At 40.6% G+C, this 61,046-nt stretch overlaps 1 protein-coding gene across 1 annotated transcript; it reads right to left on the reverse strand.

The window, feature by feature from the left end:
• Positions 1 to 32,162: 32,162 nt before the first annotated feature.
• Positions 32,163 to 52,645, reverse strand: igsf8 (immunoglobulin superfamily, member 8). The gene is made up of 6 exons (XM_030778175.1): positions 52,642 to 52,645; positions 52,158 to 52,538; positions 33,928 to 34,386; positions 33,307 to 33,744; positions 32,473 to 32,895; positions 32,163 to 32,290 (listed from the first exon to the last, which is right to left on the reverse strand). Exons 1-6 carry the CDS (start codon positions 52,643 to 52,645, stop codon positions 32,163 to 32,165), a joined length of 1,833 nt encoding a protein of 610 aa, XP_030634035.1.
• Positions 52,646 to 61,046: the final 8,401 nt, after the last annotated feature.

Below are 61,046 nucleotides of genomic sequence, written 5' to 3' on the forward strand. Positions count from 1 at the left end.
TAAGTCAGGGGGTGCCGTCATATTTTGATTTGACTGTTGTGGCCTGTTAAGCCCTTTGAGACTAAACAGTGATATTGGGCTCTAAATAAACTTGAACTTGAACTTGAAAATGGCTGATCTTCCTGCTGATCATGCGACTTCAGATCTTCCAATGTTGGACAAGACTACTTTGGACCCATACCTGTAAGCAAAGGAAGAAGCATGGTAAAGCGATATGGAGTCAGTGCATGTTTAGTAAGTCGTGCTGTGCACATGGAAATGGCTTCTTCTCTTGACACAGACTCTTGCATCAATGCACTGAGACGATTTATCTGTAGTAGAGGTCCCATGGCAGAGATAAGATCTGACACTGGCACCAACTTTGTCAGTGCCAGTCGAGAACTCAGAGCAGCCTTTAAAGATCTGGATTACAGGGCTTCATTGCAAGATCACATCAAATGGATATTTAATCCTCCATTTGGAGCCCATCATGGTGGTGTATGGGAATGTTTCACCTGCTTTATCAAACACATTGCACTCAGTCCAGACAGGGCAAACACCGGATGACGACTCCTTTCACACAGCTCTTTGTGAAGTTGAGTCCATCTTGAATGATTGTATCTGTATCTGTTCAGCCAACAAAATGATCTCTGTATCGGTATTCGGATAGTAGACCAGGAGTGGGCGTGGTTTATACCGGAGGTCACGTAAATCAGGCAAATGTTGTATTTTCTAACCTAATATTCATTGGCAATGCAATGTTTGTGCCTTAAAAGCACTGAACTGGTTTAATATTGGCATATAATTAATTGTGAAATGTATCTCCACATCCTCATACTGCACTTTTCATCTCCCATCTCTCTTTTTTTTTTTTTTTTTGAACTAAACTAAGTTTTATGAACTGTCTGACTGGATTTTTTCCATGGAGGAAATGAACCCATACAGCTAAAAACTACAGGTTCTAAATTCAGTCTTGATGTATAGGTTGCGAGGGTAATGCTTGTTTCACTAGCTCCCGCACCTGACTTGGTCGGGGCGACAACAGAATAGCGATCACTTTTCAATAATGTGTAGGCTTAGTAAATGAAACGACTAGTTAGTGAAATCAGAGTCCCATGTTGCAAACGGAATGGGCATTTTTATCTTGTGGCCATCCACAATGATATGAATCGATTTAAAGAAACACAATGACTGGTGCACAGACATAATAACGAGCAACTTCGGGTAGAATAAATTTCTGTTTACATCACATTATTCATGCTTTCCTGAATAGCGAATTCGGATTCAGGTACATCCCTCACAACTACTCAAGGAAACGATGGAGACAGGTTCAGGAGAAGGTTGATTAAGGAATATCTACCACTCTTACAGGAGCAACATCTTGAATTACTTGTTGAGGAAAATGCTCCGTAAAATCAGTGACAGATGAGAAGAGTCATGAAGGCCATATTGGACTCTAAAGGCCATGTCTGCCACATTCAAGTGAGAACAAGGAATTCTGTCCTGAATAGACCCATCAGGAAACTTTGTCTCCTCTTAGAGGCAGATGAAAAGTGAACGGTAAAGGTTACACTCCAATGGTGGAGCCAGGTGTTTGAAACTCTGGCTCCCACATTTACACTGATGACCACTTATACTATACCCCCCCCCCCCCCCCACACACACACACACACACAAACCCACATGCAGCCACACACACACACACACAACATGCTCTTGAAACTGACGCCAGAAGTTCACCAGCATTGAATTTTATTATATACTGTGTGATATATACGCAATGACTTTTTTCGTAATGTATTTTGTGTGTAGTTATCTACACTGTATGGAAGGTAACACGAAGGAGTAATCACATCATGGTTCCATGGTATTTATTTGTTAATTGCTTGTTATTTCCTTCCGAAATTGCAGGCTTGCGTGTTGGAGCCATTATTTTTGTATGTACATTTATTTTGAAATCATCATCATGACCTAAGTAGCGTATAGGAAGTGCCTGGGAGAGGTGGGATTGGATCAGTGAGCACATGGTTCTTTGACCATCTTGGATTTTCTTTGATTAACACAAAGTTTGGGCTTGAACATTTTTTTTTTGTTATCTGTTTTGGATCTAGACAATTTTTACTTTTAATAAAATCACAAAACTCGACATTGTTCAAACTCCTGTCAAATCTTTTGAATGGATGCGTCGGAAATTACCAATCCAATAGTGGTTTACAACCTGGATTTTTATTTAGAACTACTTCATATCGAAACTGCAGCCCTGGGGCATGAATATAGAACTTTTATCCATTTACAAAAACCAATCACCAAACCTAGATTTTGACAGTGCAGCAAACAAGAAAGCCCAATCTACCATATCATATGCTTCTTGAGCTTCAAGCGATATGGCTGACACAGGGTTCTATTCATCCACATTAGATGTACTGGTCTCCTCATGTTATCAGCCGATGACCTATTTTTTATAAACCCCACCTGATCTTTGTGAATGATTTGTGGTAAGACCTTATCTAACCTCAATGCTAATATCTTGAAAAGTATTTCACAATCAACATTTATTAAGCTTATAGGTCTATGGCTAGCCATGCCATAGTGTAAAAAAACGGACAGTTTTAGGACTAAATGGGGGATGTGTAACTTATGTTTTATTATAATGTTTAAATGCTGTTGGGTCTTCTGTGTGTTCTCGTGGGTTGCTCTCTCTCTCTCCCCCTTACTTTCGCTCTCTCGCTCCACTCCTGTTCCAGCCCAGCCAAAGCAATTTGTAACCCTAGCGAAGGGCGGGACCAAGCTATAAAAAGGATGATGGGGCAAGATGGCGGCCTCTTTCTTCTCCCTCAGAGTGCGTGCTGGCTGGCACTTGCAGTGACGAATAGCTTTGGCCAATGGTTGCGATTCTGTGTCCAAAGGAACGTACGAACTCCTTATACTGTTGGCGTGAGTGGGTTTGAACTGACATTACCCGATACTAACACGCGCTTTGCTTGTTCCTGCAGTCTTGCATCCGAAGCTGAAGTAGCCTGGGAATGGAAAGAATATGCTACGGAGACAGAACACAGCCAGCCGCCAGCTCGCTCACCAGAGAAAGAGCTCCGCTTACGGAGGGAGCCTTCAACTATCAAAGACTGTAACTTTTAAACAAAGGATGTTTGTACATGGCAGTTGGGGATAACGATAGTATGGTTTTGTCTGTTTTATGTCTTTCAATTTTACTTGTTTGGCATCTGTTTTATAGTTTTATTGGGCTGTTTTTTTAGATTCGGTGATGCTCATCCAACAGGTAAAATACCTCTAGTTTGCAGTGCGTTTTGTGTATAGTGCATTCAGTGGAATGAAAGTTTATATTAACGTGTTCACTGTGGTGTGGGTTGGGTTTTTTCTTCTTATGATTTGCGCACGGGTCATGAACTGACTGCAATTGGGTCACGTATTGCTGTGCCAACGCTTTGTGTGTTTTACTCATTTGGGTTTTGTCATTGATTGAGTTAGTGTGTTGTTAGAGGTTTGGTCTATATGGTTTTACGCCGCAGAGGCAATGCCCATAGACCCCAGTCATTTTGGCCCAGTGTTTTATTGTCAGTATTTGTGTTTTATAAACTATTTGCATATTTTATAACTATATTTATAACTTTTTTTACAACTAAGTAATAAAAGCAACCTCTTATTCTCTGTATCTGGCTGTTGTCTCCAAGATATACGGGAACCTAGTGGGGGTAAGTGCAACTGCACTGTACCTCCCTTGTACACCCCCTCCCAATTTGTGACATTAGATTTCTGCAGTTGTTACTTCAGCTTCTGTTATGGGGACATCCAGATTATGTTTTTCCTTTTGGGAACGTGTTTGTAACTTCACTTTCTGGAAAAGAGTTCAGTAGTTCAGGGTTAGTTGTACATGTAGATGTATACAAGTCTTAAAAGTTTTGAAAACTGTATCTCTTTAGGTGATGTAATTAGTTTATCATCGTTTCTGATTGCTGTAGTAACATTGTTTGTATCCTGGTGTTTAAGCTGTCTTGCCAATAATCTTCCAGTCTTCATCTGTCACGCTGGTGGTGTGGTGCAGGACCCAAGTGCAAAGATACGATGATGATAGTGAAAAACGGAGGACTTTACTGGAACTGAAGATGAAAATACAGGTGTAGAAAAGGAACAAAAGACCAATAACAAAAAGGTGCAACATGACTGTTGTGCAAACTAACACAAACAACGATAGACAAAGACAAGGCAAACGCTAGGACTTAAATAGAGGGAGAACTAAACAGGGCAAAACAGGACTGGGTAAAATTAACAAGGTCAGTAATTAGACAAACAGGAACAGGTGAGGGGCGGAGACAGACAGAGAACAGAAGCACAAAGACATGTCAAACCAAAAGTCCAAAATGGCAGTGCAGGTTGTGACATCATCATTTTTGTAAAAGTCTAAATAATGCATATTCTGCCTCTTTATTATACATTTCATGCAATTCAAATTTTAGTCGACAGATTTCCCTAAATCCTCCTCGTATTGTTGTACCAATTGTTTCTCCATCTTAACGATTTCCTCTTCCAACAATTGTACTTTCTCTGTGCTTTCTTTTTTCTTCCATGAACTGTAAGCTATACAATTGGCTGGGTGTGCCAGCATGTATTTCACCTGGTACTCCCACAGGATTTTCATTAGTGGTGATAACAGTCTCCACTGATCTGAGCACTCTTTGTCATGTCTTCGTAGATAGAAAGGGTACAGTCCTCCCATCGTATTCCCCTCTGTATTTTTGCAGCTGCCAGAACTTTCTGTTAGGCTGTGTAATGTAGGAATTTCGCCAGTCTGATATGTAGTGGCTCCTGTGACTCCTTTCAATCTTATACTTGTCCCTCATTAGCCCATCAGACAATGTTTTCTCGATGTAGTCATTCATTGCACTCCCTGCTTCCTCTCCTTCTTTTAATCCAAAAAGCCTGATGTTGTTATCATCTGTTTCAGTTTTCCTGGTCTTCAATTTGGCTCCAAAGATGCTCCAAAGGGATTCCTTGTTTTCATTAACCATATTAGCAGTGTGATCCTCCCCGCTGGAAATGCAACTCTCTGCCTCTTCGAGTCGTGTTTGTAATGCACTTACTGTGTTCTTCAGCTCCGTTGTGTCAGACCTCTCCGTTCAGAGACCAATCTTAGCAGTTTCTGCAAAGAGGCCTTCAATATTAGTTTTCTTAGGTTAGCTTCCATGATGGCAGTAGTTTTCAAGTGAGTCTGCACGCTTCGCTTCGCCTGATTCATTGTTGAGCCTGAACCTGTATTATTCCGCACAACTTTCAACTTGGTATAAATACCAATTACTTGTCAACCAGTGACCATTTACGGAGAGTTTTTAAGAGTTTTTATAGAGAAATTGTTCATCTTCATCTTATTTCTTTTTCTTCTGGATAGGGTGTCTATGGCAACCCCTAGAACTGTATGGTGAAAAGTTGTGAAATTTAGCACACTGATTGGGGACAGACCCCTTTTTACCAAGTTTCATGTCTGCACCTTGAGCACTCTATCGCCACCAATGGGTCAAAGTTGGAGGTGTGTTTAAATGAGGTATCATTGGATTCCTTGGATCAAGCCGAGTGCAACGCACCCCATGACATTAATTTCCGCCATTTTGGTTTTTCTGTCATGTTTGATATTATGAAACAGTTTAAACATTTTTCACAGGCTACAAATTTTGCCCAATCTTCCCCAAACATGGTACAGATGATCTTCCGACCAAGCCTCACAAAAGTTATCACATGGATTTTCGACTTTCGAAACTGTTTGTCCATTACAGCCAAATTGAAATCAGCAGCGATGTCACCAAACAGGAAGTGAGGTCATATCTCAGCAACCCGTTGATGCATTGACACCAATTTGGTACATGGACCCGGGGCCCCTTCCTGATGTTATGCAAAAAATTGCGACATTTTACCACTGGCGGGCACTGCAATAAGCAAAAACTCATTTTTCCTATTAACTTTTGATGTGTTGATGTGCTCCTGCTCTGTGTCTGTCTCCGCCCCTCACCTGTTCCTGTTTGTCTCATTTATTAACCTTGTTAATTTTGTACCAATCATGTTTTGCCCTGTTTAGTTCTCCCTCTGTATTTAAGCCCTAGTGTTTGCCTTGTCCTTTGTCTATCGTTGTTTGTGTTTTGAATGCACCTGTATTTTGTCTTCATTTTTGTAAGTAAAGTCCTCCTTTTTGTCACCATCATCGTCGTGTCTTGCACTTGGGTCCTGCACCACTCCACCAGCGTCACAACTAAATTATTCTGAGAATATAAAGTTATGGTCATGAATTGTCACATGTACTCTATAAACCCTCTGTTAGTGGACTATTCAAGTAAACTGTAACCTTTATTTTATGCTGGATGGAATGGCTGAATAGATATAGAGGCCCAAATATGGTTACAAAATTTGTCTGAACCATATTTAGAGGTATAAAAAGCCAGGAAAATAAAAGTATACAGAGCTGGTTTTTTTTACAGTTTTGTACAAATTTATGGGCACTTTAGGAATAAATAGCATCTGGAATGATTAAAGCATTGTTGGTACAGTGTCTTACCTAAATTTAGAAAAATGCTTTTCATGTACCGTTTCTTGCAGTCCTAGAGACAGTCATCTGGCAGTGTGTACTGTGTTGCTGATCATCCTGCTATATGAGATACAGGAACTATTTGTAGGATGTGAACAAATGGTACCCAGCATTTATCCAGTTGTCCCTAATTCAAGTAATGAGTGCACTTATTCATTTTCATGAATGACACCATGACATCCTGTTGGTCCTCTGACCTCTCTCTAATCACCCCAAAATACCAACTGTTGTCATAACAACAGTCACAAATTGTCCTGCCTGCAAGTCATTTGCTGGGAATCTGGAGATTGCTGGGCTATGTCAGTAGAGACTGCGACTTTGGTATGTTCAGTGTCTTCAGACAACTGGAATATCAAGACTTGGTTCTTACTTGCAGACAGTACACACCGTCAGATGACTGTTTCAAGGCCTGCAACAAATGGTTTGAGGCATTTATAGGAAAACAAGCATGACTTAGTGTCATTTTCAAATGTTCTGGTATTCTGTGTCAATGTTGTAATCAATCGTATAGGTAATGTGATTTCCCGATTGTCTGAGTTGTCATGCCAATGGCATTGGGAAATTCTGGTTAATGGTTAGACTTAATACTAATGTCACTTAGCTGTAACCATAACCTTATTTCAGAACCTGAACCCAGTGAAACTACAGTTACCCCAAAACACTCTATTTATAGCTCAATGCTCTGAACACTGAACGTAGAAATTATTCAAAATAACTCTTCATCAGCCTTAACATATATTAAATAATAGCATTAAAGTTGGAAGTACAATAATACTCTTCGAATTCAGTACTTCTAGCTAAGTTCCTGGATCACCACATTCAGTAACTTGGAAATGATTTACGACATACTCGAAGAGTAGGAATATCAACTTAAACGTTTATTACAGCAATCAAATTCAAACGGTACAGAATGAATCTAATGTTGAGTAAATTGTGATTCAGGTGGAATTAAGGCACATCTGCTATACACACACACATACAACAGCATCTAAACTACTCACAAGAAGACAAGCAACTAACAGTAGACAATAACAATATCCTCGTTACCTAACATATGAATAAACAACTATGCAGGTATGACGTATTACTCAAAAAGAGGCACACTTAACCCAAAAGAAACTATCTTGAGTGAGGTTCTAGTGGAGTTACTTACACACAAAAGGGTAGTGAGAAAAGTGAAGAAAAAGAAGAGCAGGCCCAGTCACGCTCAGGTATGAGAGAACAGAGTTTCCGAGGCTGACAGTGAGAGGCCGTGAGCGAGACTTTGTGTCGGTGCTGGGACAGTCTTTCTAGCTTCACGGATCCTCCAAAGTAGTGAGACTGGGCCGATTCTTCACAGAGACGAGCAGGGCGGAGGGACTGACTACATTACGATTGACACAACCAGAGCTCACCTGATGCTACGCTGAACTGCTGCTTAGCTGGACTTGTAGCGTAGCTGAACTGTAGGATAGCAGGAGGTCTGGCATTTTATCTGATTTGCAGACAGGGGGTGCTGCTATCCTTTCGGGGGTGTCTGTGCCTGAAGGGAGGAGACACTCCTTGGAACTTGAAAAGTATTAATTTGAGCTCGGTTGAAATAATTTCACATAACTTTTTCCCGTTAAAGTATAATAAGATTACATTAGCTTACTCGTATCTGTTGCATTTATGCTTCCGAACAAGACCAAATGTGGTTTCTTTATCCATAAGAACAGCACGGTTACACTGATGGCCAGAAAATTAGCTACTGGTTACTTGGCTCCTGGTTATTTTTAAGTCTTACCTCATGTTTATGACTGTAGGAACAGTTATGACTCCATGCATAATTAACTGATAAAATTGTATGGTTAGTTTCATTTTTCCTTTGTTCTACATAGTTTGTCCCCGAGTGGAGCCATGCAAATAGGGCCTGTGAAATGGTCCAAATGAGTTCCATTCTCACAGGGAAACTAACCTCCCGAGGTGATCTAGTCTCCTTCGAATTGATCATCATCAACTTGGTATGGGGGTTGTTGATGCTGAGGCTGGTGTTCGTTATCTGTTACTGCAAGTGATTTTTGTTTTGGTGTGCATTGGTCCTGAATGCAGAGAGGCTTGGGCCATAAAAAGGGACAAGGGAACAGATGGGGAGGAAGAGAGGGTCAGAGAGAGATAGAAACAGGGAGACATGGGGAGAGTCTGTATACATGTTAAATGTTAAATGTTAAATCTCATAATCACTGAAACATTTACCAACCCACACATTGTAATATAAAAAGTCTCTCCTCCAGTTGCCACCCGACAGAGTTATAGTCCATAAGGTGCATCCAAGACAAATCTTTTGTTTCTGTGACTAAAACTGAATCTGTCTTTGTTAACATGTTAAACAATGTCTTCTAGGCATTACAGGCTTGAATAAAAGTACATTTTTTACATTCACTGTTTTTGGTTACAGAATTAAACACGGAAATGACCACAAACGTGACAATACATCTGAAGCTCATAAAATTTATTCTAGAAGGAACACATACTTGAAAGCTTGTACATAATGTCTTTGATATACATAATATGCTCCCTGGAAATTTCAGGTAAACTGGACATATGCTACCAGGTGAAATGACCCCTGCCAAAAAGGGCATGAAAAGCATTTTTCTAAATTTTGGTAAGACACTGTACCAACGTTAATTCTTTAATCATTCCAGATGCTATTTATTCCTAAAGTGCCCAAAAATTTGTGCAAAACTATAAAAAAAACAGCTCTGTACACTTTTATTTTCCTAACTTTTTGTACCGCTAAATATGGTTCAGACAAATTTTGTAACCATGTTTGGGTCTCTATACCTATTCGGCCATTCCATCCAGTATAAAACAAATTACAGATTTGGAATCTACATGAAATATTGATTGCATTTATGGCCAAGTTACTGAGCTCCAAAGATCAGATAAATGGCTGTGACTGAAGAAATGCTTAGATTGAAGATAGTTTTCACAAGTACTAAATTAATTCTACACAGAAAAGTTTTGGGAGTAGGAAGCTAAAATTTTGGTATATGTAATGTCAGAGTTTATTCTTCAAGACAAAAAATTTTCAGCCAATTCTGAGATTTTATGGTGGATGCCTATAGTTCAAATGACATGTAATGACCCTTCACTGTAATTGATAGTTAAAATAAAACAATATATAATGTAATGCACATTGCCTATGTTCGTTTTCATTTAATAAATAGATATATATATATATATATATATATATGTAAATTAAAAAATTAATTTAAAAAAAGATAGCGATGAGGGGGCCAAGCAATCCAGCAGGACAGAGTCACCATGGCAACTTGATCTGATCATGTTAAAAGCACGGCTGTATGCAAAGATAGCAAGTTTTATGTCAACTGAGCAAAGACTGGGTGTAACTGAGAGAAACACATCAACACTTACCAGACAAATAGTTGTTTTTGCTTATTACAGCCCCCCGTCCCCAATCAAATGACAGTTTTTTTTGTACATCCTCAGGAAGGTATCCCAAGTCCATGTACCAAATTTGGTGTCAACACATCAAGGGGTTGCTGAGATATGACCTCACTTCCTGTTTGGCAGCTTCGCTGCTGATTTCAATTTGGCTGTGATGGACAAACGGTTTCAAAAATCAAAAATCCATGTGATAACTTTTGTGACGTTTGGTCTGAAGATCATCTGTACCATGTTCGGGGAAGATTGGGCAAACTTTGTAGCCTGTGAAAAATGTTTAAACATTTCAATAAAATCCAATATGGCCACCGCATCAATTAAGTTGACGTGACAAGTTGGCATGTGTCAGCCTTGGGACCTCCCATGGTATCACTAGATATGTGAATCAGATATTTATAGTAAACACATCAACAGTTATACATTTATGTCAGCTACTATGCAGAACTGTATCAATAATCTTCCAGAGTTATCAACTTTAATTGGATCACTGTCACACCCCAAAGAACTTGGTCAGGTAACTGAATCCTTAGAGTCAACATTCTGCAACACCTTAGATAATGCGGCCCCACTTAAAAGGAAAATAATTAGTGAGAACAAAACTGATATAATGATCCCTGATATGATTACACACGCACCTTAAAACTTACCACTCGAAAATTAGAACGTAAATGCAGCCAAACTAAATTGGTAGTATTCCAGTTAGCATGGAAGGAGAGCCTCCTGAGCTATAGAAAAGATCTTAGTGCCGCTAGATCAACATATCTTTCCACCCTAATAGAAGTTAACAAAAACAATCCTAGATTCTTACTTAATATTATATCAAAACTAACTAGGAATAATAGCACCTCGGAAACATGCACACCATCAATATACAGTGGCGACGATTTCATGAATTTTTTCAATAGCAAAATTGAAAATATCAGGCGAACAATTCACACTATAAATTTTAAACCAGATAATTTGATAACTAAAACTGTAGATAACAATATCACTATATCAGATCAGCTATTCGAATGTTTTATTCCCTTTCAAGCGACCGAATTAACCTCATTAATTTCTTCATCAAAATCACCAACTTTTGTATTAGATCCTTTACCTACACGTTTCCTCAAACAGGTATAACCAGTAGTCATCAAACTGCTTCTAAAAATAATCAGTTCCTCCCTTAGCACTGGCTATGTACCTAAATCCTTTAAACTAGCAGTTATCAAACCCCTAATTGAAAAACCTGACCTCAACCCCTGTTCGCTGTCCAACTATAGGCCAATATCGAACCTCCCCTTTATCTCCAAGATCCAAGAAAAGGCTGTAGCACAGCAGTTATGCTCATACCTAAATAGAAAAAACACTCATGAAATGTATCAGACAGGATATAGGCCTCATCATAGCACAGAGACAGCACTGGTTAAAGTGGTGAATGACCTACTACTGGCCTCTGATCAGGGTTGTGTCTCCTTGCTTGTGTTGCTTGGCCTTAGTGCAGCCTTTGACACCCTTGATCATACTATTCTCCTTGATAGACTAGAAAATGTTGTTGGAGTTAAGGGAACAGCCCTCTTATGGCTTAGGTCCTACTTGACTGATCGTTATCAGTTTGTTGATGTAAATGGTGACTTCTCTACACATATTAAGGTAAAGTGTCGTGTTCCGCAAGGTTCTGTTTTAGGCCCACTGCTTTTTCTTTATATAGGCTACCTCTAGGTAATATTATTCGTAAACACGGTATTAGTTTCCACTGCTGTGCTGATTACGCACAGTTGTATGTCTCAGCAAAGGCAGACGAGAGACACCAGCTTAACAAAATTGAGGAATGTCTAAAGGATATTAGGCACTGGATGCTTACTGACTTCCTCTTACTTAACTCTGAAAAGACAGAAGTACTTGTACTAGGATCACATGCAGCTAGGAGTAAGCTTTCTGATCACCTAGTAACTCTGGATGGCCTTTCTTTTTCATCATGGGCAACAGTAAAAGACCTTGGTGTAATTATTGACTCCAGTCTTTCATTTGAAGCCTATGTAGGTAATATTACCAGAATAGCCTTCTTTCATTTCAGAAATATCAACAAGATAAGAAATGCAATGTCATTTCACAATGCTGAAAAATTAGTTCATGCTTTCATTACCTCTAGGTTAGACAATTGTTATGCCCTACTGTCTGGATGTTCTAGTAGGTGTGTAAATAAGCTGCAGTTAGTCCAGAATGCAGCAGCCAGAGTTCTTACAAGAACCAAAAGATATGACCACATCACCTCTATCTTATCCGCATTGCACTGGCTCCCAATCAAATGTCACATTGATTATAAAACCACACTGTTGACCTATAAAGCACTGAATGGTCTTGCGCCACAGTACCTGAGCAAAATTCTTGTCTTTTATGAGCTGCCATGCCCACTTAGATCAAAAGGCACAGGCCATTTGTTGGTACCTTGAATTGTGAAGGCTACAGCAGGGGGCAGAGCCTTCTCTTACAGAGCCCCACAGTTATGGAACTGCCTCCCAATTAGTGTTCGAGACTCAGACACAGTCTCTATGTTTAAGTCAAGGCTGAAAACTTATCTGTTTAGCCAAGCCTTTTGCTAACAGCTCTTTACTAGGTAAAGGAGCAGATCTGGAGGGTTCTTGGGCATAGAGTGTGTGGTGAACTGAGAACTGAGCTGCCCCCCCCCCCCCCCACTCTAACACATTCACTCAAGTTTGTTGACGGTGGAGTGGGTGGCCGCCTTGTGTCCCAGAGTGTCCTTATGTCCGTATTACCCTCTAGCTCACCCCTTTAGCTATGCTGTAATAGCTAGTCTTGCCAGGAGTCCCTGCCTGCACTTGACACACAATATAAATTGTCCCTTAACCATTATGTTGAAATGAACATATCTAACAAACTCTCTTTCTCTCCCCCTCTCTCTCTCTTTGTCGAGCCACACATGCTACTCCAGAGATACCAGTGATCCTGACTCCTCCTGCCCTCCACACTGATCCATCCTGGTATTCGCATCTTTCATCCCCCGTCAGCCTCCTGTCAGCATTGCTGTCCCCTTCGTTTGTGTTCTGATTGTATTTACCTGAAATTGTAATTGCCCACTGGGTCGGCACCTACTGCACACCTGTCTGGCCAAGAAGGGGTCTCCTCTCTCTGTGGTCCTTCTCAAGATTTATCCCATTTTTCCCTGTTATTCCTATTATACCTGGATTTTTGGGGGGGGGTTTCTTGCCTGCCATGAGGATTAAGTCAGGGGGTCTCATCCTGTTTTGTTTGTTGTGGCATGTAAAGCCCTTTGAGACTAAACAGTGATATTGGGCTCTAAATAAACTTGAAACTTGAAACTTAGCTAAAATACATTTTGCTTATTGCATTGCCCCCAGTGGTCAAATGGCGATCCCTCGGAATTGGGTGTTGGTACATGCACCAAGTCGGCTTATGATACATCAAACCATCACTGAGTTATGATCTGACATCCTATTTGGCATTTTCAATTGACTGTAATGAACAAACGCTTTTGTTTCTGTCCTGGGATTTCCCAAGATACAACCACAGACAAGAATTACGTTTTTTAAGGCAAACACATTAAAAGTTAACAGGAAAAATGCGTTTTGGCTCATTGCAGTGTTCTCCCAACAAAAGTGATTCTTGTGTCAGGTCAGCTGGCAGAAAACTTGCTATCGGTGCTTCCAGCCATGCTTTTATCATGATCAAATCAAGTTGACATGGTGACTGTGCCCTGCTGGACTGCTTGGCCCCTTTATTGCTGCTTGCAGCTATTTTTATTTGTTACACCTGCTTTTGACAGCCTTGTTTTTGTTTGTATTAATACCACAGCCTTTTCATTTAGTTCTTTGCAAAGTCTTTCTTTACGTTAATCCTGACATTGTTTTGAGCAATTCTAAGTCTTGCATCTCATAAGGTGGTTATGTATTATCCCACCCTGTTCCTGAGCCTTCATCATGCCTGTTTCCAGTCCTGTCATCCTACTTGTTTATTCCTGAGCCGTTTTCCAGAGATTTTGTAGCTCCAGTTTGTTTACTAGAACACCCTTTATTTGTACATGCATCCAGCTAACTGAGAATTTCCTGACAGCCATAAAGCCCAGAAAATGATTTGATTGTTTCACTTCACTTAGTTGCACAAAATGAAGAGCACTGATCCTCTGAGTTGAAGGATCCTCAATCCCATCCCAACAAGACAATTTTAAAAAACTGTTATTATCTATTGGAAAATCACTGTTGAGTACGGTTGATTCAACCCATAGCCTTCGACATGTATCCAGATTGCTCTAGATGTCTATTATGAAGAAAACAGATCTTGATCCTGCTACTCAGACATTATTACCCTGAATGCCATTCCACACTGGACAGGCCACCTCACTGACCTATCAATTTGCTATCACAGGAAAACAATGTAACGTTTGCCCGAGATATCGAATTAATTATGTCATTATCGCTGGAAAACAAAGTTTCGTTATGTCATAATCATGACATAAATAACTTGACATCTCGAGAAAACAAAGAAAAAACACATTATCACAAGAACACAGAATCAAAATTAAAAGGTAAACTGATGGCATCTTAGGGCTTCCATAATTTCTTCATTTAATGCTGAAATGATTTCCCAAATAACATTATAGCACAACTGTTGCATAAAAGCAATGTCAAACCTGGAGTTGTGGCGACTGCAATGGTCTACTCAATGGATCTGTCACTGACAACCAATTGACTAGCATAAAGGCAGCGCCTGAGCCTGGAGTTGTGGCGACTGCAATGGTCTACTCAATGGATCTGTCACTGACAACCAGTTGACTCGCATAAAGGCAGCGCCTGAGCCAATGCCACCCTGTGCTCACTTGAACTTTGAACTTTCATTACAAGTGACAAGAAGTCTCTGTCCATTAGTCTATTTTTTCCTATTAATTTCAATGGTGTAAGAAATAAAGAGAAATAATATTAGGATTTTTTTTTTCTAATTTGCAGCCAACTCATACATTTTTTTGATTATGCTAGGTGTGCCAGCTTTAGATTTAGATGGGACAGGCACATCCGGGCACAACCGTGACTACGCTAGTGAGTTGAGGCCTTGAATGATTCACTCCTCACCTCAAAATGTGGCAGTAAATCTTTGAAACCCATCTAGAGTAGCTTATTTCCATTTAAGAAACATTGCCAAGCTTAGAAAACTGCTCTCCTATCAGAAATGCTTATTCATGTGTTTAAAAGTTATAGACTACACAATTGCAATGCTCTGTTTGCTGGATGCCCCTCAGAGTCTATTAACAGGCTCCTGCTGGTTTGAAATGCAGCTGCTACGAATTCTCACTAGAATTACAAAGTTTGTGCACATTGAGCCACCTCGCTGGGGTAGAAGGGGAAGAGAAAAGGAGATGAAAAGGAGATCATTAATGATTGTGTGATGAAGTGCAATATAAAACTCCAACAGGCCAAACTCGGGCAGCATAAAGAGGAATTCAGAGGGTAACACAGACACGAGGGCTCCCAGAGATGCCAGCACCCCACCAACACTCAGCCGGCTATCATGAACGATCACATGTGATGGGGGGTGATAACACTTATAGTTTACTTAACCCAAAAAAACTTTGTTGTTTTCTCTTGTTATTTATGTAATAATCTATCCAATTATACTCGGTTATATTAACTTTCTAGAAAAAATGAGTATTTAAGGACTCCAACTTTCATAGATCTTTTGCCTTCTTTTGCATGTATATAATATTCTATTAGTTTAATTACCAGGACCAGCCAGAGGAGGATCGGCTCCTCTGTTGAATGTTGGTTCCTCCCAAGGCTTCTTCCAATTTCAGTCTAAGGGATTTTTTTTTCTTAAGACAGTTGCACTGGGTTTACTCACGGGGGTCCATCATCTTTCAGAGCTCTTTCATGTCAACATCCACTGTGAAACATGCTATACAAATAAGGTTTAACTGAAGTGAATGCTTAGACTGACTTCACTTTAGGAAGTGGAGAAATGAATGATACTATTCATGACTCTAAAAGACTTCTAGGAACTTTGACACGATGGTAAGCAACTCATACTTAACACTGACAATTCCACACAAAGAAACAAGTGAAAAAGCAGCAGTATTTATATCAAATATAATGGGACTAGATAAACTGAACCAGGCGCAGCTAATCATATGATTAACAAGGTTAACCAAGGGAAACCATGAAGCGCATCCACATTTGTAACATAAAATGACTAGCAGAAGGGGAAAGAAAACCATTGTGTGACAGCACCCCTCTCCCTAATGCACGGTTCCTGCCATGGGGCAGACCACGTGGGACAAACCGGGAAGCCAGGAGGATCAGGAGACTCAGAGAGCACACAGCCAAACACAAGAGGCGGACCAGGCAATGGGACTAAGAGATCCATAGGCTCTGCATGTGGAGCAGAGGACAGCATCGGAGGGTCTGGAGGCTTTGAAAGGTCAGGTACAGGACTAGAGTCTCAGCAGTGATAGTAACCAGAGCTGGAAGAGGAGCCTCCACAGTGACGGGAATAGTTAAGTTTAAGTTTCTGTGATTGCACACACACTGTGAACAGTGAGCAGTGAATTTGTCCTCTGCATTTAACCAACACACCAGTAGTGAACACACACACCAGACGCAGGAGCAGTGGACAGCATTCCTTTGGGAGCTGGATTCAGAGCTGGAGTCCCTGCCGCAACTGGAACCCTCAGCAGGGCAGTAGTAGGACCTGGATTTGGACCTGAAGCCCTTGAGGTTGTGGGAACAATGACCTGGAGAACTGAGGTGGCAGGTAGCAGCCATAAGTGGTTGTATGCTGAGTGGGCAGAGGGAGTCGCCATGGCAGGAATCAAACCTCACTCCAGATGCCAAGGGGACAACTCCTCTCCGGTGAAGGCTTAACTATCTACATTGACTTCCCCACTGTCACCTCTAGCAGGGGGTAAAAGATACTGGGAGATGAATTGGGAGATGAACTTGTTGTAAAAGGCAAATGGTGAGGAAACATAGTGCCCCCCCCCCCCTCTCTGCCACCAGTCATCTGCAGTCAATTGTTATCCCTTTAGAACTTCACTAAACACTGCCATCTGCCATTGTCACCACGGATCCCCTCTTGTCCAAAGTACTGGCAGCACCGAGATAGGAACTCCAGGGACTTCCTAGGGGATTCATCATATTGTCTGGCTGCTGAATGAAGTGAGGCCAGTCTGCTGTATTCAAGGTATGGTGTGGAATTCTGTCACGACTTGAAGGCAATTCTGGATGCATGTGCAGGTTAGCTCAGTTTATTTGAACAAAACAGGATTGAACAAAAGACTTCCCGGAACAGCCATAATGACAAGCAACATTTAGCACTGATAATTCCACACAAAGAAACAAGGGAAGAGCTGGGGCTTTTATATATCACTTATTCTGATTAACACATCATTTAAACGGATATGGCGCTCTATAAAAGACACATCTTTATCAGAGTAGAATGACCGTAAGTGGTCAGTCAGCCACAAGAGTGAGGTAACTGCACCTGACAAATTCTACAGGTAATGAGGAATAACAGAACTCACTGACTGAGGTTCATAATATCAGTCAGGTGACTATTATATTTATACCCAGGACACCATATACTGCTGATGAGTACTGTTCCCACGTGGAACTGAGGACAAGTCCTGTAATGCAGCCACATTAATTTTAATGCATTAATGCTTTAATTTTCACACTGCAAAGTGGGGCTGAACGATTTGGGGACAGATGACAGATATTGCGATATTTAATATCTTAAAGTCAAGCTTCAGTTCAATATTCACTGTGTGATAGATTTAAAATATGTGATGGAGCATTACCACATGGGATACCATCAAAATATTAACTGCTCTATATTCCCATTGCAAGGATGAGAACTTAAAGATATGAATTGCTTCCAACATGTGTTTATTACATTTTTTTAATTGGCATAGAACATAGAATAACCAAAAATGTAAGGGATAATGTACAGCGAGCCGATCATTACAGCGAAATAAACCTCGACAGAGTGGTGCAGGAGCTCAGCGCAAAGCGATTTAAAAATTAATTTATTGCTTCTGCTAAAAAAAAAAAAAAGTTCCATAGCAACGGTCTGTTATTCATAGCAGCGGTCTGCTATTCAGAAATAACAGACCGTAGAATGCCATAATTGACCAATTAGAATTGAGTACTCAACAAAGTTGGGTAATGAAGAAGAGTTATCACAAAAGCGGTGACTGTGTTAAGTTAAATAAATGAAGTAATAAAAACTAAAACAATTCCAATAAGAAAATAATTTGACCTATCTGTAAACATTCTCTTACATTGAAATAGGTACGTCATTCACTTATGGCTCAGGTGCAGCATCTAAATATTGAAGTGCTGCTTTTCTTCGGGACTAAATTGTCCAACGTTGCTTCTGGCTCAGCGGAGGTCATTTTTACGCACCACAAATGTAATGCTTTCCTTAGGTTTCACATGTTTGTTGTTGGTGGGCATATACGCAGTCACCTTGGGTCACTTCTGACTGGTGAGCATGACTGTCACACAAGGCAGACGGCACGAATTTGTAAAACTATTGACACGACAATTTAAACCCTGGGTCAGACTGCATAACATATATGCTAAATCGCAGCCTTTGCAATTTGCTGATCACATTGTTTCAAATCGCGATTTCAATTTGAAGTTGATTAATCATTCAGCCGTACTGCAAAGTTTGTTAAGCCCATCAAAGTAAGGTGATCACTGTTATATCTGTCATCAACTCAAGACTTGCTGAAGGCCCATTTTAACCCCAAACCCGGTCAAATTGTGCTAAGGTTCAAGTTTAATTCAACAAGTTGCTAACAAGACAAAAGTGTGGTTGATAATGTGGCAGAACTTAGAAAGTTAACACAAGACTGTATCTACAGGGACACACTGATGCAGATGTTGAAAGCCCAGCTGTTGTCTGGAGTGAATGATGGAAGAATTTAGCATCAATTTCTGGCTGAGCTGGATGTAAGATTCAAAAAAGACTGAGCTCACAAGCTAAGGAATATGCTACAAAGGATGTTGAAGACTTGCAAGAGTAGTTCGCCAAGACCACTTTTAGAACAAAAGCAGATGGGAGCCTCGTTAGAATGAAAGGCCGTGTGGCAGGACCAGATATGTTACAGATGCTAGGGGTGCAACAAAGCAGTAAAGTGCATGTTTGCTGGAGACCACTTTGAGAAATGTGATAGCACACCAGGTTCCATAACTACCTGTATGGACAAAAATTCACCATTGTTACTGATCACAAACTGTTAATATTCTTGTTCAGTGATATGGAAGGTGTACCATAGATGGCCCCCCCAGGAATTCAAAGAGGAGCCCTTACCTTCAGACATACAATCATAGAAACGTATATAAAGGAGGAAAACATTAGAGCAACACTGATATCTTTAACAGACTCCCTTTACCAGAGAGGGGGAGAGGGTCATGGAAGAAGAGAGAGTTCTAATCGTTACAGCAATGGAGGAAGTTTATAGAGTAGGACATAGCTATAGACAGAGTCCAAGGGTACATACTTAGAGAGTAGACAACCCAGCTTTCATGCCTTATGCACAGAGACAAAAAGAACGTAGCAAACAAGAGGGATGTGTGTTGTTGGCACCAAGGGTCATTATTCTTCTTCCAGGGAGAGCAACTGGAAGCAGCTGCATCAGTCACACCCTAACATCACAACAAAAGGTTTGGCACAAAGTTATATTTGGTGGCCCGAGCTGGATGCAGAGCTAGAAGCTCTGGTGAAAACGTGTATTACTTATCAGGAAAACAGAAGCTTTCCAGCTCTCGCTCCTTTGCCTCCATAGGACTGGCCCATGAATCCCTGGTGAAGAATGCATATTCACTATGCTGGGAAATATGTTCCTGTTAGATGCTCACTTTTATTATTTAATATCAAGTCGGTCCACCTTTGGCAGCAATAACTGCTTCAATACGTTGAGGAATAGATTCATACAACTTTTGGACAGTTTAATCCATTCCTGAGGCAAAACCTGTTCCAGCTCTTTCAGAGATGATGGTGGAGGGAAGTAGCTCCTTACTTACTGCTCCAAAATATACCAGAGATTTCTGATTATGTTAAGATCTGGTGATTGTTGGGGACAATCCAAGTGTTCTTCACTGTTGTGCTCTTCATGCCAGTTTTTAACTATTTTATCAGTGTGAATTGGCGCATTATTGTCTTGAAAGATGGCACCACCATTTGGAAAGAGTGTTTGGACCACTGGGTGAATTTGGTCACCCAAAATTGACAAATACTCTTTAGAGGTAGCCCTACCATGCAGTGCTAACACAGGACCAAGAGAATTCCATGATATTGTGGCCCAAACCATCACATGCTTAATGCCTCCATGCTTCAGGGTAACGTGTAGCATAATCACAGACTACTAAAATGTATCTGTTCCCTGATGTGCTTCTGTCCAAAGGGCCAACAATGTCCATTCCTATTCTCTCAAAGGGAGTGTCTATGATGGGAAGTGAATGTAAAGGGGCTCGTGCAACGCCTCTCCCAGAGGTTAACTGACACTCTGTACATGTTTTACAGAATTCACTGACGTCAGTGTACATGCCTGGCCATACAAACCTACTACTTATGTGAGCAAGTGTTTTGTGTTTTCCTAAGTGACCTGCCCAGGGGATTGAGTGTCCTAAGTGCATCACTTGGTGTTTCATGGAGGAGGGTAATGCAAGTGCCTCTGTCTGTCCCTTCCACTGGTATAGAATTCCTTTCCTTACCAAGTACACCTCTTCCTTTAGACCTGCCCTCTTCTTCCTCTCGCCATCTATTTCAGACACCTTCTCAAACCAAGATTGCAAAGCTGGATCCTGGCCCTGCAACTCAGCAATGTCTTCTGGGATGTTAACATCTAGAGGAGGATCAGGCCTAGGAAAAGACTCAACTTTACTTGACTTAGACTCCCCTGCAAATTTTTCCCCCGTCTCTGAGCTCTGGTTTTAGCTGGTTTAGGGGGGTCTACCTCCAACTCCACACCTTCAAAGGGAAGATCTTTAAAACCATCAACTGCAGCCTGTGATCTGGTTCTAACCACATTGCAGGACTGTGACTTAGGCAGCAAACAGCAGTGGAATGTAACGAAGTACAAGTACTTAATTACTGTACTTAAGTACATTTTTCATGTATCTGTACTTTACATAAGTAGATTTAGTTGTGGGTACTTTTGACTTTTACTCCACTACATTTTACAGCAAATATCTATACTTTCTACTCCACTACATTTCTACAATGCGTTGCATTAAACGTTACAGTCACATTGCATTTTTTTGTTTGTTTGTTAGTTTTAAAGTAATCAGTTGCGAGAGGGGAACTGGTCCACTGAACCAATCAAAGAGGGCAGGTAATGTTAGACCCTCCTTCAACAAGAGCAGGGCGCGCCCGCGGCAGCAGCATCAGCAGCAGCACTAATCGGCGATAAAACACCCAAAATGGATTCGAGAGAGGCCACCACGGAGATTCAGCCATTAGACATGCACCACCCATGGTCTTATTTAAAAGAGTTGTTTGAGATAACCAGTTCTAAAAATAATTCATGGAGATTTAGGTGCCATCTTTGTCTCCCTCGAAAACACAAGATGCTAGCTTTCAAAAATTCGACGTCAAATTTGAAGAAACATATTGAGGTAAATTAAGTTGCTTAACGCCACCTGACTTTTGCATGTTAAATTAATTTAGGTTAGTGAACTTTTATGTAACCTTAGCTAGCCTCTTGTTCAAATGCACCACTAGCAAGAAGTAAACACGATTAAATTATTATAATCTAGCGTTAACTGGCAAGTAACACATGCATGTTGCTAACGCAATGTAGTCTTGGTCCTGGGTGTTTGCTTGGATGCTATATCCTGGGAACAGTGGTGGTTATGTTGCTTGTGTGGCTAGGGGCTCTTTAGCCCTGTGCTCATTCAGAGTTAAGGTTTAAAATTAGTTGGTATTATAGAATGACAGGATTAACATCGTAGTAATTACTTTAAAGATACCTTTGTCTTAATTACACTAAAATGGAATTTAAAAGTCAGACTGTCAACCCTACTTGGCATGCTTATATTGAGCCAAACCAAATTTCCATCTCCTGTAAGAACAGTCTGGCAAAAGTATAAATTTTGTAATAGATAATATGTTGAAATCCTGTGTTAGGATCAGTGCCTATTCCTTTGTTAGGTGTGTTTAATGCCCCTTTTTCAGGCAGACAACTTTGACTTGAATGTGTTTACTGCAGTCAATATAACACAATGGTTTTGCATTGTGTTATATTGTGTTTGGTTTTATTTACAGTTAAATAAAAACTTTCAAAGGTATAATCACTCACTCCTCTTAACTCTGCAGGTCACCCCTGAAATTCTGATTCACAGAACTGTAAGTTCAAGTGTGAACTATGTCACAGAGGGTAAACACAATAAAAACAATAACCTTTCAAATAACTGATAAGAGATTGTTTGCCAGTGTTAACAGTAGCATCATCTGCAGCATTGTTAATTAAAATGGCACAGCCCATACTATTGATGTATTAAACAAAATATACATACAGTAGGCACACAATGATATTGTAGACCATTACATTAGGGAATACATTCAGCAAGTACTTTTACTTTTAATACTTTAAGTATATTTAAAAGCAGGTACTTACTTACTTTTACTCAAGTAAAAAGGTTAATGTGGTACTTTTACTTTTACTAGAGTACATTTTTGTCTGTTTATTTGTACTTTTACTTAAGTACAGTGTTTGAGTACTTCCTCCACCACTGGCAGCAAATCACATAGGATAGGCACATCCTGACCTATGACCACAGAGTACGGCAACTTAGGAGCAAGAGCAAACGTCTGACCATCTACTGTAAGGTAGACCTCAGTGGTAGGGTAAACTCTCTCGTCCCCATGAACACAACACACTCTCACCTTAGACTCACTCCACTCCTCTCTGGGTACCAAGCTTTCACTCACAAGGGTCTGGGAACTCCCTGTATCAACCAAAGCCCTTTCCTGCTGGCTATTAACAAGCACTGATACAGTGTGACCACTAGCCCGTTCTGCAGAAACCACCTGAGCTGGCCTAGGCACAGAGCACACAAAAGCCTGCTTGTTCTTTCGGACCTGGCAAAAAGGCTTGGTGTGGCCTAACTCCCCACAATAAAAACATCTCACCTCCTGTTTGTATGCCCTATCCGGTAGATTGGTGTAAGGTGTGGGTGTCTTGGAATGAGGTTTACTACTAGTGTAGGTTTTGCTAACGGCAAGACCTGGACCCCCTTCACCCCTTTCAGACTCACGCTTGGCCCCTTGCTCCCGGCTGAAGGTCCTTCCGCTGCCTTTTCTAGCTGAAAGGAAGACTTCTGCCAGCTGTGCGGCCTTCTCCGCTGTCTGTGGGTCATGCTCCTTAATCCAGGCTTCCATCTCAGGGCTAACCATCCGGAGGAACTGCCCCAGGATCATCATTTCAGCAATTTCCTTGACCGTTTTCTTCTCTGGCTTGATCCATTTGAAGTTCTCCTTCAGGCGCACATAAAGTTCCCTTGGCGTCTCACCCTGGTGAATGTCCATGGATCGAAACCTTCGATGGTGCGTCTCTGCTGTGATCTCAAATTTCGCTAAAATCGCAGCTTTGACCAACTCATAGTCCTCGGTATCCTCTACTCCATGGCGACATAGGCACTATGGGCCTTCCCAGTCAATAAGGGCACGAGGCGAATAGCCCAATCATCCCGGAGCCAGCGGCAGACCTTGGCTATCCTCTCAAAAGTTGTGAGGAAGTGTTCAATGTCATCATCTGGAGTAAGAGGATGTAGCTTGGGTTCTTTGAAACCAAATGGGGCCCTGTGCAGCTCCTCCCGCTCCGGGGCTGACTCTTGCACTGAATCTGCTTCCTCACTCTCCCCATATATTGGTGTTCGCCGAGTTAGCTGTGCCTGAAGCTGATGGAACTGGTGCTGGAGGCTATTCTATCTTTGCTCCTGTCGGGCAGCATCTCTGTTGAGGCGTTCATCTCTGGCGGCCTGCCTTTCCATGAGCATTGGAAAGCACTGCTTCCTCCTCTGAATCATCTGCCATGGCACCGCCTCTTAAGATCATGCCCCCCTCCTTCTTTTGCTTAGGCGGCATCCCACTTCTGACACCAGTTGTGACGGAGCCGTCTTAGGCAAGGAGGCAGCAGGAGTCAAGATTGTGGTTTGTGGCTGAACACCCGGTGAATTTATTTTTGTGCCATTGATAAACAGGGAAAAAAATGAAAGAAAAACCCAAACCAAAATAATAACGTATTTACACTATTTACACCGTTCTTGCCGTAAAACAAACAAGACATAAATTCTGCAAGACTTTTCAATAATTCTGTCTCTCACTAAATACACTCCAACAAACTTCCACAACAAACTTCCACAGCAAACTTCCACAACAAACTTCCACAACAAACTTCCACAACAAACTTCCAACCAACAACATCCCACACCGTCTAAAACAAAATGGAGGGCTTTTATAGTTTAAAACAGGATGTGACGCACGCGGACCTCCTGTGGAGTTCGCGGGACTTTTCTTTTAAAATACCTGAGGCTGTGACGTACCAGTTTCCTTGACGTCACTGCATCAAATCTCACCTCCGGGAAGCATCACACAGGTAAGCGACAGCTCTTACAATTAACAATCAATAATCAACATTTACACATAGACAACATAACCTAATGTAGCATTTTTAACGGTAATCTGAGGATAATGGAATATGCAAATGGATTCGTTGGCCAACTTAATCGGAAATGTTATAGAATGCTATAGAATGCTAACGTTAGTCTCTTTTCTCTATTATTTACAGACCAATAAATGAAGACGTTGGACATCACACACATACAACAAAATCACAGTAACAACAATCAATAAGGACATTGGGTGAATTTGGTCACCCAGAATTGACAAATACTCTTTAGAGGTAGCCCTACCATGCAGTGCTAACACGGGAACAAGAGAGTTCCATGATATTGCGGCCCAAACCATCACATGCTTAATGCCGCCATGCTTAATGGTTGGGGTCCGGCAATCAAAATCAAGGGCTTCTTTTGGCTTCCTCCACACATAAATTCCTCCTGAACATGGAAAAGGCACGAAGGATGATTCGTCAGAGAAGATGACATTCTTCCACTGGTCCATTGTCCACTTCTGATGGTCTTTGCACCATTTTAGCCATTTTCAAACATTGATGGGGGAAAGAAAAGGTTTGGCAATGGCAGCCCTTCCATGGTATCCAGCTGCATTGAGCTCTCGACGAACTGTTCTGGTTGATACTGGGTTAGCAAGATGTTGATTTAGCTTTGCAGTCACTTTAGTAGCTGTGGTTCAGTGATTTTTTGACACAATGTGTTTTAGTGCTCTGTGGTCACATTCACAGACTTTTGGCTTCTGTCCAGAGTTACGCTTCCCAGAACTAGTTTTTCCTAGTTTTTGGTATGCCATCATGACTTTATTAACAGTTCCTCTTGATACATTAAACAACTCTGTTACTGAAGCGCCAGCCATTCGTGATCCAACAATTTTCCCTCTTTGGAAGTCTGAAAGGTCACACATTTTGACTTATACTAATACGCAGACCTCTGCAGAAAGAACAATCTTGGGTAATACATAAAGGATGTCTGCAGTGCATATACATATGATTTACCTATCACTGGGAATCGTATTAATGTCTAAATGTCCGCAAATTTATAGGTCTTGAAATACCAAGTGTCTCCATTATTTTGTCCAACCCCTGTATTTTCCCGCTATATTCCACTGCTTCACAGTGGAGCTTAACATTTTAATTAACTGCTAAGTTTGAAAAGATAATTTTGGTCATTTGTTCAAACTGATGACCTTGTCTGAAACTGTAAAATGGTGCAGTAGAGTGGTGCAGTAGACAGTGGACCAGCACGGACCAGTGGTGATTTCGGCAAAGTAGTTTGTCTTGTCAGTAACCAGTCTGAAGCTGTCTTGAAAGAGCATAACATTTGCCATCATTATGACACAAAATATCCTACCTCTCTGAGCAAGTTATCAGATGAAAGATGAAATAACACAGCTAATGACCTGGAAGCTGAGCTGTCAATGCAACAGGGCACTGTATTAAAGAGCTCACACATTCAGAAGAATGCTGTCATAACTAGCCACAGTGGTTTTAACATGAACATTCGTATGTGTTGGTGTTACTTATTGGACTACAATTGGATAAATATACAAACTTTGGAAGCTATGCACATGATAAATCAAGAAATATTGCCCCTCATTTCAGACATCATATATACCACAATTTTCTGTTATTTAATCAAATTTCTTCCCTTTACTTTTTACCACACTTTCCCCCATTATGTCAGTTACCCATACTCATCCCACATCATGACAGAACTCACACCTATCACAATATGGATGTGCCAGTTTCTTAATATTGTTATTTTTTGTTTTATTTATTTATAAGTACAATTTCACCCTTGACTCACTTCTCAGATTATATTCTGGAAGAGCACAGTGGACAACACTGACACCAGGGTAGCAAGAGTGTTGCTTATTTGCAGGATTAAGCCCCTGTCTACTACAGTCGGCCCTTGGTATCAGCAGGGGATTGGTTCCAGAACCCCCCATGGATACCAAAATCCACAGACGCTCAAATCCCTTATATAAATGGCGTAGTATTTGCATATAACCCTAAGCACATCTTACCATATACTTTAAATCATGTCCAGATTACTTGTAATACCTAATACAATGTAAATGCTATGTAAATAGTTGCTATACTGTATTGTTTAGGGGAATAACAACAAGGAAAAAGAGTCTGTACATGTTCAGTACAGACACAAGCATTGTATACCTAACCACATAGTACACATAAGCAACAACATAACATTTACTTTCTTTCAACACTTATAGATTGCTTTCGTCTAATAACCTGAAAGAAAAATACATAGAATAAAACACAGAATATTTAAAATACAAGTGCTCGGCGCACAGCAAATTCAGGTTTTGCTTTTTGGAACTTTCTGGGGGTTTTTTTTCCGAATGTTTTTGATCCACGGTTGGTTGCAGAACCTGTGGATACAGAGGGCCGACTGTACTGGGAAATCTACTGCAGGCGTAAAGTTAAGGTTTACACTTGTGCACTCTTGACTCAAGAATCACCTGTTCAGTTTACAAGAAGCAAAGCGAAAGAGGGAGTCTGTCTGAATGACCCCTATAGGACACAGCCATCTGGACTCTCAGTTACCCCTATAGAACACAGCCAGCTGGGCTCTGAATGACCCCTACAGAACATAGTCAGCTGGGCTCTCAGTTACCCCTATAGAACACACCCAGCTGGGCTCTCTGCCCTAGCCACCTCAGCTGCCATTTACTGCTGAGGTTCAAATCTGCAGTCCCAGCTGTGTTATGCAAGGCAATTTGCAACCAAATCAGCAAAGCAGCAGTTATCTCTGTTGTGATGGTAAGACTGTTCTGGGGTTTTATATTTTCCAATTATATTTTGACCGGTCTTCTTTTCATTTAAGAAGTTGTTGATTTTGTTATTTTATAAATTGGAGTTAGATTTAGGGTTAGGGTTTAGGCATTAATTTATTTTGTGACTAATGCTTTTGGAGTCGTTCACTGTTTAAAAATGAACGAATTAATAACTAATTAATTCACAGCTAGAAATTTTGTTTATTATTATTTCATTAAGATCCATGATGTTCTATTTATTGGTTTATCATTCTTGATATACCTCCACCTTGTGGCCAGTTTACTATTTTAAAAGGGTTTTTAAGTCCATGACAGGAAGTTGATTCAGGGATAGGTTTAGAAGCACAATTGTTTTGAGTGTGTACCAGACATTTTACCGACCTCTTATAGGTAAAAGAGAGTAAATCTTGTAGATAAAAATAAAAATGTGGCCAATCAGTGAAAATTAATCTGTAAATCAAAATTAATCTGTAAATTCTGTGGATGAGGAATGCGCTTCGGTCAGCAAATGCAGAATTGAGGCAGCACACATTTTTCCATTATGAGATATAAACGTTCTTATTTTTGTATATACTGTATTTGTTAGAAAGACCAAAGGCTGTGTCATGTGCACGTTTTTTGTAAATAGCTGAGAGTCCACTCATTACGAGTTTAGTGGCTGGTTCGCCTGTTTATCCAGTTTCGCGGTTTGTGCGGTTTGAATTCCTTCTTACCTCCCCTCGAATGCAAGATTGTGTGTCACTGACGATTTGTAAGTTGTTTCATTTGTTAGACAAAATATTACATATGGCTATGACCTTGTTGATGTTAGCCACTAGTTTGTTTGTATTCAGCCATATGTAGACGCAACTTCGAGTGTATTTTGTTTAATGATGTATGCTGGAATGTTAAATCGGCTTGGTGATTGTCTACCTCAGGTTAGTAATACGCAGTTGTTTGTTCCGTGCATTTGCTACTGACAGTTAAAATGGACGCGATTGACTTGCCGTCGGCAGTATAGTCAAATCGTGACGACAAATTGTACTGTTACTTGGAGTCTTTATTGTAGTATATTGTCTGGTTATATTTGTACGTAACAAGCATTCAAGTTATTATTACAAGTCAATGTATAATTTATTTCCTTTCCATTCCTTTAGACCACAACATTGCATGTTCAGCGTTCGTAACAGTTAAACCCTGTGCATTACTGTGCTACCTGCATCCTTGAAGTAAACCCGTTAAATGGCATTCTGACTCCAGAGGTGTTTTTACCGACACACCAGGGCGACACCACAATACCTGAACACCCCCATACAGTCCTTCATCCAGTTACCAGTTTCAACAGTATTTATTTACACACGTGAACTACTTTTCCATTAAAAATCTTCATTTGCATTTGCAAATATGAAATCAGGGAAATATTCACCTCATAATTGTACCACTGTGCGAGTGACTGAAAGAATGATTTTTTAAATTGAAGCTATACAGCTCTGAATGTCCCATTACCATAAGACATGAATCACGTTATGGACAAGCCAATGCTCCTATGAATGTGCTCAGTTTATGAATATTCAATTAAAAACAAGTGTTGGAATATTGTTCCCAGACAGATCCTTTGTATTTCACCTTTCTAGCCTACACAGAAAAACACAAATAGAGAATGACACTGACTCAATCTTCCCAGAAAACGCTCATTTATAAGACACAGCACAGCACCATTACACAAAAACATTTGCAAACATTTAGAACTTTTTTTCAAGTAACTAAAACAATATTTAGAGTGCATGGGTCACAAAGTACAAGGTGAGAATACACTGTGAGTAACGAAACACGCTCTCATTTCCAACTTGTTAAATACGGTAGCTTGGTCAGTGGCCCTACACTTCAAACTATGCTCTAAGTATGCCTCTAGAATCAGTTTTGCGAACACAAAAAAAACAAACTCAACACATTGGCCAGGAATTGAACACAGGCCTCCCATGTTACAAGCGGGATTTCTACTGCTGAACCGATAATGCAACTGAGACTTTTATAGAGCCTTAGAGGACTCAAAAATCAGGCGATGGCCTGACCTAAAACAGGAGTGGGATTTTGGAAAGGCTAGAATGGGCATGTAGCATGGTGACGCAGTGGTTAGCACTGTCACCTCCAGGCTGCAACAATAAAATTGCTCCATTGATATCAACTGAACAGCCCTGCATGTGCAAAACTGATGCTAGTTAAGTTTCAGTGATAGCACACACACACTGTGAACAGTGAGCAGTGAATTTGTCCTCTGCATTTAACCCATCCAACACACCAGTAGTGAACACACACCAGACGCAGGAGCAGTGGGCAGCCTCCTTGGTGAGCGCCCGGGGAGCATTGGGGTTTAGTGCCTTGCTCAAGGGCACACAGCCGTGGATGTTGGGCCTGGGAATTGAACCGTCACAAGCCCAGTTCTCTACCCTTTAGACCACGGCTGCCCGATGCTAGAGGGGTACCTAGAGTGTTATAGTTTGAAGCATAGGGTCCCTGACCAAGCTGCCGTATTTGACGAGTTGGGAATGAGAACATATTGAACAAAACAAACAAAATATAATCACCATGAGCATTCCCTGATTAGTCATTGTCACCAGTTACAGACATTTCAGACATCTGAAGTTATAGATGTCCTGTTGTAGTTCTGTTCAGTTAAAAACATTTGATGAAATTTCACTGAATGCGGATTATTGAAAATACTGGGAATCAACTATGTATTCATGCTGTCAAGCTGTACATTATGAAAATACACTTTCAATATTGTCACGCTTTCGTGTCGCTGGGCGCTGGAGGAGAGAGGTTTTAAGAGTATAGCACTGCTTTAGGTTGGAAAAAACAGTACATAGGAAAGGAAAGTGTCCCTGTAAGTGCTTAAAACCTGGAACGACTAGACATTACAAAATGCTTTCTCATGTCTCTCTGCCTCAACCCAAATATTGCCTTTTCTTCGTATGTGTCTGTTTAGACCCTCACTCTGTCTTTTCACTCTGTAATCACCTCATCATTCTTTCAAGCATCAAATTTAAGTGGAAATTGTGCCTAATTCCTTCACACCAAAGGAACACTGAACATCAGCTATCAGTTTTTTCTTTCACATTGGCAAAGATTTTTCAGCTTAAAAAAATAGAAGTTTGACACAGTGTCAGTTGTTAAGAGTAAAAATATCATTTTTGGGGAAAACAATTTATCAACATTTTCAAAATATTCACTTTTATGAAATATTCAAACAAAAGGAACATAACACGCACATAGAAAAACAGCCTAGCGCAAGTCTCTAAATGGTACACCTGACTGATAACAAATTTTCACATCTCAACTCAGCACTATGAACTACTGAGCACAGTGTTTCTTAAGCCAGTCCTCAAGTGTCCTTTGCTCTGCCCATATTTGTGTGACTCAGGTGGCGATGCAAACGAGCAGAACATCGTTTCGGTACCATACAAACCCTGATAAACCCTTTTCTCAGTACAGCTGAAAACCACACATTTGTCACCAAGCTTTTTTTGATTGTTTTCACTCTTCCCATAATGTGAAATGGCTAATTGGGTATTTGAATTTAAAACCAATGACGCTCACACTGTAGTGTGCATTTCACTAATGACTAATATATGTGAATGATCTTTTCACATAAACAACATACAAACGAGGAGACCCCGCAACAATAAAGAGAATAAAGTAAAACACAATTGCTTGACCAAGCCACCATGGGTTCGTTACATTTTGATTTTAATCATCTTTCAGATGTGTGCAGAACTTTCCAAAGCTCTACTCCAAATTTATGTTAACTCATCTCTAAGCGAATAGAAGCTATACTGATCTCCACAAGGCAGAAGGTGAAACACAACACTGTTCTACAAAATTACAACTAATTTGTATTTTTACATAATTAATTTAATTTAAAAAAGTGAATATGACACATACAAACTTTAAGCACCGGGTAAATTAACAATGGGTAACATCTTTGACCAATCTAACAGTTCCCTGACATTTCCCGTGGCTACTTAGGTGTCTTCTGCTTCTGGAAATGTCCCTGTCCAATTCATCTGGCTGAAAAAGGACCAGGCTTAACGTTTTCAGTCCAGCACAGTTACTTGTTAATTATGTGTTAAAGTACTTTAAACAAAATGTATACTTTTCCAATTAGTCTGAATCTGTAAAAAATGGATATATGTATTTATGCATGAAAATATGCAGAGAGAGATGTTGTGTTTGACATTGTACAAGTAGAGGTCCAGTCAGCTTCTTTTCACCAAGAGATTCATTTAACCATACCACCTGCCTGGGACTGCACAAAGCTGTTAACATGTGTAGAGATCTTGACTGGTACCAGTAAAGTACCTCACTCCCAAATCAGGGGCAGAACAGACAAAGAGCTCCTACACATTCCTTAGCAATACCCTGAGACAAGCGTCAATATTCACAGTGTAGAATTTTGGCCAGTGTCCTTCCACTGTGTTTAATATTTATAATAAGACACAAATTGGAGATGAATGGATGGAGACGGGGCAAACACACCATTCACCAACAACATCCATTTGAGCTTGGACAAACTCATAATCACTGAGCTGGGATGGCTGTCTATCAGTCCTCATTTCACAGCCAATATCTTGTATAAAGAAACTTTAGTGGAGATGCACCCTTTGAGTAAACACTCAGTTCATGTTCATTAAGTAGATTTCTTTTTCTTTTTAATCTTTTCTGCCATGCATCAAGTTCTTCCTCAGGCTTCCTACTTCTGTGAGCGCTGTCTGGCCAATCGATTCATAAAGCAGCATGTTACCGTAGCAATAATGATGACTCCTATAAAGAGGGCAGAGGACACACCAACCACCAGGGGAATAAGAAGGAGGTCTGCCGCTGGGGTGAGAGAGAGAGATGAAATAATAAAGAGTATAATGAGAACATACTGAACAAATCAAATTTTTGAAATTTCTTGGTGTGCAGCACCAAGCTTCACAGTGAGTGGTGTGGCATTATCCCATAACACATACATTAAATTATTGTGTAATGTCATAACACATGGCATTATTGCGGCTTACCTTGAGCATAAAGGTAAACTCGGACAGTGTTGGACTTGGCTCTTGTCCCGGTGTTGTACCAGTCTCCATGTGAGTCCTGCTTCCACACCTCAGCCTTACACTGGTAGTGGCCTTGATCCTCCATCTGCGCAGAGAAGACTCGTAGCCTGTAGCAGCCTGGGGCCACACAGTCCACACTGATCTCACTCCCACTGCTGTTCAGATGGGACAAACCCTGGTGGTTCAGCACAGCCACAAGATGTTCTTCCCCTTCTAGAAATTTGTCTTCTGTCCGCTCAGGTTCCATGTTCTTCCGCAGCCACTGCACTTCAACTTGCGAGGGGCCCGTGGTGGTCACAGACACGTTACAGAGCACGGTGACCGTGCTACCACGCTTCAGGAGTGGTCTCCGTGGCAACTCAATAGTTGCAGACACTCTGACCCCTTAATGGCAGAAACATGTTGTCATTATAACATGATGTTAGATGTGGACAATAGTTTTGCCTGCAATTAGCATCTACAGAGTGTGAACCGTTACATAAATTAGTCTGGATAACTGAGAGAAAATGAAACTATATAAATGGATCTCCCATTCAGTTCCAGTCTTGAGAATGGTGTTGGTTTGAATGTAGAACACATGTTGTGTATTTGCTTACAAACCCAGGAACCAACAGTGTAGCAGGTGAGATTTTAGTTAAGATCAGACAGGTAATAATAAGGGGACCTGTCCAATACCACAGATGTCACATACTTAAAAAGACATCACAGCTTTGTATGATAAGACCTCAAATCTTAAGTCTATTTTAATGAACTGACTACTGTTCATGACAATAAAGTCAAAAACATGTCTCTTACCTTTTGTCCTCAGATTAAAGGTCACTCCATCAGATCTCTGACTGATAGAGGGAGGATCCCGTGGCCCAGGGTTCTGGGTCCCTCTATAAATGCTGGCAACACATGTGTAAGTCCCTGAGTCACTGGCACGGGCTGAAAAAAGGCGTAAAGTGTACCTCCCTTCAGCTTCCTTCTCAATGGCACCCACTCTCCCACGGCTGATGTCATCGCCCCAGTTCCCCCATTGCACCACTCCATCCGGGCCAATCCTACCAACCTCCACTTCTGCCCCACCCAAGAGCCCGTCAGAGACTAGCGACCCCCTTCTTAGCCACCGTACCAGTACCGCAGAGCGATTCAGGGAGCCCACTCCAGACAGCTCACATGTCAAACTGAGCGGAGAGCCCACAGGAAGAATGACCTCTCCCTGTGGCATGGCACTGACCTGAAGAGCATCAGCTGTGTGTAGACACACACAAATAAACAGACACAAGTATGATGAATTAATGGAGTGACAAGAACAATGGTAAATAGCATCATATAGTACATAACACTTGTCACAACACAAGACATTTCCAGCAAAGAAAGAAAATGTTGTTCTAGACATCCAACCCCCTGCTTTGATTCTGGACAGGCACGTACCCAAAGGTTTGACTGTGAGGTTTCCCAGCTCCAGAGTCCTCTGAGCAATCCTCTCCCAGCTTCCATCTGGGTCCAGAATCCACTGAGATGTCTCACAGTAATAGGACCCTGAATCCACTGGGGTCAGTGCGTTCATTCTCATGACGTATAAATCCATTCCTCCATCTCCTCTTCTCTTCTCCAGAGAGATCCCTCCATCTCTATAACGTTTCTCAAACGTGCCACTGCGTCCTGGGTTCACCCTGAGTTCATGGTCAATAGCAATAATTTCCCTCACATTGTGTCCCCCTAATTCAGAACCAGACAAAGAAGTTGCCCTCACGCCAAAAGTAATGGACAGGTGGGTGTGTTGTTCTGATTGGACGGAAGCTGCACAAGTAAGCTGTAGCTCTGAGCCTTCTGCCATTGGCTGGCTACTCAATGTGTGGGTGTGGCTTATCAGAAGTGTATCTGGAATCACTGCAAGATAAGAGGAGCAGAAAAGGAAATGAGAAAAAGTATGAAAATCAGAAGGAGAGAGAGATGGAGGAGGGGGAAGAGCCTACATCAAATTTCATGTTAGCAATGACTGCAACACCAGCAGAATTAACTGTGAGGGTGAAAATAGACACGAATTTGCCGCTAATGTGACTGATCCCAGTATTGTATCAGTTTTCCTCAGGGATTGGTCTCACAACCTGCTGCTCCTCTATTACCACATTACAGCACTGCTTTCCTGCGAACAAGTACAACAAAAGTACACCACCAAGTTGTTCTGCCAGGCCTCTCAGAAATTCTGGAATTTTAGACCTAAAATAAGGTTAGTAACGCTGATGTTTGTGGTGCTGGACTGTTATATCACATTTCATAAAAACACTGTCGTTAGTCAAGACATCTCCTTAACAGCACCCCCACGTGGATAAAGAGGGAACGACACAACGTGTCTCAAAGCCCATAAATACCATGTATAGGCCAAACACTGATACCATGTATAGGCCAAACACTGATCTGTACATCATTCAGCACAATTATTTGGTTTGATGACCACACACAATCGATTTCACAGCAACAGGTAGCAAAGCTGTTTTTTCCTCATGGCTCACATTTCCAGTTCCTTACAGTTCTCCAGTGCCTGTACAAAATCAACAGGTGAAGGTTTCTTTTCCTTCTGAAAATAGCAGTCAGCAAATGAAAGTATCACCAAACAGCTTCCTACAACTGTATTTACTGTGAATACAAATGACTCATTAACACACAAACCCTGCATATTTTTGTAATTTTATTATTGAAATCTGTGCGCAGTGCCACAGGGGCTGTCCATAACATTTTTAAACATCAAACTCTGAGGCTGAGGTCAAAGGTCAGATGCATGTGAAAACTAGCCTATGTTTACACTAGAGTCATAAAACTGCCTAGTCTCATTCTGTTAGAAAACTCACCATGTGAAAGAATGCTGTGAAAACATGAACTTGCTGACCTGAAATTTCATGTGATGGATCGACTTTCATTTGCATACAAATAAATAAATAAATAGAAAGTGAAAACTGAAAATGACAGAAAATCCATGCTACAGATGTGGTGAGTACTTCAAGGCAAACCAGTTCAGCAAACGTACAAGATCCTACAAAATCCTGATGAAAATGAATGAAATAGCCCAAGTACTGGGCTACATTTTCATTACCACACACATATCTTTGATCTTAATAATGATTCATTAACTCTATTAAACTGAACTTCCGGTTCCGGTTTGTTCCTGTGCGACTCTGCAGCTGCCCTACGCGTGAACTGCCTAATTTAAATACCAACGCCTAATTTAATACCAATTAAATCTCCGACTAAGGTACGTGAAACACTCACTATGGCAAATACTCAGTTTGGTCAGTGTGTCGAGTGCAGGATGTTTAGCCATTCTTCCTCCGTCATTAATAATAGCTCTCACTGCGTGAAAAGTGGTGTATTCGGAAATATCCGGACAAAGTAAACTTCCGCTAAACCTGCTGTTTTCCGGAGGTATTCGGATGCCCGCAGAACTTTGTCATGCGGACCTGAAAACTCCCGCAAATGTCCGAATACAGCTGTTAGACGGCAGTTTTCAGGCATCCGCGTGACCACAGTCGTTAGCTGATGGCTTGGCCTTTCAAATGCTAATAACAGTCAGTGGTCTAGGTGGGACTGGGTATAGAAGCCTGCCCCCCTTCCTCACTGTAACTTTCTATCAGTTAGCCTATATGTAATATTTAGCCGATATTTTGATAACCGCACAAACTTCTTAGGTGTTGCATGGTGTATAATATAGCAGTGGTAGGCCCATGTAGCCTTTAATGTCATTGCTCTGTCGTGCAGCTAAATTACAATGGACACTTCAAATGGAGCATACAAAAACACACTGAAAACATAATTTAAAAAAAGTCTAAATGAGAGGTTCATTAATTACATATTTGATGGTTATGCAACTGTCCTTTACTTGGGGTCAAAGGTACAGGGTGACCAGATGCAAACAGACCAAATGGGGGACAAGTGGTAAGTTTGTGTGGGACAATATGGGACATGTTACTAATGCTGAGAGATGATGTAAAACTTAGATATAATGTCAGTCTAACTGTATAAGAAACACTTGTATACACTTGTATTGGTAGACATCCAACATGCATTGGCCATTACAGGCCCATCAAAGGCAACTGTACTTAAACAAAGCAGCAGGCATCATACAGCTCAAGTCTTTCAAGTTAAACCCCTGACCAAATCCAACTATAAGAATAAATAAGGCTCAAAATAAAATATTACATAAAAAAAACAATTTCAATGCAAATCTTTATATCAAGCCAAAATCTCTATTGGATGAGAAGCATGGTCAGAAGGGATAAAAGAACTTTTCCCTTTCTTTTTGACCATGACGTCGGCTGACAGCGTTTATCTTCATATCTGTAAAGTTTTACTAAGTTTGGTTTTTGTGACGTAGCAAAGAAATTCGTCGGCCCCACAGCTGCACAGTTTGATTGACAGCCGCCACAGACTCTTGATGACCGCCCTCAGCGCTCTCCTCTCAGCCATTGGGCGAAAGCAAGGCTTTTAAAAAAACTCGCCTATGTTGCATTTTCACTGCTTTTGACATAGCGCTATTAAATAGATTAGAAACTATGCTCATGTGCGGGCGGGTAAAATAATGGATCCATATATTTTTTATTTCTGACAGTTAAAAACCAAACGACCAGCGAAATGCGGGACATTATCTCAGTATGAGGGATGCGGGACAAAGGATACAGGACTTTAAAAAAAAAAAAAGTTTACAGGGCATAGGAGTTTTTGTTTGTTGATTCTCGCTTGTTTGTTCGGAATGTTTCTCCTCAGTACGAGGACGCGCCCCGTTTTCAAACACCACCTTAGAATCTAAGGTGAGTCCTGTCCAATCAGTTTTCTGTGCTGCTGCATGGCGTAGAGGGACAGTAACCAATAGCATTGTGTGCAACTGCAGCGCGGAAATTTGCTTTAGGGAAGGGGTTACCTGTAGTAAGGTAAGGAGGAAGCGAGTCACTGAAGGATTACAGAAGTTGTACTCCGTATTCTGTCGATAGTGTGCATTTGAAGATGGCTTGCAAAAGAACACTTAACTTTTCGAACGGACAGCGGAGTGGAGAGGCTACTCGTGCGCCGGGAATATCCAATTTTTCCAATGCCGAGTCCGAACGAAACAAACAACTGGTGTCCCGTTAAATGCATTTTTAAGAAGATGTCTGAACAGCAGTAAACGTTCATGGAGAATGTTATTCGGCGGTTGGACAGGAGGAGTCCCATCAAAGAGGAGTCTGCCCGAGAAAAGAAGACGAGCGGGGAATAACTCTGTTTCGGTATAAGTTTATTTCTGTAGCCTTCTGGCTTTCGTCTTTGACTGCCGCGCATTCTGATACGTTCACATTTCTTTATCTGCTTTATCCTTTAATGTGGTTGAATTTAACTCTTGTATTAATTTTGCTTCTACAGGAAGCTGTGCGGAGAATGCATAATGCTGAAAACAACACGCACAGATATGATCCACGGACAAGGTAGGACAGCGTGTTTTGTTGGTAGACTATATCGTCGCGATTGTTTCATAGCAGTGCTTGGAATTCTAAACGAACTTTTAATCAATCTTCCTTTCTTCTCCGCTTTTTTTCTCTCTCTAGCATCCTGCAAGACCGATTGAGACTATTCGAAAGAGTTACCGGGTGAATCCAGAGAACAAAGAGGGGGGCAGGATCGCCACTCGAACGAGGCAAAGGAGGAGAAGAGTAAGTCAGAACATCATTTCCCTAGTAGTTCTTAGATTTTTTCTCCATTTGCTATTTTCAGTGATCTAATTTCTGTTTTCACTGTGTTTTGCATCTGCTCAAGGCCAGAGATAGTGTTCTTTAAACTGAGGAAGAGGCTGCCATATGGAGGACCGCATCAGAAGATATCATTTCTGACGGGGACTCCGCCATCTTGCATGGAAGGGCAAGCGTGGGTCCTCCCGCCCTAGCACAGAGTCGGGGGTTGCCCCAAGAATAGAGGACCACGGAAGCTGGGTTGTTCTTGGGAATGCTCAACATTTAGAGTTTCATTTATGCTCCCAAAAGCATTTGTATTTATATACTATGATATTACAGTATATTCTGTTCATAATGTATTCTATTCTGTTATATATTGTACATGATTCTATATATATATATATATATATATATATATATATATATAAAATTGTCAATTTATATGCCTTATATTATACTGTATTTGCTTATCTTATAATAAAATTTGTGTAATTCATTTTTGTTCTGCCAGGACTACTCTATACAATCTACCTATGAAGATAAAAACAACACCACACCAATAATAGTAATATTATTAATAATAATAATAATATCTTATTATTATTATATAAACCATATTGAATTCATGTCTGGGGACCCACAATGGACCAATGGGGAAGGGTTTAGAGGAGGGGCAAGACATTGCTCCACCAATCCAAAGAAGACTTTTGACCACTTGCAGGATACCTGGTGGCCAAGGTGTGAAGTGCAAATGTTCCCTTCCAAGCACCCCCAAGGGATTATTCACCATGGCAACTAAGGGGCTCTAGGCAGACCCCAAAACCGGTACATATTCAGGAGTTTCCATGCCGCGTAACAGAGCTGCAAACTGCCGGATACAGCGATAATCTGTGGAGTATCCGGGAAATATACAGGAGTATTCCAGGCCGAATACAACCTCTTTTCACGCAGTGTCTGTTTGTGCTAAATGTACATTAGTTAGCTCCCTGACAGAGAAGATTGTAGCATTAGAGGGCGCATCCAAATGCTAGAGAGGCTTAGTGAGAGTGAGAATAGCCTAGTTCCTATAAAAGAAAATCTGGATGGCTCAGAAGAGTTAGCAGCTCCCCGACTCCGGTACTAGAGCCCTCAACAGCGGGGCGATGGGTGACGACTCGGCGGCATAAGTGCAAGCCAAAGCTAACGCTAAGGCTAGCCCACGAGAGGACACACCACTCCCACTTCACGTGTCAAACAGGTTTGCCCTCTCAGTGAACACCCGCTGAGAAACCCTGACAGAGCTCTGGTTATAGGAGACTTCCATTCTAAGGCACGTGAATTTAGCTAGACCTTTAGGGGCACAGCAGCCTTAGTATGCTGTATACCGGGAGCCAGGGCGCCGGACATAGCAAGTAATCTAGTGTTAAGTAAGCATAGGTTTTCAAAGATAGTTTTCATGTAGGAGCTAACGATATATGCCTTCGTCAATCAGAGATTACTAAAAGTAATATCGTTAGAGGTATGTAAATTAGCGAAGCAATGTCCCGATGCAGTAATATGCTCTGGTCCCATCCCAATCCAGCGAGGCGATGTAGCTTACAGCAGGTTATGGTCGCTGAACTGCTGGATGTCCAGGTGGTGTTCTGACAAACAATGTGGGCTTTATAGACAATTGGAATAGTTTTGAGGGCAAGGCTGGCCTCTTAGGGCGGACGGTGTCCATCCCACTTGGAAAGGTGCTGCCCTCATTTCTTGTAACATAGCGCATAGTCTCAGAACAGTTTAGTCTGTGACAATCCAGAGCCAAGGCTAGGGAGCAGGCAAGCAGGCTAAACCGACCGTCTGCTAGCTGCACAGAGTCTGTCACCCAGGTTAAACTATATTGAGACTGTGTCTGTTCCCCAACCTATACGAAAATGTAGAAAACACTCAGAGAATTTGTTCTAGTAACCTAATTAACATAGATTTGAATCATATGAATGTACCGCCAGCACCTTCGATCTAAGCTAGGACTAGTCAAATTATTAGATCTCTTACACCTAAGCGCTTATTGTCAATGAAATTATTACTGATCAGGAATTTAATGTACTGTGTTTTACAGAAACATGGATCAAACCAAATGAGTACGGTCGCATTAAATGAAGCTAGTCATCCCGGATACAGTATAACACACCCGCCTCATCTAACTAGCAGAGGAGGAGGCGTTGCAGTTATTTATAATGATAACCTAGGCATCATACAAAAAACCTCTTACATAAATTCAATGCGTTTGAAGTTCTTTATACAAACATACATATGTAGCCACAAAAATAAGTCTACCCAGTCTATCACACTAATTATTATCTATAGACCCCCTGGGCCGTACTCTGAATTCCTCTGTGAATTTGCAGATTTTATCTCAAACCTTGTTATTTCTTTAGACAAAGCTCTAATTGTCGGAGACTTTAACATTCATTTTGATAACCCACAAGACCCTCTGAGAACAGCGTTCGTGTCCATTCTAGATTCAGTAGGGATTAATCAGACGGTCATAGGGCCCACTCATAATGGTGGCCACAGCCTCGATCTTATACTAACACTTGGATTAAATGTAGGAAGTATAGTCACATTTCCACAATCTGAGGCTATCTCAGATCATATCTTATCTCATTCAAAATGTTTCTTAGTAATAATATATGCACCGCGCCACGCTATCATAATAAACGTACGTTTACGCCAGCTACTACGCAGAACTTTATCAATAATCTCCCAGAGTTATCAACTTTGATTGGAACACTGTCACACCCCACAGAACTTGATCAGGCAACTGAATCTTTAGAGTCAACATTCCGCAACACCTTAGATAATGTGGCCCCACTTAAAAGGAAAATAATCAGAGAGAAAATCTAGCTCCCTGGTATGATGAGCACACACCCGCCTTAAAACTTACCACTCAAAAATTAGAACGTAAATGGTGGCAAACTAAATTGGTACTATTCCAGTTAGCATGGAAGGAGAGCCTCCTGAGCTATAGAAAAGCTCTTAGTGCTGCTAGATCAATGTATCTTTCCACCCTAATAGAAGACAACAAAAATAATCCTAGATTTTTATTTAATGTCGTATCAAAACTAACTGGGAATTAAGAGCACCTCGGAACAGGCACACCATCAATATTCAGTGGCGACGCATTCATGAATTTTTTCAACAGCAAAATTGAAAATATCAGGCAAACAATCCAGGCTCTAAATTCTAAACCAGATAATTTGATAACTAAAACTGTAGATAACAATATCACTATATCAGATCAGCTATTCGAATGTTTTACTCCCCTTCAGGCGACCGAATTAACCTCACTAATTTCTTCATCAAAATCACCAACCTGTGTGCTAGATCCCTTACCTACACGTTTCCTTAAGCAGATAGTACCAGTAGTCATCGAACCGCTTCTAAAAATAATCAATTCCTCCCTTAGCACTGGCTATGTACCTAATCTTTTTACACTAGCAGTTATCAAACCCCTAATTAAAAACCTGACCTTGACCAACTACAGGCCAATATCTAACCTCCCCCTTTATCTCCAAGATCCTAGAAAGGGCTGTAGCACAGCAGTTATGCTCATACCTACATAAGAATAACATCCATGAAATGTATCAGTCAGGATTTAGGCCTCATCACAGCACAGAGACAGCACTGGTTAAAGTTGCAAATGACCTATTACTGGCCTCTGATCAGGGTTGTGTCTCCTTGCTTGTGCTGCTTGACCTCAGTGCAGCCTTTGACACCATTGATCATTCCATTCTCCTTGATAGACTAGAAAATGTTGTTGGAGTTAGGGAACGGCCCTCTTATGGCTTAGGTCCTACTTGACTGATCGTTATCAGTTTGTTGATGTAAATGGTGAGTCCTCTGCACATACTGAGGTAAAGTTTGGAGTCCCGCAAGGTTCTGTTTTAGGCCCACTGCTTTTCTCTTTATATATGCTACCTCTAGGTAATATTATTCGTAAACACGGTATTAGCTTCCACTGCTATGCTGATGACACACAGTTGTATGTCTCAGCGAAGCCAGACGAGAGACACCAGCTTAACAAAATTGAGGAATGTCTAAAGGATATTAGGCACTGGATGCTTACGAACTTCCTCTCACTCAACTCTGAAAAAACAGAAGTACTTGTACTAGGATCACGTGCAGCTAGGAGTAAGCTTTCCGATCACATAGTTACTCTGGATGGCCTTTCTCTTTCATCAGGTGCGGCAGTAAAAGACCTTGGTGTAATTATTGACCCCAGTCTTTCATTTGAAGCTCATTTAGATAATATTACCAGGATAGCCTTCTTTCATCTTAGAAATATAAACAGGATAAGAAATGCATTGTCATTTCAAGATGCTGAAAAAATTGGTTCATGCTTTACATGGTGTAGGTGTATAAATAAGTTAGTTCAGAATGCAGCAGAGTTCTTACTAGAACCAAAAGATATGATCACATCACACCCCTATCTTATCCACACTGCACTGGCTCCCAGTCAAATCTCGTATTGATTATAAAATCTTACTATTAACCTATAGAGCATTAAATGGTCTTGCACCACAGTACCTGCGCGAACTCCTGGTCTTTTATGATCCACCACGCCTACTTAGATCAAAAGGTGCAGGCCATTTGTTGGTACCTCGAGTTATGATGGCTACAGCAGGGGGCAGAGCCTTCTCTTACAGAGCCCCACAGTTATGGAACAGCCTCCCAATTAATGTTCGAGACTCAGACACAGTCTCTATGTTTAAGTCAAGGCTGAAAACTTATCTGCTTAGCCAAGCCTTTTGCCGCCATCATGTCCGTATTACCTTCTAGCTCTCCCTTTTAACTATGCTGTACTAGCTAGTCTTGCTGGAGTCTCTGCCTGCACTCGGCACACGATGTATATTTTCCCTTAACCATGTGGAAATGAACATCTAACAATGTGTCTGTCTCTCTCTCTCTCTCTCTTTCTTTCTCTCTCTCTCTCTCTCTGTCGAGCCACACATACTACTCCTGAGACACCAGTAATCCTGACTCCTCCCGCCCTGTGGACCAATCCATCCTGGTGTTATCATCCTTCATCCCCCTGTCAGCCTCCTGTCTGCATCGCCATCCCCTTTGTTCATGCCCCAATTTACTATCAATTGTAACTGCCCACATGGTCGGCACCTATTGCACACCTGTCTGGCCAAGGAGGGGTCTCCTCTCTCTGTGGTCCTTCTCAAGATTTCTCCCGTTTTCCCATTTCCCTTTTGGGTTTTTGGGGAGCTCTTTCTTGCCCGCCATGAGGATTAAGTCGGGTGCCGTCATGTTTTGATTTGACTGTTGTGGCCTGTAAAGCCCTTTGAGACTGTAAACAGTGATATTGGGCTCTAAATAAACTTGAACTTGAACTTGAACTTGAACTTCATACTTCATAACTAGCAATGGCAGAAACATTAGTAATCAATAATGGTGTAGAGAAACAAAACTACACACTATTAAAGTATGACATATTTGCAGTCAGATTACTGCTTCTTTACCCCATTATACTTTACCAGCATAAGAGTCGTCCTTGGAAATACAGTGTACATGGAGACACAGTTCCCATGTTAGAAATGTAACTACACGGCGCTGTGAGGCGCCTCGAAGCAGACCACAACAACTGTGATTGGTCCGCTTGGTAGGATCACCCTTCTTCTGCTCAACTGGTTCAATGGTCGTACACTCCACCTGTTCCGATGCCTTCTCTCTTTTCTGTGTTGCAGTAATTTCAGTAAAAGAAACTGTTGTTCAACATTTATTAGCTCCAACTCCAAAATGATCCACTCAGTTTCAGTCACGATTGAAAATTTTTGGCAAAATGGGGAACTGAACGCTCGTTATTTTGAGAGCTCCGTTCGTTTGTCCCACAAAGTTTAGAAACTAGACATTCTCTTGAACGCAAACTTGTTTAACAGATATTGCTGTGCAAGGACGGAATTGCACGGAATTTGTAATGCACAAGGAAGTCAACACAGTTGCATAGAAATCCTGCCGCAAACTAGCGTTTTGAAGATTTCATTACAGAGCATTGCAGACACACCAACGCAGAAGTATAAATGCTCACAACGGCGTAGGCTACTTGCGTAGACTTTCCTGACTTGTATTCTGATTGATACTCTGGGTGATCTTCTGAGTCTTTATTCGTTTTAATGAATAAATCATCTCTGTGTGAGGATGAATTAATCATTCTAATTCCTATGTAAGGACAAATAAATCATTCTAATTCCTGTGTGAGGATGAAGAAATCATTCTAATTCCTATGTGAGGATGCACTGCTGTGCATGGGGTTTTAAACACACACAGAGGACTCCCAAAGAAAAAAGATTTTCTCGCAAACAGAAAAAAATCAGTTCTTATTCATGTATTATCTGTGGTTTCGTCAGTCTTGATCAACTTGGCAATTCTATGTGCTGAAATGAACATGAGACCTGCCTCACTCTTTCCATCCCCCATGAGGTTTGCACACTGTGGGACAGGCGTAGAGCTGTGCACTGGATGCTTTTTTTAATCCTGCACCTGCCTTGTCCTGCAAAGACCGTGACCACACCAACCTAATCCCTCAAAGACTCTAACAATGCCAGAGAGCTATGCTGAGACTAAGACTGCTCCTCCAAATACTGCCACCATGACTACCTGTGATGCATGGAGCTGACACATATACAAACACATACAGCTCAGAATGTCTGGCTATGCACATGAGATGTGAGTACCTGAAACGACAAAAAATATAAACAAAAGCAAATATCCAATGAACTCACAATTAGGGGCATTTTAATCAGAGCAAACCAGAGTCAGCTAAAAAACAAAACAAAACTGGGTTTCTCTTGGTTAAGCAGTGGAACTGCTCATGAAAAACATTCTCAACAAGCTAATCAATGTATTTTCAAACTTCACATAGAAATAGCATCACCTCAGTGGGTTACTTTGTTTTCCCATCCAGAAAAATGAATGTAAGATGACTCATAAAAACCACAGCCAAAGCACCTTTTTTCAGACACAGTCCTGGCTAAAGGGATTCAGAGAATCTGGTACACGTATCCTTGAATATTACAACACATCTGCACTACGCAGGTTCAGTACCACAGCATTGTACAGCTAGGCACTTTACATGTATTCAATGTATATTTAAGCTCTGCACAGTTACAGCATGGCTCAGCTCCACACTCTGTACCACTTGACAGAGCCACAGCCCACAGGAGAGCTCTCAAAGTTCCAGCCATGGGATTGGTCATTTCTGCAGTTTATTGCTTTGGTGTAATTTTAGTAGTGCTAGGCAGTATGACCAAAAATCTATATCATGGTATTTTGTACGATTCTGACAGTTTCATGGTATATCACTGTATTTTTTTTTTTTTTTTTTTTTTGCCTGACTGGACCTTTATATAGGTTTGTAGTGGCCTATTCTAATATAAAAACATTTTAATTTCATTATGTATATAATGAACGCTTTGATTACTGAAGGAATCAGTATGCATGAAACAGTTGCAGAATGTAAGCAATTTTTATTGTGCAAACATAGTACAAACACAACTTAAAAAATATAGCTGCAAGCAGCAATGAAGGGGCCAAGCAGCTCATGGCCACCAGGTAGACAAGGAATGAGAATGACCCTAGAAGAATACACCAGCACATCACAGGGTGGACAGACGCATTGACACTCTTACAGCTTTTGGAGATTCCAAGAAAATCCATGTAGTACCCCTATGGCCTGCCACAGAAAACCAGGGAAAAATGGATAAAAATGGACAACAGAGAGGGTCCATAATTTCCCAATTAGGGTCCTTTACCATGATAATTCACAAAAATTTTGGGAGAAATATCTGCTTTTCTCTGAAGTAATTGGTATTTTACTACATTTTTAACTTTCTTTCTGGTATAGCACCAACATGTGGCCAAATTACATGAAACTAAGTGGGTACTTGGTAATCCCCCTGGCAATCAAGTGTATCAAGTTTGACATCAATCCATGCAAGCATTACTGAGATAGCCTCACTTCCACTTTTAGAGGCTTCGCCATCGAAGTTCAACGGACGACAGTGGCCATATAGGCAGGCCTAGCAAAACTTTTGGTCAGACCGCTCCCTAGATGATACATACCAAATTTGTTGATGATAGTTTCAATGGTCTACGACTAGTTCGCAAAAGTAGGTTTTTCAAAAAATTCAAAATGGCAGACAATCCATATGGCAGATTTTAAAGAAATTGATCCCTTCTCCTCATCATGACCCAGGGAATCAGGCAGCACAAAGATCACCACTCCAGGTGAAACACTTCAAAAGTTATAAGCAAAAATGTACTGTGAAATTTGACCTGTTGGTGGCACTACAGCCAATGATGGAATGACACCAAATTTGGTGCCTGGATACGTTCAACTCTGTTCTCTGAGGGTGCCAAATTTCATCATGATCCATGAAGGGATTCTATGGGCTGTATTAAAAATTACTTATTCCAAGATGGCCAACAAATAAAATGGCCGACAGCTAGAGGTCATATAGTGCGTTCCATTTGATCTCGGAAGTCGGAATTTCGGAGTTCAGACTTCAAAATCCAAGATGGCTGTACCGTGCATCAACAGTAGATGAATGCTGTAGTATTTACGGTTTATTAGCACTTCTGTTTTATTTGTGTGTCGTTAAGTTAGTTGTACACACAGTACCGTCCAACTCTGTAGATGATGTTGCAGTGTCTGTATGCGCAAAATACTGCTGGCGTAAAGCGATCACAGCAAATACTTTCCTGGAGGCGTCCATCTTGGTTTTCCGAGTTGTGATACTGGAACGCTGTGAACTCAGGTATGACGTCATTCCGAGTTCCGACTTCTGACTTCCAAGGCAAATGGAATGCAGCATTAATATTCCAGTTAGGGCTTGATACTGTGATGATGCACAAGAAGTTTTGATGAAATATCTGGTTTTGTCTTGGTATTTTAATACATTTTAATGTGTTTTTCTGGTATAACACCACCATGTGGCCAAATTTCATGAAGCTTGGTGGGTACCCAGTTGTCCCCCTCTCAATGAAGTGTACCAAGTTTGGCATCAGTCCATCAGACCATTGCTGAGATATGCTCACTTCCTGTTTTGGCGGCTTCGCCATCAAAATTCTTTGGAGGACAGCAGCCATATCCTTTGGCCTAGCAAAATTCTTTCGGTAACTTTTGATTAGACTACCTTGTAGATGAGGTGTACCAAATTTGGTGGTGATAGGATCAAATGGTCTAGGACTAGTTTGCAAAAGTAGGTTTTTAAAATGGCGGAAAGTCGAATGGGCAGAAAATGATGGCAATGTGTGCTTTTGACACGCCGTGATCCAAGGATTTAGTGGGAAAAAAGATCACAACTCTAGGATAAAGGATTCAAAAGTTATTTGCAAAGATGTACCTTGAAATTTGGCCTGTTGGTGGCGCTAGAGAGATGCATGGATTGACCCCGAATTTGGGTCCTGGATACCTTGGCCTGGCCTCTATCAATGTGCCAAATTTCACAACTTTTTACCGTACGGTTCTAGGGGCTGCCATAGACTCACATGTGACAAAGTATAATAATAATAGTTATACTTATTAACAATACTGACACACAAACTCATGAAACCGTAGATTATTCAAGCATAAAGTAAAAGCATAAAGTTAAACAGGACGTGACCCCATTAGAAATCAGCCCTGCTCTACGTTACACAACAGCAAAAGCCAGACAGCAATCACGTGACAACAAATTATGCACTGTTTCTGATACAGGGAATCGTGTTTATTCATATTCATATTACACTGGATATCATTCACATCTTTTGAGGAGTCTTTTTGGTAATTTTCTGTTGCTGATATTTGGTTGGCAACAGAGTGAGAAGACTGCACTGCTCTACAAGTTGACTGATAGGAGGTTTTCTATCGTTGATATAATGCTTAATCGGTGTCAGAATACTGAAAACCCAGTTTTAAAGAAGAAACTACACTAACTTTCTCTGATTCCATATTTAAGAAGCATTTTAAAAGTTGTTTCAGATCAGAAGAAAATGATACAAAAGGCTGCACCCTTTAAGAGAAACAAAACATCTCTCCAAAGAAAAGTAAAAAAAAAGAAAAATCAAACAAGGGAAACTGCTGTACATTAGAGATGGGGGGAAAAATCGATTCAGTTATGTATAGCGATTTTTTGTGCGGCGATTCTTGTATCATCACACTTGCTCCAAAATCGATTTTTTATTCATTTTTAATCTATTTGCTTAAATTCGAAGTGGTGAAACGTTGCTGTACCTCTACAGTCCTACAGGTGGCGTGCTCTAAACTACTCATACATTGGCAGGCAGCACAGCATCCCATGTGGTAGGAGCGAATTATTTGCTAACTTTGTGTAGAAATAATTATGCCGGATAACAAACCGGAGATACGTGCTGCTCCCCCACATTTCAAGTCAAATGTATGGAGGAACTTTGGCTTTCTTCATTTAAGTGGTAAAGGGGAGTTGGATATGAGCCATACTGTATGCAAACTGTGTCACGCTAAATTTAAGTATTGCGGTAATACGACAAACATACGGGCCCATATTACTAGACACCATCCTGAGTTAGACAAGGCAGCGGAGAAAACTAAACCTGTTGTTAGCAGCCAACAACAAACGCGGGACGCAAGTTTGAACAAAATTCCTAGCAGTTCAGATAAAGCTAAGTGCATAACAACGTCAATTGCCCATTTTATATGTAAAGATCTAAGGCCATACAGTGTTGTTGAAAATACCGGGTTTCGTAATATGGTTCACACTTTACAGCCAAGGTACGTCATACCATCAAGACACTTTTTTTCCGACACAGCAATACCTAACATCTACAACAAAGTAAAGATACAAGTTAAGGAATCACTGAGTAAGGCTCATCAAGTTGCTTTAACATGCGATGCATGGACACCAAGGGCCACTGAGTCCTATGTGACAGTAACAGCGCACTACATTACAGAGGAGTGGTGCATGTCCTCTCACGTCCTCCAAACTAGAGTCGTGTATCACAGTCACACGACTGCAAACATGGCAGAGTTGCTTAATAGTACGGTAGGGGAATGGGGAATTGCCGACAAAGAGCCGGCATTAGTAACAGACAATGCGGCTAATATGGCTGCGGCTGCACAGTTGACCGGTTTTCTTCATGTTAAGTGCTACGCTCACACACTGAACCTGGCCTCACAACGTGCACTGAAGGTGCCAGCTGTTGCACGACTACTAGGACGAGTACGACGCATAATTGGATTCTTCCACAGAAGCGCCATAGGCCTCCATGTTTTGAAGAAAAAGCAAAAGTTACTGGACCTTTCGGAGCGCAAACTGACAACAGACGTATCCACACGATGGAATAGCTCTTACGATATGGTTGAACGTTTTCTGGAGCAACAGCCAGCTGTTACCGCCGCGCTGCTTTGCCCGGAGGTAAGAAAGAGCGAGAAGGAAATAAACACCTTGACCGAGTCGGACATTTCTAACACCGAAGAGTTTGTTCAAACTCTGAAGCCAGTCAAGGTGGCAACTTGTGTTATGTTAGACGAGAGTAACCCCACACTCTCCGTTATAGCCCCTCTACATGCACAGCTGTTGCAAGCCACCGAGGAGAACCCTGGTGATGCTCTGTTTTTAAGAGACATCAAAGAAGCCATTCAGCAAGACCTAAAGAAAAGGTATGCAGGGGAGCTGGAGATGACCACACTTAACATTGCGTCAACAATTGATCCACAATTCAAAGCACTGCCGTTCCTGTCAGAGGATGATAGGCAAGAGACATACAAAAAAGTGATTGCTGAAGCTAAAGCAACAGCTGAGCAGCATTCCCAAGTAAGCTTAACTGCAAATAAATTACAAACACATAAAATGATTTATGCTTTAGATTTCTTTAGTAAGTTTTACAGTCTAACATAATTCTAATGTAGTGATTGTTTTTACACTATTTTATTACATACTGTTGCCTATTATGGCTGTATGTGTAGGTGTTTGCAGTCATGTAGCTGGAATTGAATGCTTACAATAGTTTCTATTGATGCAGTTTTCTTTACAGACATTTGCTTTATCGAATCTAGTTTGCAGTTCATAATACTTTTTTATGTTTACCTATTATTTCAATTGAATCTGGAGTTATATGGATGAATGATAACATCATAATGTACAAAATAAAACAAAATTATAGACTTTGGTATTGCTGCATTATTACATATTGAAATGTGTGAAAAATGACATTTCAAAAGCACTAAAGTTTGTTGTACTCCTGTGTATCCTTTGTTGTATCCTTCAGGACAGAGTTGTGAGTTTGGATCAAGAGGAGATTAGGGAACATGAGTCTGCTGAAGAGGAGGAGGTGTCACAGGGTCCCCCACCTGCAAACAGAAGCTGTGCCCTGGCTGATTTATTTGGTAACACTTTTGAGGATGTCAAGTCCCCCACTGACAAAGCAGAGGATGAGTTTAAAAAATACAAGGAGGCTGCTCCTTTGCCGTTGTCCGAAAACCCTTTGGACTGGTGGAAAGAACATCAGTCTGAGTACCCCTTCCTTGCTAAACTGGCCAAGCGGTACTTGTGTGTGCCAGGGACCAGTGTTGCTGCTGAACGTGTGTTCTCAACTGCAGGGGATATAATTACTGCCCAGAGGAGCAATCTTACCCCAGAGCATGTTGACCAGCTCTTGTTTTTGCATAAAAACTTAACCATACCTAAACACTAGCTTGATTTTGCCAGTGTCATGACAGCAGCAAATATTGCTTTTTGTTTACTCTTAATTTTAAGTTAAATTTTATACTGTTGAAGTAATTTTGTATAGTTCAAATGCTCTCCTTGGTTTTTGAGGGGGAAAAAATGTTCCAAGTATTACATTTAATTACTCATGTTCAGTTCATTTGCGGAGCTCTTTAATAAAGCTTTGAAGGTTTAAAGCTTTAGGAGGTATGACTCACTTCTTTTATACGACTTGGGGTTTTAAAACTTTAACAAAAAAGCAGAAAAAGTTGTAATATCGAATCGGGATATTTATAGAATCGTGATACCTGAAGAATCGCAATACAAATCGAATCGGCACCTAGGTATCGTGATAATATCGTATCGGGTGGTCCCTCGTGATTCCCATCCCTACTGTACATATTTATATTTGTATCTATTTTCTATTTATCTACCTATTTATTGATTGATTGACTTATTCCTTGAATATTTATGTAATTACTCACAGTACTGGTCTATTGCCTACATGAGGGTCCATATTGGTGGTCTGAACATTTATGTTTACTTTGACTGTTAGGCTATCCAGGATTCATACCAGAGTTTTTTTCTGACTTTATTGACATCATCCCCAATAAAAACTCATATATATATTTTAATCACTAATAAATTCCAGTTACTTCCTATTTTTTTATGTGCTGATTTTAAAAAAATGCAGGACGTTTTTAATAGATTTGAAATATTTTTGGGAAAAATGTAAAATGGCATGACATTGTTCATGTAACTTTACTAAACAAACACAACTAAATAAACAACAGGTTCATTCCATCACAAATAAGCAAAAAGCATAAACAGACCAAGGGGTGGTGCAACAAAACATCACAAAACAAACACAAGAATACAAAGACAGGCAAAACAAAACCCTTCAACAACAAACCCAGAGTATTAATATTAGAGACTGACTCACAGGTAAACAGACACTGATAGATACTGATTCTATGTAAACTTAAGTACCTGCTACTAACACAAACTTGCACCGATGTGTGTTACAGAAGAATTTTGAAGTGTGAATCATGTATAGAACCATGATATTTTTACCAGAATAAAAAGATAATAAATGAAATGCAATAAAATACACTGAAGCAGGCCACGCCTCGCATGAGTCCCGATTTGTAATGTCACATAAAATGATTTGTTGAGTACATTGTCCATACGCTAATAAAGACTATGGATTGAACCATATTTTCTGACAATTTGAGAAAATGAAGACAACATGAGAAAAAGAAGAAACTAGTCCTACCTTTAACCACCACAGAAGCACTGTATTTGCCCAGGTATCGTGAATCAGTGGTTGGAGTGTAGCACTCGTAACGTCCTCGGTCCTCAAGGCGGAGCCTTTGGATGACAAGTCTCACGTTGTTGTCCGAGTCTCTCTCGACTCGAACCTCACCAGACTTCACGCGACCCTGAAAGGGTGCATAGGGGAATCCTGGGTCCTTTGTGGACACTACTCCAATCTGCCTGTCATCAGCATTGTCCAGGTACAGGAACCATTCGAAGTTTTGGGTGCGTGGACCTTCATAATCTGATACAACACAAGGTAGTGACAGGGGGAATCCTGCTACCCTGTACAGTGGTCCATTGGGAACAGTTACGTCGCGACCCAAAGCGAAGTGGACCACTGTGGAGAAACAGGAGATTAGAGAAAGGGTGTGGACAGTACAGAGCATGTACACTAAATGCGTACACTAGACAGTGTTAGGTTTGGCCGTGTAGCCCTTTACACATCTCCTAAGTTAAATATACACACACACATAGACAGGTATACTTCCACAATATATGCAACACGTAGGGTGGTATTAGGTTAGGGGACCAGTCTTAACTAGATTAGCTCTTGTGTTTCCCTAGCCTGCGAGTGTTGATTCGTTTGGATAGCTGCTAGTTGAGTGCCTGGCATTCTTTCCCCTAACAACAGTCTCTGTACACCAGACATCATACTCACTCATTCATTCATTCATTCATTCATTCAATTCATTTACCTTCTGAGCTGCTTATCCTAATTAGGGAGACACCATACTATTCTCCTTTTGCTCCTTTTGCCCACACTTTATTTACTTATTATTGATTTGCTTCAGTCACAACAACTACACAAGATATAATCAGCAATGCTCTCCCACAGTGTAATCGCTGTAATCACTGCGGGAATAATATTAATAACTGGTGCCTGTGTATGTCATTGGACTTCAGATCATGATATTTAGGAAAATTACATTTAGTCACAAATGATATTAAGGAAAATGGTATTCAACAAGCCTTAAAGAAAATATAAGCTGAGGACAGTGCTCATCAGACCTGCAGAATGCACACAGAAGTTCCACAGTGGCAGAAAAGACATCTTGTCCTTTTGCTGATTTGTCTCCAACATTAAGTAAGAGTGCAGCTTACAAACAGCTAAACCCTCCTCACATGTTTTGTCCCAGCATCTTGCCCAGGCCATCCCATTTAAAAGCATTCATTACAGAAACATCAAAATTCAATACATAAAACCATTCATTGCACTGATATTAAAATAATTCACTAATTGCCCTAATTTTAGTTTATGAATTGCCCTAGTTTTAGTGTTTATGAATTGGTCCAAATTTAATAATGCACTGAGTTAGTGTTGAGAAAATGAGTAAACTAATGGGCAGTGTAGTGTGTAAACCTCCGTCCCCCAGAACATACATACATGACCAGCCTAACCGTATGACCCTTTAGCTCTCATGTTCTCTCAGATCTGCTTCATAAACACTACATAACATGACATATATCACAATATTGTTAAATTTATGGAGGAAATAACTCACATTTCACCCAGTCAGCAAGCATAGCTGAACAGGCTGTTGTTCAAAGTGACAGTGCCATGTTGATAAACTGGTGCAAAAATATCCACACCATCTATTTCAGCAGTTGCTAAAATAGTTTGTTTTCAGATTATTTAGACTTTTTATTTAGTGGAATAATCAACTGACACACTACCTTGTGAGCTTGTGTTTATTTCACAGAAGGTGTAATGATCTAAAACTTGAGTAGATATCATTCTTTACAACCAAAGTGAGTCAAACACTTGCTTTGGTTGTTCCATCCATATCTATTGAGAATTATGTGCTTCACATTTATATGGATAATAGATGGACTTAAATGGATTTTACCTACTAGGAATGGATAATTCTGTCATAACTCTAACATTTACAGTTGCCATGAGGAGGTTTACAAGTTTAAGAAATCTCATGCTACACTGCATTATTGAGTAAGATCTTTTGCCACAAATTACAATGGCAATCTGCATGTTTAAGTATGATGCTACTATGAGAGGTTATGAATATGACTAAGGGCAGCAGCCTGAACAGAGGCCATACCACTGAGGACATTCAGGGAGTTTTCACCCCTGAAAGTCCAGACCAAGGTCCGAACCAAGGTTCATGTTTTGTTACACTGTATTCATTTGATCTCGCTGGTTTTGATTTCTCACTGCAATTTTGCAGGTGCACTAAAGAACTTTGAATGACATACCTACGTGCTGTCGTCACCACCTACAAGGGCTGCATCTCCCTATACTTGACATTGATTGGTTTGTAGACGGGCGTGCATCTGACGTCGGTGTGTTGTGAATTTGGCAGGTAGCCTTTTCCGTTTAAATGGAGAAAAATGAATGAACAGATTCATTTCGTTGCCACTATACTATTATTATTATGGCATTACTAACAGCAGCACCAGCTTCAAGCGCAGTACCCGAGACTAGTTCGAATTCGCCAAATGAACGTGCTCATTGTGCAAAAATTATATTATAGCCGATAACAGTTTCAGCATTTTTATGCGGTTTTTCAAGTTGACTTTTGACTTCTTTGTCGGGGCAAATTACAATTAAGCACTTTGTCTCTTCCTCTCCTCATGTGCTACCACGGCTCATTTTTACTTTTCTTCCGGTTCTCTTTCTTCTGTTGTTTAATGGGTGTGTCACAACCTGCACCGCCATTTTGGACTTTTGGTTTGACATGTCTTTGTGCTCCTGTTCTCTGTCTGTCTCCGCCCCTCACCTGTACCTGTTTGTCTAATTATTACCTTGTTAATTTGAACCAATCCTGTTTTGCCCTGTTCAGTTTTCCTCTGTATTTAAGCCCTTGTGTTTCACTTGTCCTTTGTCTATCGTTGTTTGTGTTTTAGTGCACACTGTCATGCTGCACCTTTTTGTTAATGGCTTTTGTTATTAGTTTACACCTGTATTTTGATCTTCGTTTTAAGTAAAGTCTTCCGTTTTTTCACCCACATCATCGTGTCTTTGCACTTGGGTCCTGCACCACACCGACAGGGTGACTGTAGCCTGCCTCAACTTCCTGTAATTGGGCCGAAAGTCCGAACCATCCAAAAAGTGTTTTCACACTGCAAACGAACCAAACCATGGTTCAGTTTGATCCGAACCGAGACCACCTCTTTTGATCGGCCCAAATTTTGATCCTTTGGTCCGGAACATGGTCCAAGGCACCTTTCACACCTGCTATTTTGGCTCGGACAAAACTGAAAAGCCCGGACCAAACAAGGTAGGTGTGAAAGCACCCTTAGTGATTTAGTCTATACTTACTGTCCTTACCATCTATTAAACCGCCCATTTGGAGACCTGCAAAAACTGAGCTACATTTGCTCTGTTTACATATTTTCCAAAACTACCCATGTTAAAATGAAGAATTTGCACTGTATCATCGATATGTACTGAATGCAGACAAAATTGCCTTAATGTTACATTTTTTTCTTATTTATAATAACGTTCTAACTTTGTTGTTACCAGATTTGAGTTTCTTTGGTACAAAGTTATAGCGTTGTCTATACATTATCTAGTCTATCGCAAGGAGCAGTCTCTTTGTACATGGGCTGTCACAGACATTGGTAGTAACTTAACTGATTGGTGACCAGTGTAAGCACGAATGGAGGATGATTGGCTACCGCTTCATAGTCAAACAGGCTAAACACAAATACAGGCAAACAAAGTCATTCCTGTCAACCCTGCAGATACTCGTTATTACAGCTCTTGGAATTATGAATGACCTATAGGAAGACTATCTGTGATCCACCACTTGACCATTAACAACCAGCCCTGTAATACTCAGCCACATTACAGAGGCTGCCCATGCTCTGTCCTCATGAACATTGCTGAATCTCATGTTTTGGGGTAGTTTCGCCTTTGCTCTGTCGCCCACAGAGGGCGTGAGGATGCCTACAAGCGCAAATTGCAATAGGACTGAAGCTATCAAAATCACATGCAGAATTTAGATTTAGGTGCGGCCAATGTCAGACAGCTGAACGCGTTGTGAATGACAAAGCAAACAGTACTTGTACAGCAACACCATTTGATGACTCGGTTACATATTTAGTTGTTTCAGTTTACGCCACCAAAATAAGCTACTGGACTTCACTGTCTACGCTCAGGACTATATCCATAAACAGGAAACAGTGCCAAAATATTTTATAAAGAAATTTAAATCATCTGTCTGTGTGTCACACCCACTTCAACAAATGATACACCAACGACAGGACATTTCAGCCCACATACTGACGCCACGCTGGTATTTCATAGTCAAGTTTGACTTGAAAAACAAGACATATATCCAGTCCCAGACAAAAAGCAACAAAAGCGGTAGAATGCAGAAGTGGGGCTGCGTAAGAAATCATAAAGAAGCCCATTCTAAACTGTTAGTTGCTCCGTTCCGGGCTCCAACAGGCTATTCTTTCAGTTCCATGATGCAGCTGTTGATGTCAATATATCAGCATTTGCTAATATAAACTGAACATTTAAGTAAAATGTAATATCTCAGGTTAGTAAGTTTGTCAGTAATAAATAATTTTCTGTCCAACAGTGTGAACGATTTCGTTATTATTTATGATGTATGAACGATGTGAAAATAATGAAGTGAACACAGAGAAACATTCTCAATCATATTATATCAATAACAACAACGATGACAAACAGTAATAATAATAATTATACCATTTAAGTATTAATGTTATCTCTGCTAAATCAACAGTTAATGCATTAATAAATCCAGTAGGAAGGACTCACCCCATAATAATCCAATAAACCATCTTGGTCGTGTTGCCATCCCGGCGCAAAATAATACAGTTCTATGGTTAGCTGTAAGACTACAGTGGGCTAGCTGAATTTGGCTGAATCTAAATCGGAATACATGTTTATTTCGTAGTATTCAAGGTTAAAAAAGTAAAACTGGAAAATCCACGAGAACACAGATTTATGAATATTTTGAGGACTACATACCATTCAAAATCTAAAAGTAAGTAATATATCGCTCCTGACCGTGAGAAAAAACCTATGATCTACCAGCTAAGGTTAGCAACAAGCTTTCCAGCGAAATATTGTTCAGTGCAATCAAGCGCACGACTTCCCTTTCGAAACCGCCACCATTTGTTTGTTATCTACTATTAATCCCACACTTCTCTCGACATCTGCCCCTCCTTTCTGTCTCCCATAATCTGGCTGGTCCACTAATTCATCAGGGTCGGGGGGAGGTGAAAGAGAGAAAATCAACGCGGTATCTAGGAGGGGATGCATTGGGTTTCTTTTGACGATGAACTCATTGGTCCAGACTCACCCGATTGTATAGTCAACCAATGAACACTAAATGCGGTGAGAATAAAATGCTATCAGTGAAACAATGTAGGCCAGCTCCGCCTCTGTGGATTTAGTCATCGGTTAGAGGCAATCTGAAAGGGTTTTAAATCGTTCAGAACAGAGACGCTCTACCATATGCTGCAACACACTCGTGTTTCACGGTTCTTTTAAAATCAGAATTAAAGTAAAATGTTACTTTTGCTGCCTTTAAATAAGATTGTAATGATCATAGTGAGCAGTAGGCGATTTTTTTTTTAATGGGGGGATGGCCCAATGGCCAACAGGGGAGATGGCCAAGTGGTCACTCACTCCATAAAGTACGTAGGGGGATGGCATTTTGCTAACAAGGGGGATGGCATCCCCCCTCTTCCCCCTTCAAATCGCTTACTGATTATAAGACTCAGTTGTCCTTTATTCAAACATTGATATAGCAGCATCATAACGATGTGACGGTGGAATCAGCCATTTTCAAAGGCTCATAATGTATGCAAATATAATAACGCCCTAGGCATACATTCTCTAGCCAGTCTCTAACAAACATTTCTGGACTCTGCAAAAAGTGGAAGAAGGCAGTGCAGCAGAGAGGGTATTTGATTTCAAATAAACTTTGTAGTTTTAAAAAATGGGAACAAGTCTAACTGTTGGGGATTTTGTTTTTGTTTTTACATCACAGCAGAAACAAACAGTAGCCATTTGCAAAGTTAACTGGAAAACCCAACTATGATAAATCACATAATGTAATGACATTAATTCCAGTTGGTCAGTGCAGTTGGTTTCATGCTGTAAGATTTTCTTTTTGAAAGCTGTGCTGCTTTCTTTTTCATGTAGTATAGAGCCCTTGTCTCAAACACACATCTTGAGAACAGAGGAAGAAACTTTCTTAAATGTACCTCAGAGTGTCAGACGCTCAAACCAAGCCCAGCAAGCCTCCATAGGCTACTATAGTCTGGTTTTATGGCCAGGTAAGGCCTGTTTTTTTCACAAGTAAATTAAGCAGGAGAATTTAAGATTTAAAATAATACAAGACTGAATACAAGACCTGACTCTGCAGTGTCCAAATAGTAAACGTTTTTTGATGTTTAGCCTATGTGTGATTGTTCCAAATAACTTAAGGTATAAAAATGTGCACTCTTACATTCGTTTGAATGGAATGTGATGTTGGCTACTCATAATTACTCATTACCATTGTCAGTTCATGGTTATATCTTTTGAATAATGCAGTTCAGTTGTAGATAAATTATGTGTATATTAAAGAACAAGACAAGCTATAAACACACACTCTGCTTGCTTGCACACTGGTTTAGCCAAGCATTGCTATGCTGGCACACACGTGTGCAAGTATATGTGTGCAAGCATATCTATCACAATATAACAATATATTTTAAGGAAATATCATTAATAATTAACACTTCTGGTTTAGCCACAAGCTCTTGGGCAGGGGTTTGGATGGACATTTGACTTAAGCACACAAAGCTTAGGCCTGAGTGTAACAGGCTTTGGTTTAGGGCCTTGGCTTTAATTTCACACCCAGGCAAGACTGATGTGGCTGTGGGACCACCCTGTATACTGCCCTGTTATAAAAAAAAAAAAATGGAATGTAATCTACCAATATAATAGAATTCAACGTAAGACCACACCATTAATGACAATACTGTGTAACTATTGGCCCTTAAATGAGTCCGTGGTTGGGTTTCAGTCTGTCCCCTAGATGTGGCAGTGGAAGGGCTCAACATATAGTGCAAACCCAGCCAGCTGCTCACTTACTGTAGTATTGTGAGTTATGTCAAAAAGTAGGTTTTTGGGGGGTTTTTGTTGTTTTCAATACTTTAGTAAGTTTTAGGCTTGAGTGAAAATATTTTTGTACCTTGTTTTCACACATTAGCTTCTCAGCGCATTTGTCACACATTACCACTACCTACAACTAACAGGAACTGACTGTTGTTGTGTAGGCAGACAGTTAGAGGTTAGCTAGGTACTCCAGCTTAATGGAAGACCTTACAAGCATGCTTGTATTTCACAGTTTATGACTTTATGATTTGATCCCTCTATGACTTTATCAGGCCACACAGTATAAAATGGTTAGATGACTCATTGAAGTAACAGACAACAAACAAGTGCTTACAAAGTGAGAACACTCGTGCATGCCACCTAAATTGGTGTATTCACAGTATATGGCCTTGGCGAAGATGCTGTTTTATTTCCTTGTTGCATTATATTAGTGTTAGAGGCAAGGAATTCAAAAAGAGAGCTAGCTGACACTTCTTTTGATTACCTCTGCATGAATTTGGTATAGACAGACACAACAGAAGCAAGTTTACTCTGAGCAAGGTTTATGATTTTAGATGATATAGATACAACTCTGTTCATCTGATTCCTGTTCTATAGAGACACTGTAACACACCTTATTCAGTGCCGAGCTATAATCGACATAGGGAATCCAAGAGCAGGGGCCTTGGGGCCTCAGGGTGCTGTAGGATGAAGAGAGGAGAAGACTACCAACAACCCCCAAAATTTGTCTGACTAGCCTGTAATCATTTAGAAAGCTTAATTTTTTATCTTTTATGTTCTTTCTTTCTTTATTTTTAGAATGGAAGAGGATGGAGCAGTTAAAAACAGAGAAGTGATTCTGCCTCTACTTTGAACAGCCTATATTCTTCACAGGCATCAAGAATGATTTGTGAGTTTTTTCAGTGAAAAGTTTTTTGTGATTCATGGGTGCTTTTTTTTCATTAATAATTAGATAATTATATAAGGCAAACTGGGAAGTGGCTATTGTCTTTCTTTTGTGTAAAGAGGAAACGAAGTCCAATATAAAAAGGTGAGGTTTCAGAAATGGCAGAAGAGAGATGTGATAAATGTTACACAGACAGGTAGTATCATGGTTAAATCTGTTTTTCCAACACATTGCACAGTGAGGAGCATAGGGGAGGAAGTCATGTTATCTAAATTTAAGCTGGGGCACACAGGATTGAATTCGTACTTGTCCTTTTTTATGTCTAAAACTGGGTTATGTGATGTTTGTGTGATAGTGTGTGGTAAACAGAATTTAGGCCTAAAGCGTAAAAAATTATTTGAAGCTGCAATTAAGTATAGGGTTCTTTTAATGCCAAGAAGGTGTTTTTGACGTGTGTATGGGATTATTTGAACCTCTTTCAACTCTCTATGGTACAGTGTTGTGCATAGCCTGCCTTAGCTTGTTTAAACAATATGAGACATCCCTTTCAGTGGTAAAACCTACATCAGAGGTGGAAACCCAAAAATTTACCAGTGAAAATGCAAAAAAGTGGTCACATGTCCCACAGGTGGCCATTTTGCTTCCTCTTTGAGCACGTGCACTTGTCATATGGTGCCATATTTCCTGTCACGAAAAGTGCATTTTTCATTCACTTTCCTCCAGGTAATCATCTACAAAAAAAACTGAGCAACCTTCTCTGGCCAGTTAAGATGTATTTTCAAATATCAATGTATATGTCATAGGAAATTGAAAAAAAAAACTGCATGTTGCCCTGTTGCATCTTTTGGAATCTCATA

This window comes from Chanos chanos, chromosome 6 (genome assembly GCF_902362185.1).
Source record: "Chanos chanos chromosome 6, fChaCha1.1, whole genome shotgun sequence".
Classification (NCBI taxonomy): Eukaryota; Metazoa; Chordata; class Actinopteri; order Gonorynchiformes; family Chanidae; genus Chanos; species Chanos chanos.

What these genes read in the sequence shown, in the direction of transcription:
- igsf8 (XM_030778175.1), bottom strand. An exon ending in CCTCACAGTCAAACCTTTGG is followed by an intron (nt 33,745 to 33,927) that starts GTACGTGCCTGT and finishes GTCTACACACAG; the next exon opens with CTGATGCTCTTCAGGTCAGT. An exon ending in CTTTAATCTGAGGACAAAAG is followed by an intron (nt 32,896 to 33,306) that starts GTAAGAGACATG and finishes TCTGCCATTAAG; the next exon opens with GGGTCAGAGTGTCTGCAACT.